General features: G+C 40.7%; 1 pseudogene; it reads right to left on the minus strand.

Moving 5' to 3' along the window:
- Window positions 1–20,228: 20,228 nt before the first annotated feature.
- LOC126064384 (60S ribosomal protein L32-like) lies at window positions 20,229–38,451 on the minus strand (annotated as a pseudogene).
- Between the last annotated feature and the right edge of the window lie 33,638 nt (window positions 38,452–72,089).

Genomic DNA, 72,089 nt, shown 5'->3' on the forward strand with positions numbered 1-72,089 from the left:
CCCAATGTCATCTCTGTCTGTCAAGTCCTCCAACCTCCTGCCAGTACCTTCCATTGGCTGAACACAACAGGAAGCTGGGGGACAGGGGATTGTGTCTATGTAGTCCATAAAGGTCAGACTTCCAGAGCAATATGATGCTGAACAAGCTTTAGCAGAGCCTCCAGACTAAGACACACTAGGAAGAAAGGCCTGGAGATCTACTCCTGAAAATCAGCCAATGAAAACCTTACGGATCACATGGTCTGATCCACAACTGATCCTGGGAATGGTACAGGACCGGGGAGTGTTTCATTCTGCTGTGCATGGGGTCACTGTGAGTCAGGGGCTGACTTGATGGTAGCTGACAATAACAGCAACCCAGAGCACAGAATGGAGTGGAGAAGGGTGGAGAGTAGATCTTGTAGGGCTAAGAGAGGGTTACAGCACATTCACCTCCCCACATCATTGCCTCCTCCTTCCAAGAGTACCCTGAAAGACCATCCTTTCAGGTAACCTATTTTCTCCACAAATACAGTATGTCGATATTTCTTCAGCAAATCTGTACATATCAATAGACTCATGTTTACCCTTTTCTGTATAAGTGTTGCCTAGTTTCTAGCATAGCTTTTCTTTCTCCCCAACCAGATTGTAAGGTCAGTCCTCCAGGGCAAGGATGAGGTCTTCCACTTCAAGAGCTGTCTCTAGCATTATCTTGCTATACATACAAAAGGCACTTAATATTTGCAATTTAAATGACAATTTCTAACCAAGATTCATATATCAAATTATATAATTATACCTAACATGTAAGCCTATTTCTGAATATCTAGAAAGAGCCAAATAAAATGAACAATGTGGCTGATTGCCTAGTAGAGTGTTTCTGTTGATTAGTGGTCTTGGTGATGAGGTATGTTGTCTTTCACCTTAGAAAGACTGACTTTGGATTTCACTCCATGGTAGTTTCTGGAGTCATTCATTCAATGGCTAAGTGCTTGGTTGCTAACCGATGGTTAGCAGTTCGAACCCACCAGTGGTTCCATGAGAGAAAAGACCTGGCAATCTGCTCCCATAAAGATTACAGCCTAGAAACCCTGTGAGGCAGTTCTACCCTATGCTGTAGGGTTGCTACGCATCAGGATTGACTTGACAGCATACAACAACAAGGTGTAAAGTAACAGAGATTTGGTGTGCAATGGTTAAGCTCTCAGCTGCCAACCAAAAGGTCAGTGGTTTGAACCCATCAGCCGCTGCACAGAAGAAAAGACCTGACAATTTTTTCCTGTAAAGATGACAGCCTAGGAAACCCTATGGGGTAGTTTTACTCTGTCCTATAGGGTCGCTATGAGTCAGAATCGACTCAATGGCACCTAACAACAACAACAACAGGGGCAAAGCACTAAACAAAGTGCTGCGAAGAAGTCAAAGATCAATCAGATTTCAATTCCGTCCCAAAGAACTTGGAGTGGAAGTGACAAAGTATTACATAACTAGGTAGACATAACTAGGTAGGAAAAACCAAAGAAGAGCACTTAGAGTACAAGGGACAAAATGCTAGGGAAATTCTAAGTGAGCACAATAATTTTGATGGAGGAAATCAAAATAGGTTTCATTTGGGTTAGGTCTTGAAGCACACATGTTCTTTGACCGTGGAGAGATAGGAGAAACAACCACTGTATCTGTGTGCCTAGAGGCTTTCAGGGAAGAGCAACTCTGTTGATTTCCCTATAAGTTAAAAGAAGGTTTTCAAGGGGTATACGATTGGGAAAAACCTCTGGAATCAGACATGGAGGGCCTTGAATGACAGGCAGAAGCAGCCCACTTGTATGAAGGCCATAGGAGCCACTGCTTTTGTGCCGGTAATAAGAGCTGGAACTTCAAGGAAAAATAATAGCAGATGACATTCATTGAAAGCTATCTGTGTCAAGGGCTGTTCTTCGTATTGTTCCCCAGTAAGGTCTTACAAGCTTAAAAACAGCCAAAACAACAATTGGTCTCTATTCACCCGGAGCAACGAGAAAGGCGAGTCAGGAATAGGAGGATGATATGCAATGCGTGGCTAATAGCCTCCAGGAACAACTGCCTCCTGTGCCATCAGACCAGAAGAACTGATTGTGCCAGCTTCCATTACCAAACATATTGATCAAAGATTCTACACAGGAATCCTGATCAAAAGGGGGAAAAAGCAGAACAGAATTTCAAATTCTCATGGACTCCAGACTTCCTGGAGCATGAAGGTTGGATAACCCCCTGAAACTGTTGGCCTGAGATAATCTTTAAACTTTAAACCAAAAACATCCACTGAAGTCTTCTTAAAACAAAACAATAAAGCCAAAAACAAAACAAAACTCAGTGCCGTCGAGTCGATTCCGACTCATCGCGACCCTATAGGACAGAGTAGAACTGTCCCATAGAGTTTCCAAGGGGTAGTGCCTGGTGGATTCGAACTGCCAAGCCTTTGGTTAGCAGCCATAGCACTTAACCACTATGCCACCAGGGTTTCCAAAACAAAACAATAATCTAGCTTAATTAGAAAAAAATGTCTGCCTTGAGTATTACACTCTTTTAAGAACTATCTATATGGAATCAAATTGACAACAGCAACTCAAAAGGTTAGGTAGGAAGCTTAGGGGACAGTGAGTTTCTGTTAATGGGGGAGGAACAACTCAGGAAAGGAGGGTAAGAATGGTTGCACAACTCAGACAATGTAATCAATGTCTCCAAATTATACATGTAGAAACGGTTGCATTGGTGTATGTCTTCCTGTGTATATTCTCAACAACAACAAAATAAATAAAATTTAAAAAAATGTTTAAATGCCCAGTAATTCTACTCTGGGGTAGGTATCATGTAGGTTTTCTTGCATAAGACTGAGAAAATATGGGCATAAGGACATTTATTTGTATTAATTAAAATATGCAGACAACATATTTGGGTATAGCTAAAAATAAAATTTTCACAATATTAAAGAAAAAAATAATATTGTCCTCCAGTGGTATTATCAAGGATAGGGCTGGAGGGAACAGTGCACCTCACTCGGATGAGCTCTTTATCACTGAAACTCTTTAGAATTGCAGAGATGTGATAATAAAAAGCATACAGCTTTTTAGCTGTCTTCATTATTCTTTCGAAACTGTCTATAGACAACGCATTCCCTTACTGCCTGCATCTAGGGCGAATTGCAATCCACGTATTAACTTATTTAATCCTCAAACTATCCCTGTGAGATAAAAGAAAAAGAAAGTGAGATAGATAATTTTAATTATTGACCGAAAGGCACAGAGAGGTAAACTGATTTTCTCAAGATAACAAAATTAACAAATGGCAGAGCCAGAAAAGCTGGAAATCTGGTTCCTAATAACTACTCCAAACTACCTGACAAAAGGATTATAACTACTCTGAAATCAGGGACTATGCCTATTAAACTTAACTCCATGTAAAACCAAACCCATTGCCATGGAGTCCATTCCTCAGAAGGACAGAGTAGGACTGCCCCATAGGGCTTCTATGGCTGTAAATCTTTAAGGGAACAGATTGTCAGATTTTCTCCCATGGTGCAGATGGTGGGTTCAAACTGCTGATCTTTCAATTAGCAGATGAGCACTTAACCACTGTGCCACCAGGTAAACAGAAACTTAAAATGGTTATTTTGTGATGATTCCAGACTGAAAATGATCCATTTTTCTATATACACACATGATCATATACAGCTATACTCTGATTTTATGTTTGTTCTATTTTGAGTCCCAAGAGATATAAATCAGTATGTTTACCAAGAATCCAGGTAGATTTGACAAAACCCAAATGACTACAATTGCCTTGTCAGGCATGTGGCAGTAAGTGCTATGGCAGCTAGTGCACGGGCATGTCAGGCAGATAACGTTCTTAGTGGTTAAGTGGAATCATTTCTTTCCTTCTGACTAGATGGGCTATTTGCGATGTTTCTGCAACTCTTTTCAAGTGGTCCACGCGCTATTGTTCAAAATGGTTGTCCTTATTATTAAACCCTTTTACTATTCTAAATGCCAAGGCCGAAAGCTCCTTGTCAGACCATACTTCAAGCATGATTAGGCATTTTAAGAGAATTCTACAATTAGCTATTATTCAGCCCTTACATTGCACTTTGGATAAGACACCCTTTTGATGCGTGGATTCAGTAATTATAGTTTCAAATATGTGATACTTCCCGATTCTAGGTTCTTTCCCAGCCCCATTCTTTGTACCATGTCTTCCTCGTGCCTCTGCCCACCCCTGAACCCCACTTCTCTTCCTCTCACCCACCATGTCCTCCTCCACTATCACCACCATAGTCCCTAGTGAAGATTATTGGCATATAGTAAGTCCCTGAGTGGTGCAAACGGCTAAGCACTAAATTACTAGCAAAAGTTCGGTGGTTGGAACTCACCCAAAGGTGCCTGGGAAGACAGGCCTGATGATCTACTTCTGAAAGGTCACAGTCTTGAAAGCCCTAAGGAGCGGTTCTACTCTGCGCATATGGGGTCTCCATGAGTCAGATCCATTCGAAGGCAACTAACAACAACAAGAAGCATTAAACAGGTATTAGCAGTTGTTGTTACTGTTGCTATTGTTATTACTTTAACCTGTAGGGTTGATCCAAACTCAGGGCCTCACGAACTTGCCAGCTTCAATAGCTGTATCAATAATCTTTACTCTGGACTGGATGCCGCAAACAGTTAAGCACTCAACTACTAACCAAAAAGTTGGCAATTCAAACCCACCCAGAGGTGCCCCAGAAGAAAGACCTGGTCATCTGCTTCCAAAAGCTCACAGCCATGAAAACGCAGTGGAGTACGGTTCTACTCCACGGAAGTCGCCATGAGTCGGAATCGACTGGTCAGATAACTGGTTACTGGTTATATGTACTGCTTTACTTACTTTACCTCCACGGTTTCATTTAATCCTGGAAACAGCCCTACACAGTAGGAACTATAACTATCCCTATTTCCTATATGAGGAAAATGAGACTTAGAGAGATTCAGTGAAATATTCAAGATCATACCTTCATAAACAGTGGTGTCTGGATTTTATAGGAGGCCCGTGTGACTTCAGAGTCCTTGCTCCTAGTGCCTCCACTCCACAGAAGTTTCTCCTTCCCTGGGTATAATCAGAGGAAATAAAATGGCAGGCGAAAATAAGGGAAGTCTGAGAAAGGGCAGCTGTCAGAGGAAAGTTTCTGTAAGAAGCAAAAGGCCTATGATAGTTGTCTCTTTGGGTAGATGGGTGGTTTGTTTTTCTCTTGGGATAGAATCAAACCTCCAAAAAAAGCTATGAATCCCTACTGGGTCGTCCCCAGACTGTGGCTGGCTAACACTGTTACCATTTTTCTCTGTAAAAAATGATACTAGGAAAATTAAATTATTTTCTTCAAAATATGAGAATCCCAGATCACTGATCCTCACTAAAGAGAATTTGGTGTATGTATTTAGTGCATAAAACTTGTCTGCCTTGAATTAGCAAAAAAAAAAAAAAGACAGAAAGTTTAAAAAAAAACAAAAGTAAATTTTACTCAAAATATGTTAAGTGAAACTCTCCAAATTAAACTCATTTTTTAAGGTAATTGAATGCTGGCTTCTTTACTTATTTAAAAGCAATTCCATTCCACCCACTTTTCCTATTAGCATATCAGACATTCACAGGCACACCATAAATGTAGGGGTGCTTCACCTACTCCATTCTTTTCCTAGTCAACATGTCTTTTTGAGCAGAGAGAAAGGCGAAGAGAACACAAAACTTCCCTGCATAGCAACCGAATCTGAAGGTGCACTGTAATGGCAAACATGCCCTCAATTCAAAACAAATGTGCTTCATTTCCCCTTTGGCTTAGATGTATCTGGATGTGAATAATGCAGAATATGTCCAGAGTGTCCATGGAGCTTTCTTTAACCTCTTCCAACTCTGCCATCCACGTACTTAGATCCCCTGGTACAGGGGAGAAAGATAAAGCGGTAGGGGGCTTGCTTAATCAGCAAGAGCATTCACTCAATAATTACTTTCCTAGATAACCAAGATGGCAAATAGGTATTTTTATGCATGGTGGTCCTAGGTAAGTTGCCCAGGATGCTTGGAATGTTGAATGATAATGAAGTAATCAACCTCAACCAACTTCTGTTGGTACTAAGATTGGGTTTTCCATTAGCCATTCTCATTATCTCCATCTCCCTTGGGTATACAGGCTCTCTTGTGTATACAGTTCCTCTCCAGGACTTGGAGTAATGGATGTAGTTTCTAATTTTTAAATATATATCTAAATATCTATGAAATAAGTCCCTTTATTGTTGTCACTACTGCCACCACTATAGTAGTGCAAGGTGCCATCACTTCTCACTTGGTCCACAGTAACAACCTCCTAACCAGCCCCATGAACCAACTCTTGACCCTATAATCCTTCTCTTCACTACTGAGAAAGAAACCTTTTCAATTTACAAGTCTGATCATGTTACAGCCTACTTAAAACAAGTCAATGGCTTTCCATGACTCTTAAGGTAATGTTCAGACTTTTAAAAAATATTTTGGTTTTGGTGGCAATATACACAACCAGACATACATCCATTCACAATTTCTACATGAGCAGTTCAATGACATTGGTTACATACTTTACATTGTGTCACCATTCTGATTATCTCCACCCATATTGTTTCATCACCTTTAATTTAGGCTCTCTACCCCTTAAAGTTCTTGTCTGTGCTTTAGATTAACTGCTGTCAGTTTAAATTCATATAGATAATTCTTTATGAGTGCTATAATAAAGGCAGACATTCTTTATGAATTTGGCTAAACTGTCATGGGATAGTTTCAGTTCAAGGTTTAAAGATTATTTCCAAGTCCAGATTTCTTAACAAGGTCTACCTCAAGCCCTGCAGAGTCTAAATCTCCTTTCCAGCTTTATCTTGTATCATGTTCTTCCTAACACCCCCTGAACTCCAGCCACATTGGTGTTCCAGTTCCTTAAATGTGCCCTGCTCCTTCCCATCACAAGCCTTTGCACATGTTGTTCCCTTTGCCTGGTCTTCCTTTCTATCCCCAGCCAACCACCTCTATGTTTGTCAAGATACTCAGCCCAATTATCTTTCATCTGGGAAACCTTTCCTAGGGTGTCCATGTAACTTGGCACTAAATTGGAATACTTTTGAGAGTTAGACACTGTCAAAAATTAAGTTGGGACCACTGGCTGTAACCCTTTCCTCCCCCCCCCCCCCCATTTTATATCTCATAGCAATCTGTATAGGTATATTGCTGTTAATCCTAAGGGATGAGAAGAAGGTTAGATGCTGCTTTGGATATTGAAAGTCAAATCACTTCCCCTATCTCAATTCCCTTAATGATAGATTGCAATTCAAATTGTGGCCACCACTAGTTTTCAAAAGGAAAGATGTGCCTTCATCTCCAAACTTTCCTATGGGACAGAGAGGCAGTGTTTTAGGCTGGGTTCTCTAGAGAAGCAAAACCAGCAAAGCATACAAATATATATACAGAGAGATTTATATCAAGGAAAAGGCTCACGCAATTGTAGAGGCTGGAACATCCCAAGTCCGTGGATCAGAATAGAGGCTTCTCCCGATTCACGTAACCACAGGGGCTGGCAAACCCAAGATCCGCAGGTTGGAGAGCAGGGCTCCCACTCTCAGGCTGTGAAGATTGATGAATCTCAAGGTCTGCAGATAAGCTGGTAGCTCAAGTCCCAAGAGCTGGAGGTCAGATGAACACGGGGCAGCTGCAGAATCCAGAGTGAGCAAAAAAAGCCAGAACATCTGCTTATATTTGGATGTAGGCCACAGCTCCAAGGAAACTCCCTTTCAACTCACTGGCTACTTACAGCAGACCAATCATGAAAGTGATCACATATAAACACTGAGAATCATGGCCTGGCCAATTTAACACATAATCTTAACCATCACAGGCAGCATGGAAAAGAGAATATGTTCACCATGTGGGCATGGGCACCTAGGAACAAAGACATGCTTACTTATACACCCTCTCCTCACTTGTTGACATGGTTAGTTTACAAAGATCAGGTCATTAATGTGAAATCGGCATTATGTGAAAATGGAGCATTTAATGGTTTGCACCATCCATCCTAATATGATGACTGCTGCTTCTTTGCCAATTATAGCTTTAGCATCTACCTAGTCTTACCTCCTAGATAAGATGTATCAAGATACTTATTCTTAGAATTGTCCCCACTTCTTGATAATATCCAATCCAAAGCAAAGCCCTGCTTTCCTAAACCCTCCCCAAAGCCCCTTGACACAGGCCAAATTCCACATACATCCTTTCTATCACCCTCTTACTGAGACACCGCACTGCATGTTAGGGTTTTCCCTTACCTCACCAAGCAATATACCCAATTTGTTCAACCACAGGAGTGTTCTTAGTGGTCTCGGACGAGGAGGCACCTTTGATGCCAATATGCATAGATCTAGTCATTTATTTTTTTTAAATCATTTTATGGCATTCTGTTGTATGAATGAACCAAATTTTATTTAAGTGAGCATCTGCTGATAAATATTTAGGTTGTTTCTAATGTTACTGTAATAAATAATAATAAATAAATGTTACTGTAATAAATAAATGGCCTAATTATTTTCTTGGATAAATTCCTAAAAATATATCTGCTGTGTCAAAGATTAAGGTCACCTTCATTTTATTTTAGTTTTTTATAATACATGATATTTGTTAAAATAATAAAAAGTATAGATGAGTGTAAAGTCATAAATAAAAGCCCTCTTCCTCTCCCCAATACCTCAGTATCATTCCTTAAAGGTAACCATATGTGCCCTTCCATAATTTTGCTCCCCCTCAAAAAACAGATGCAAATGTAATTGTGCGTGTATGTGTGTATAGACACATATTCTCTTTTTTGACAAGGGTTGTTGTGCTTGTACCCAGTCCTGACTCATGCTACAAAATTACCCACCACAACAACTTAACTCTCACCAACAGCATAGGACAACTAAATGCACAGGAACAAAGACATCCTTGCTGTTTTTATCTTTAAAACAGAAATATTTAATTGCTTTTTGATCATAAAAATAATAGATGTTCATTAGGGAAAAATATCAAACACAACAGAGAAGCAGTTCCTAAAAAGTAAAAATCGCCCATAATCTATTCCTCTTTAAACAGATGTATTGCTGCTACCAAACCAGAACAGTTGCCACTGAATCAATTCCAACTCATTCTAAAAAATGTTCCTTAAAACAAGGATGGCAAGACTTTTACTTACTTACTTTGGACACATCATCAGGAAAGACCAATTGTTGGAAAAGGACATCATGGTTGGTGAAGCAGAGGACCAATGGAAATGAGGGAACCCCTAAATGAGATGGACGGACACAATAGCTTCAACAATGAGCTCAAGCGTACTCACAGTTATGAAGGTGCACAGGACTGGCCCACGTTTCCTTCTGTTGGTTGTCAGGATCAGAGCCAACTCAACGTCAACTAACAACAACATCAACAACATTTTTCAGCACAGAAATCTAAGGTGTAGAGTATTAAGAAGAGCACTGAAAGGTCAAAGTCACTCAGTGTTGGTTTCTTCGTTTTTAAAAGTCAGCTAACAATGTCTATTTCTCAAGGATATTTTTGGACATTAAATGAGATAATATACAGAAAGAAGTTCCGTGCATTTATCCTGACCACAAAATATGTATGAATAAATGATAATAATTGATATTATTACACCAAAAAAAAAAACCAAAACAAGTCCGTTGCCATCAAGTCAATTCTGACTCATAGCTACCCTATAGCAACCCTATAGAACAGAGTAGAACTGCCCCATAGAGTTTCCGAAGAGCGCCTGGTGGATTCAAACTGCCGACCTTTTGGTTAGCAGCTGTACTCTTAACCACTATGCCACCAGCTTCTCCATTGTTATTATGAGTAGTAATATTTGACTTATCTGCCACATTAAGTTAATTCTGTGTATTGATCCTAATTCCATCCTTTCACATTAAGAATAAGCATTAAATCTATTTCCTTTAAGCTTAAGACCTTGAGTTGCAACCTTTATACTAAGTGGCTAGGAAATTTAAATAATATGAGTCCAATTGGCTAGTCCCTAAAAAAAAGGAAAGAAAAATATCGTCCATACTGTCCTCTGTCACATGGGGCCGCTGCAAGTCAAAATTCACTCGACAGCACTAGATAGCACCTAATAACATCTTGCTAATCATTTCTTTAGCTGCAGTCTTCTATTGATCTCTCCCTTGGAGAGTTTGAGAATATTCTAATACTGCAGAGAGCTTACCCAGAACTTTGGCACTTGATAAATGTCTCCAGATTCTATCATAAACAGCAATAATGTAGTTTGGGTGAAAATAAAGAGCCCGCCATGGGAGGCTCTGAAGGATGAGCCGACAGATTCCATGGACCCAATTCCCCACTACAAAAAGAGATATTTATTGCCTGCAGCACAGCTGAGGGACGGGATTTGGAAATGTCATAGAAAGTAGTCTGTGGCTGAGGTCCTGGGACTCAGCCCAGGATAAGGCATTTGGCAGGGTCAGCCCAAGAATGGCAAGAAGCCTGCTTTCCAAACAGCAGCTGCAAAAAGAGGCCGAGTTTGTTAAAACTTATTTGGCCTCGTTGTCATCTCCCACTGCACCCCTTCAGGCACTCTCCCAGGCACAGTGTGGTCTTTGTAATCCCAGACCGGGGAGCCAGGCAAAGAGTGAAAGGAGGGGTAAGGGAAGACAGGAGGGAGAGAGAAAACTGGGAGAAATGAGAAAGAAAAACAAATAGAAGAAACCTGGAGTGGAGACTAGAATTTACTTCTTGAATGAACAATAAGAGCAATGCTCAAGATAGCACTGACAAAGGAATCTTTTCCACAAAGGAAACCTGGGTCCTTTCTGAGTGGATATTGGTGTTTTACTTGAATCTATAGATGCATTATTATTATTATCAGTATTATTTCCTTTATCAAAGCTCTTAATATCTATTATTTTATTTTAACTTCAAATTTAAATAATTGAAAATTTAAAACAACGTTTTCTTTTCATTTTAAACAATCATTTTCCATTTTACTGAATATACAGCGCAGAAACATCAAATAATTGGCCTAAGATCACCCAAGAAGTTGATGACCAAGGGGATATTAGGAAGCTGACTCCCAGAATCTCAACCCAATGCTCTGTCTATAAGATGAGGCTACTGAATACTTACTTCTGCTTTTCTATTTGTTTGGTAGATTGAACACATGGTTATGTATAGCACTAATTGATAGGAACAGTTTGGTAACCTAGAACTCAGGTTCAGTAAACAGGTTGACTAGGTATGAATTTGAACTTCATCATGCATTAGCTGTGTGACTTTAAGAAAGGTCCTTAACCTCTCTGTGCCTTAGGTTTCTTATCCATAATGGCAATATCCAAAATGGGGATAATTATAAAAAATCCTCAATAGGGTTTTCGTGAAGATTAAACAAAATAATGGTCATGAAGGTTTATCATGGCGCCTGGCACACAGTAAAACCACCAGCTACCATCAAGTCAACCCTGACTTATGGCGACCCCAAACAGTCAGAGTAGAACTGTGCTCCATAGTGTTTTCGATGGCAAAATTTTTGGAAGTAGATTGACAAGCTTCCTTCCCAGACACCTCTGGGTGAACTCGAACCTCCTACCTTTCAGTTAACAGCTGAGCACTTAAATGTACCACCCAGGGACTCAAACACATAGCAAGAACTCAGTAAATGTTTGGAAGGTATGGCAAGAGCCTAGGTACTAGTCAATTACTATCAGATTATGTAGACAGGCTTTTCCAATCACAAAGTGGATTTTGAGAAAGTATTCTTATGATTTCCATTAAATTTTGATGAAAAAAGCAGTTGAGGTTGTTTGCAGCTAGGGAGAAGAGTTGTTCCAAGGGAACGCATACCAGGAGGCAAACTTTGGTGCTTATTTACCTGAAGTTACCAAGTCTCAACATATTGGGAGAAGAGGCATCCTGAATACTGCACTTCGCTAGGGCAACCTCTAGAGTCGCTAGATTCCATGGGGAAAAGCCACCCCACATATCAATGGTTCTTTACCTTTAGGGAGAAATTTAAGACTCCAGTGAAAGCTATGGGGAAAATGCACAAACATGCAAACTTTGGCATCCAGTTTTAAGGGTTAAGCCCCTACATAATGTCAAGCACACTTTGGAAGATGAAGAAAAGATAACTGACATGTTGGGCAAAAACGGCCTTGCCTTTCTGCATTTAAGATTTGCAGAGCAGTGGGGTTTTGATCTTAGATTACTCTCCCAGTTGACTTCTAAGTGTCAGCAGCTCCTGTAGCCTATTTAGCTGGTAAGGGTACAAATAAATATCAGGCCAGAAGTGGAGAAATAGGACAGAAGTTGGGGGAGGGCTGCAGCAAATGTGTAGGCGAGAACCTATAACTTTTCACTGTGCCCCCCTCAACTTTCTTGCATGATAAATGGCACAAAGAATCCGGATGGGTTTATAGGAGCAAAGGTCCGTCCCAGCTCTATGATTCTGTACTGAGAAAATGCAATCTCCTCCACTTTTTCCATGAGACATTAGCTGTTCTTTGTAGTTATGAAGGCAGCAGAATTATTATTAGTTCTATGGAAAATATTGAACCACAGTTGTTCTCAGGAGTATCTTGCTGCTTAAGCTTAAATGTCATAAGGTAGTTGATTATATATAGATACCAATAGGGCTGGCAAAAGCCTACAGCCCACAAAGGAAAAGGCACAAAGAAATGACAGAAGTGGGCACAAACTAGAGCTGGAGATATCAGGGGCAGATAAGACATTCCTTCTGAGAATGGTTATTTAGCTTTAGAATTAGCAATCCGCAAGTTTTCTTCCTTTTACCCGTTCAGCTAAAGCAGCCATTGCTCAGCCTTGGATGATAGTATTCTCTTAGTAAAATTGCAAGTAAGGAGCATTCTGGCCACGTCTTGGCAGATGTTCTGGCCCTCTTGCCCACGTGGCCTCCTTCTAAAAACCCATTAAACTGGTCTGACTGGGCCTTCCCAAGGATCTGTCCAAAATAAAAGTAAAAAAGGAAAGTGTGACTCAGTCTCTTGAATATCTTAAAAATCGGACTGATTCATAGAATCAAAACGCCTTGGAGTTGAAAGTACTATTCACCTACATTTATCCACTTCCGATTACAACAGAAGAGGGATAGGCAGGTTGAGTCAAAACCAAAAAACCAAACCCATTGCCGTTGAGTTGATTCCGACTCATAGTGACCTTATAGGACAGAGTAGAACTGCCCTATAGGGTTTCCAAGGAGTGCCTGGTAGATTCTAACTGCCGACCTTTGGTTTAGCAGCCTAGCTCTTAACACTGCGCCACCAGGGCTCGACAGGCATAGTGTGTAAAAGGGCCAAACTAGATTTTTTTTTCTTTTAAAGAAACGAGGCTTCATTAACTCAGGTACACAAAGTACATACAGTAACAAAAATTAATCTGACAAACTGTTGCCAAGCAGTGAGCCAACTTTAACGAATAGACAAGGGTGGTTTGTAATCCTATATCAATTACTTATGTACAAATGAATGTCCTAAAGGGTTTCAAGATACCTTGTGTTTTTCAGTATCCCTATAATTCCATTCTGTACTGTGGTTTGCTAATCACTTTTCTTCTTTCTACACATAGGACAACATCTTCAATCCAGACTTTATGCAAAAAATTCTGAATTATTTTTTTTTATCTGGAAATCCTGGCGGCGTAGTGATTAGGTGCTACGGCTGCTAACCAAAGCATCGGCAGTTCGAATCCACCAGGTATTCCTTGGAAACTCTGTGGGGCGAGTTCAGTATCCACTCAACGGCAGCATGTTTGGTTTGGTTTTGGTTATCTGATGCAAGAAGGAGCCCTGGCGGCACATTGGTTAAGCACTTGACTGGTAACTGAAAGGTCGGTGGTTCAAATCAACCAGCCGCTCCACAGGAGAAAGATGTGGCAGTCTGCTTCCGTAGGGATGACAGCCTTGCAAACTCTGTGGGGAAGTTCTACTGTGTTCTATAGGGTCACTATTAGTCAGAAACGACTTGACGTCAGAGTGTTTTTAACAGGTCCGATGCAGTTCTAAATATGCACGCATTTCTATCTATCCCCTAATTTTACCTTCAGCCCAGCCTCTCTCCTGAGCTCCACATCCATATTTCCATTTTTCCACGATTGTTAGCTGTATTAAGTTGGCCCCTGACTCATGGTGACCCCACGCACAACAGAACAAAACACTGCCTGGTCCCCACAATAGGTTGCAGATGATGTTGAACAGGTTTCAGCAGAGCTTCCAGAATGAGATGGACCAGGAAGAAAGGGCTGGCAATCTACTTCTGAAAATCAGACAATGAAAACTGTATGGATCACAATGGTCTGATCTCCACTGCAGCAGTCTTTGAATTGGGATATTTGTACCCTCCTATACAAAGGCTTTCTAAAGGGTCTGCAGACACTAAGAGTTTCAAGGGAATACATTCTCAGATCCTCAGTTTCCATGTGTGATTTATCCTAAATCTTATCTGCCTAAAAAATGCCTGTAGTCAGCATTATGCCAATTCTCTTCCCATCCCCATTCCCACTTTCTCCCTTTTTAACAAAAGAAAAGCATAGCTCTCACCCATCCAGAATTATATTATGGGGTCCAAACCTACGAAGCTCTAATGAAGAGTTCGAAATAATTGAGTAAGCTTAAGAAAATGAATGACACCAGCAAATGGGCAGCAAATCGTTTTGTAAACCAAGTGGTTTCCAATTCTTTGCTTTCAACAAATTTAAAGAATAATTTAATGAACATGTCATTGGACACATCATTAAAAATTAGTTCGATGATATGTTATTATGTGATTTTTTGGCATTTATCTTTAAAGGTTAGAATTAGAATACATTGTTATTATATAAAAAAAAACCTCCTTCTATTTCATCTACTTATATATGTGAACTCAGCACTTGTATCTATAAAACCAGAAAACTGATAGAGAATTGCTACTGCATCATATCTTATTCTAACAATAAGTAATTTTTGTCCTTGATACATTTGATACATGAGCTAATTAAAAAAGAAACCCAGCCCCAACCATCTCATTAAGGGATACATTTCCAATACAATTTTTCTTTTTATATTTAATAAATGTTTATTGAAATTTGTATTATGTGTTATTTTGACCATTTGTCTACTAATTATCACAAATAAATTGATCCAGAAGAAATTCTTAAATCTTACACCTTATAGACATATGAAATTTTTGATTTTTTAAAATCTCAATTTATATGGATGTTTTTGGGGCAACTAAATAGATAGAGCTGGTGGCACAGTGCTTAAGAGCTTGGCTTGTAACCAAAAGGTTAGCAGTTCAAATCTACCAGCCACTCCTTGGAAACCTATACGGCAGTTCTACTCTGTCCTACAGGTTCACTATGAGTTGGAATCAACTCATGGCAACAGGTTTAAGCAAACAGAATGATCGCTTTCAACCCCAAAAAACTGTATCACGTTAGGATAAAATTTAGTGGGAAAAGTGGCTGGAAATACAAGTTCAATGAAAAAAAGAGGAATAATGTAAAAATTTAGGCTGTTTAAGAAAAACTTAAGTATATTTTTAAATAGATGATGGATATCAAATCACTATGGTTTATAGGATCTTGGATACATTTAGAAGGGTTTTATTATAAAATGTAAATAGCTACAACACACAGGAGATTATACCCTTTGTAACTATTTAAACACAATGAAATATATTAGATGTCAAATTACAAATCTGCAAAAGGGTACTTTTTCAAAATTCTTTAATGGTTCTGGGAAAAAGAAAAGTTGGAAATCCATTGCTCTTGAGCCTTGAGTCTCAAAATGTGTTCCTTATACTATATCGGCATCACCTGTGGGCTTGTTAAAAAAAAACTCAAAGTCCCTGGCCCCTCACCACACCCATGATGATGAAGCAGAATAATTTTAATAAGATTCCTAGGTGATCCACACTCAGTTAAAGGTTAGGAACTGCTCTACAGTATTCCTTCACCTGGATAGTGTCCCAAAGTTAACCTATTACCCTGTTAACCATCAACATTTTTTCCATTTACTTTCCTGTCCTGTTTAATGGAATCAGCATTCAGTTAACCCTAGTTTTTTTTTAGAAACCCTAGAGTCATCCACAACCCCTCTCCACTTCCTTCCTCCTCACATCCAATCAGTCAAAGAAGCTCAATCAAGCTGATTTTCTTCATTAATCACTATTACCAGGTATTGTGGCATAGTGGTTAAGTGACACGGGTGCTAACCAAAAGGTCAGCAGTTCAACCCTATGGGGCAGTTCTATTCTGTCCACTAGGGTCGCTCGCTGAGTCAGAATTGACTCAAAGGCAAAGAGTTTTTTTGTTTTGTTTTGTACCAAGTATTGAGACTAGAAAGTTCAATAAAATAATGTTTGAGTTGGCCTTAAATATTTCTCTTCCAATGCCTTCTCTGGTGGACCTCTCTAAGGGACTTCCCCCCTCCCCCACCCCATGATTCCTGCCTTTTGGTGTTCACATCTTTGTGTAATCTCCTCTCTTTCAGTGTGTGTGTTGGGGGGAGAAGGGGAATCTGTAACTTTCTTCTAGCCAATAGAATAAAAGATGTCATTCCCATGATTACACTGCATAGAACTCCTAGTATACTTGCTCTAGAGTTTCCGTCTCCGCTGTTGGTCTTGAAAAAATGAGCTGCCATGTTATGTACTGTCTATGGAGGAGGCTATCTGGTAGGAACTCTAAGAGCTAAAGGCAGCCTTGAGTGATAGAGAGCAAAAAACCTGAAGTTTTTGGTACTACAGTCTCACACACACACACGCACACACATATACACATACACAAAACACACTAGTAACCTGAGTAAGCTTTGTTATTATTATGCGCTGTAGAGTAGATTTTCAACTCATAGTGACCCCATGTGACAGAGTAGAACTGCCCCATAGCATTTTCTAGGCATAATCTTGACAGGAGCAGATTGCCAGTTCTTTCTCTGCTGCTGAGTGGGTTCACAGTGCCAACATTTCAGTTAGCAGCCGAGCGCTTAGCCATTACACCACTTGGGCTCCTTCGAGTGAGCTTGGAAGCAGATTTTTCTCCAGTTGGGCTTCCAGATGACAACAGTCCAGGTTACAGCTTGATGGCAACCTTGTGAGAGATCCTGAACCCAACTAAGGGAGACCCCTGCTAAGCCATTCCTGGACTCCTGACTCAAAGACACTGTGAAACAAGTACTACAGCCTCTGCCAGACTGAGTCCAGCACAACTAGATGGTGCCTGGCTACCACCACCGACTGCTCTGACAGAGATCACAATAGAGCGTCCTGGACAGAGCTGGAGAAAAACATAGAGCAAAATTCTAACACACACACACACAAAAAGACTTACTGGTCTGATAGAGACTGGCGAAACCCCAAGAGCACGGCCCCCTGCACACCCTTTTAGCTCAGAAATGAAGTCGCTCCTGAGGTTCACCCTTCAGTAAAAGATTGGAGAGACCCACGAAATAAAATGGGACTAAATGGGCACACCAGCCCAGAGACAAGGAAGAGAAGGCAGGAAGTGACAGGAAAGCTGGTAATAGGGAACCCAAGGTTGAGAAGGAAGAGTGTTGACATGTCTTAGAGTTGGTAACCAATGTCACAAAACAATATGTGTACTAATTGTTAAATGAGAAGCTAGTTTGTTCTGCAAACCTTTATCTACAGGAACATTATTTAAAAAAAAGATACTGTGAAATACTGCATATGTTGTTTTAAGCTACTATGTTTGTGGTTATTTGTTACATAATGTAGAACACTATACACCCTCTGACAATGCTTTAGCTGGACAGATACAAGAAGAATCTCATCATTGTTGCTTTTCTACTCACAGTCTCTCTCCCCTTTTCATCAAGCTTCTAGGCTTGATGAAAAGCCAACAGAATAACTGGAAAACAAATCCCACCATGTTAAATCCACACTTAAAACACTTCATGGGTCTCCACATCCCCATGGGCCCCACCCCACTCCCAACCTCCTCTCGCCTTGCCCCACGCATTGTATATTCTGACTATGTGATTGTCATTGTTCTCCAAGTACCCCAGGCTCTTCTACATTTCTCATCTTCACACATGCTGTTCTCTTGAAGTGGCTTTCCTCTCTTCACCATCTGGTGAATTCTTACTCATCCTTTAGGGTCTGGCAGAACTTGACACATAGCATGTGCTCAACAAATATTTCTTGAGTACATTTGTGTCTTGAAATCTTCACCTATTTCTCAGGTAGAGCTATTGACTCCATTCTCTGAGCTCCTTTAACAAATAATCCACAGCTATTGGTGCTTTATGATTGTAACTTTCCCACCATCTTATCAGTACCTTGCCTAGAAAGAAAAGACAGAATCGTATTCTTCTTTGTATCCCAGGAGCCTAATAACATTGCCAAGCACACAGCAGACTGTCAGTAAACATGTGTTAAATGAAAAAAATATAAAAGCACAAGTTACTTGCATATAATACAATACTAAGTGATGGACCAATCAATTTAAAAGGCCCTCAAGAAGTATCACGTCTATACATCAAGAGAGACTATGAGGATGAGGTATTGGTTATTTTGCTTTAATATTAACTTTACTGCTATTGTTTACATCCTTTGCAAAATTATTTCTCATACTTGACTGTTCTTTTCCAGTTAAAAAAAAAAATCAGGTAATTCTTAGTGCCTAATTTATGTATTTTAAATCCATGTTCTATTTCCCTGTCCTCCTAATTGCAGGAAGAGGGGAACCCAGTTTACTAAACTTAGAGTCTTCTACGGTGCATTTCACTGGCTCCTCATGACTTGGAGGATCCGGCACATGCCCAGCAAACACACTTCCTCACATCAAAGTAACTTTCACATTTCCCTCCATTTTCTTCATTCATTCAGAGAGAGCTTTGAGTGCTGCCAAATTCAAAATGTGTTGCTAAGAGACAAACTTGCCCTGAGGATAAGGAGCAGGAATCAAAGGCAACTTGCTAACGGTTTTATTACTGACACATTTACAGACCTCAGAAGACATACGGTTGCTCTGCCTCTGTTTCCCCAAATGGTAATTATAACGATGAGTGCTCTGTGCAGTGATGCAATCCTATTCGTCCCCATTATGACAAGGCAACCACTCCCTACCTCCTGTCTTACCTCTGTCCAATCCATGCTGCATACCAATGGCAGATGAAATTCCATATAGCACACTGCCAATCATCCGTCTTCCATTGCTCACTCTAAAAGCCCACTAAGTTAAGGACCCACTCGAGCTATTTGTTGAGAGTCCTTTATGTTCTGGCTCTTTCTGCCTTATCTCTCTACACTTACAGAGCATATTCCTTGTACCTCAGCCACCTAGCTCACTAGCTAGCCCATGCCTTCCCATTCCAACATTTTGCTGCTCCCATTCTTGCTGGTTCAGAAAAAAGTCTTCTGATATGTCTTCCAGTTGGAATTTTCCCCATCATTAAAGCCTTCCTTGACACTTTGTCCCTAATCAGAACTAATCTCTCCCTCCCTTAATTCTGGTGAAGGTGTACTGTTTTCTAGGATTCCCACTTTCTTCACTGTGCTGGTTACAGTATTGGTGACCATGTCTTTATCCCCAGATAGTTTATTGAGCTACTTGATTATAGGCGTTGTGTCATTCCATACAATGGCTCACAAAAACAGATACCAAATTTTTTATTGAATAACAATGGTTAACATTTATTGTCTTATATCAGTTTCTGTGCTAAGTATATTATATGTGTTATCTTATTTATTCCTAATAACCCCCCAAAAATACTGTTATTAATCTCATTTTACAAATTAAGAAACTAGAGATCTAAAAGGTTATAATTAGCCCAGGGTCACAGTCACACAGCTGTTAAATTTATATGACTCTACTATTATCTAAAGGATGTTAAGGAGTCCATGTGGCTCAGTGGTTAAACACTCAGCTGCTAACCGATAGGTCAGAGGTTTGAACCCACCAGCCAGTCAGCTGGATAAAAGACCTGGCAATCTGCTCCTGTAAAGATTATAGCCTTCGAAACCCTATGAGGCACTTCTACTCTGTCCTATTGGGTTGCTATGAGTTGGAATTGACTCAGCAGCACACAACAACAAAGGATGTTTAGAGTTGTAAAACAGGATTTGAGAAAATCCTTAAAAATTCTCTTTTAAAAAATGATAAAAGTAACTTCAGCTTTTTTTTTTTTAAGTTTTTTTGGTTTTATTTAGCAAAAATAACACTTGCAAACAAACTGTCTATTCATTTTCTTTGCTGTGCAGCCTGGCATTGGGATTGGTGACTCTGATGGTCAGCTGGGCTGCTCTTTCCACAATGGCTTTGTGGTTCTTGGAAGAAATGCTGGAAGCAATCTCAGCACAGTAAGGTTTGTTGCAGACAGCAGCACTTTCAGTTCCTTGGCATTGTGGACTATGAACTTGTAGAAGCCACTGGGCAGCATGTGCTTTGTTTGGCATCAAGATCTGGCCCTTAACTCTTCTCCACACCTGTTGTCAGTGCCTCTGGGCCTTCACCAGTTATGCTTAACTTTGACATAACATTCTGATTGGTGACAATTGAACTTCTAGGTCCACTTTTTGATAATCTTGGGCTCCTCCAGGGGTCTGAAGGCAGACAGGCTACTAGCAGGAGGTGGCTGCTACTTCCAAAGGCAGCGCCAAGGAAGAGGAACCCCATTTCTAATTAATTTTCTTCTAGATAATCTCATTCACTTCTTCTGGGAGCGTATATGGTACACACTCTTCGGAGAATATTTAGATATTATTTTCAAAAATTTCAATGTGCATTCAATTTGAATCAGTTGGAATTTCTTTTAACAGTAAAAATTAGTCACTCAAACAAGATAGAAATTTAGCTTTCTCTTACGTAAAAGAAATCCAGAGGGATGCACTGGATGGTGGCTGTAAGTTGTCAGGAGACCAGGCCCTCAGTCTTGCTGCTCCCTTGCCCTTGACATGTCACTTCATGATCCAAGATGGCTGCTCAAGTCCTGCCAGCATGAAAGAGGAAGAGACAAAGAAAGGCATGCTCCTTCCTTAATAAGGGGATGTCTTAAAAGAATCAGGCAACACTTGAGCACATATCTCACTAGTTAAAACTAAGTCAAAATATTATACCTAGCTGCAAAGAGCCTGGGAAATGTACTCCTTTAACTAGCTCCACTGCTACCAAAAATAAATGTGAAATTATGTTATTAAAGAAGGAATAAACAGTGGATATTGAGAGTCAACTAGCAATCTCTTTCCAGAACTAACATAGAATTTCCACTTCTAGAAACTAGTTACACAGATATCAAAAATACACACATTAAATAAATTAAATTTTGTTCCTCCCAAATATGTGTTGGAATACAAACCTCTATACCTATAGGTGTAACCTAATCTAATGTAATGTAATCACTTTTTATAATGCAATCTAATGTAATGTAGCCAATCTATCAGTTGAAGTCATATGAGTGTAGAGTAGACCCTGAACTTAGTCACTTCTGAGTTATAAAAAGAGCAGATAAGACACGGGTGTGCACACCTGGGGGAAGATAAATGCCATATGAGGATCGGTAAGCAACCAAAGAACATTTAGGGTTTCTGACAAGGAACAGACATGGCTGAGACCCTGATTTGTACTTTTAGTGTTCAGAACTGTGAGAAAATAAATTCCAGTTCTTTAAAACCACCCCCTTGTGGTATTTGTGATAAAACAGCACTAATATAGGGTCGCTATGAGTCAGAATCAACTCGATGGTAACAAGTTTGGTTTTTTTTTCTTGAGGTAACTAAGAAAGATAGCTATTGCAAGGCTATTGAAAATAACCAAACATTAAAAATTCTCGAGGATTTGGATAAATTAATTATAGTAATCCTTTACAATGTGATAATGCTCTGTGTACAGACATGGCTCAAGTGTATAGTAAGTAAAAATGAAACTCATAAAACAGGGATCAGAAGATGACCTATTTTTATAATATAAAACCCAAAACCAAACCTGTTGCCGTTGAGTCAATTCCGAAAATACATATAATTTAAAATGTTCACATTTTACTTTATATACTTCTGTATTGTCTTTAATGTTTTCACCAATATGTATAACCTTTACAAGGATTCACTTTTAAGTTAAACTTTGATTTACCAAAAAGGCATCCTTAACCTTAGGGTCTTTTACAGCCCTCAGTACAATTTTCTTTGACATTCCTCCTGCTGCGGTCTCAGTTCTTAACTCAGAGCAGCAGCTTTGTAAGGCTTCCAACTTAAAACTGTTAGGGATTGTTTTTTATCTACTCTTTTTTTAGGGGAGTTACTCACAGGGTTGCTATGAGTCAGAATCAACTCAAAGGCAATGGGTTTGGTTTTCTGGTTAGGGGAGTTACTACTGAGGTTGACACTGACCCCTTATCCTGTAGGCTGCTCCAGACTGCTCCACACCTATCCTTTCAGACTTTTTCAAAGGAAACTCAAGAAAAGGTTCACAGTTTCATAATGGGCTTTCATTGTCAAAAATGTTTGGGAAATGCTAAGTTAAAAAGATATTTCTACAGGATATTTCAGTGCCTTTAACAGTGAAAGATTGCTGTGAATCTCCAAAAAAAAAAAAAAGAATATGTAAGAATACGCAGTGTTTAGAAAGCACATTACCAGAAAGAATGCTTCCTTATTTTTTTAAAAATAGACTTTCACATTGAATGGTGCTCAACCTTCACCAAACTGTTCCAGAGAAAAACTTGGGCAAATTACCCAACACACACAGGTCCTTCATGGTCCAACCGTTTCAATCATTCTTTTTTCTATCACCAGCTCACCACTCCTTTGCTCCACCTTAACAAATTTTTGGAGGTTTTCCAGACACACTAGTTAGCTCTTGTTCCTTCCTTCCCACCATTTTCACTTGGCCATTCCTACTTTTCCTTCAAACCTCTACTCAAAAGTTAGCCTCCCGTCCATCTTCTAATTCCCCACCTCCTCCTCTACACTCTTCCACAGTTTTGTTTACTTTGACCATAATACTTGCCAATCTCTATATAATATCAAATTAACTTATCAGCTTGCAACACTAGAATGCAAATCCCTTAAGGACAGAGGCTTGGTATTATTGGGTTTTGTACTTTCAGAGCCTAAAACAGTTCCTGAAATGTAGATGTCTCAAGACATACTTTCGAATGTATAAATAGATAAAATTGATAGTAAGACAATGTGCTTCTTTAGGATAAGGCATAAAGTACAGAAATTGATCAGTTAGTGAAAAATTATTTTTAGAAATAAGAAATTGAAGAGGTTTTTACATGACGTTTTCATGAGTGAAAGTACACTTTAAATGTTGTTTAAAATTTCAAATGGTTATCACGAAATAAAAAACATATCCTAGTTTGAGCTGAATCTTTATTTCTCATAAGTCTTGCTACATTTCCACATTAGGATGTTTTATTAGTCAAGGTTCTCTAGAGAAACAGAACGAGTAAGGTATGTGTGCGTGTGTGTGTGCATGTTTACATAGAGAGAGAGAGAGAATATTTTATGTTCATATAATATTAGCTAGAGAGAGGCTGATTTATTTTTAAGGAACTGGTTCTTGTGATTGAGGGGGCTGGCAAGTCCAAAATCCATAAACCCATAGGCCAGGTGACAGGTTGGTAACTCCAGCTGGATATCTATGCTACAGTCTTGAGGCAGAATCCTTCTCTCTCAGGAAACCTCAGTTTTTGCTCTTAAGGTCTTCAACTGATGGGATGAGGCCCACCCATATTGTAGAGGGTTATCTACCTTATTTAAACTCAGCTGATTTAAATGTTAATCGCATAGAAATATCTTCACAGCAACATCTAGACTAGAGGTCAGCCAATCAACTGGGCACCACAGGCTACCCAAGTTGACACATAAAATTAACCATCACAGATGTAAAACATTGACTTGTTACCATTGATGTAAATGTCCTGTCATCCAAAGTACAGGAATATTTATTGCTCCATGTAATTCATTTAAATCAGGGGTTCTCAGACTTCAGTATAATAATGATCGGGGACCCTTGTAATCTAGGTTCCAGCACTCCAGAATCTGATTATGTCAATCTCAGGCAAAATCCAGAAATGTGCATGGTTCATAAGCTGTGCCAGAAATTCTAACACTGGTGAATCACAGGACAGAATCTTACAAAACACTGATTTAAACTGTCAAGGTACTTTGCTTTTCCCTGACATTTATCAAACGTACCAAGAATCACGGGGATGACGCAGAGCAGGCAATATTTTGTTCTGTTATGCATAAGGCCACCATGAGTCGGAGCTGATTCGATAGCAACTAACAACAACAATAGCAGACTTGGGAACATAAAACAAGCCTGTGTATATGGTCCAAAACTAACTTGAAGTAGTCAACAATGATTCTAATGATAGAGAAATGCTAGCTGAGCTGACACACCATGTCCAAAATTGTAGACCCTAGGGACTACAATACTAGCCAAAAGATTATGTCCTTGAAAAGGGGGAATAATGGAAATTCTAACAGACCCTTATCTTACACCAAAATGAGCAGGTATTGCAACAATACAAATGACATGCTCTGCCAATAGCAGTCCCCTCCCATTCTAGGGCTCACTTTGAACATTTTGGTGTGTCCACTTGCTCACAAAACACCTGCGGCCCACTTCACAGGAGAGTGTTGGGAAACTGGGGGTCCATCGGGAGCTGTAGGGCTTTGAAAAGTCCCTCACCTGGAAGGTACAGCAGTCTGTACAAAGTTCCCCATCTGTAACTAAGCCAATTGATCAGAATCTTGCAAATGTTTAGGCGAAGTTGGTGAAAGCTCAGTACACTGGTATCTGGACCTGGATCTCAGTACTGAACAGATAAGTTAATGCTATCATTGAATCAACAGACAAGTCTGGGACTTATCTTAGCCATGTCTGTATTGGTGTGTGACCAAGTTATTTAACTTCTTGAAATCTCAGCAGCCTCATCTATAACACAGTGACAATAACTCCTATCTCACAGGGATTGTTGGTAGATGGAAAAATGCAGTGCACGAAAAACTGTTCATAAAATATTAGCTAATGCAATGGATAATGGTTGGACAATATGAGTAACGTAATTGAATTGCACGTGTAAAAGATGTTGAATTGACAAATGTTGTGTTATATATATATATAAAGCAATAAAAAATATATATATAAGCTAATGTAGATATACATTCACATGTATTTTCTTTGGCCATAGGTTGCACCCCTAGCCCTAAGCACCTGCTTCACAGTATGAGCTCTCAGGAGACCAGGTGACAGGCTGTGAATCTACCTGTATGACCCATCGCCATCATTGGCTGTTTCCTAAACAGCCTGTGCTGCTGATTGTGGGTGAATCAGGTTTCACAGCGGGCACTTTGAGCAACAGAAACCCTAGAGCTCATTCAGTGTGACCAGACATGGTCAGTTAATAAAAAATATTGGTCAAGTTGAGAAATCATTAAAAATGATGTACACATGCCTTAGATTTCTGTTGTAACTTATAATGCATAAATCACATCCATTCTCTAATCTTTGATGTAAGCTCAAGGTTTTGTTATTGTGGACTTTAAATGGGGCCACTTATGAGAGTTCATACTCTAATAATATACTCTTGCATGAACAACTCAATCCGCTAGGATTTCCAGTTTGGAATTCTTTAAAGCAGGGTAAGAATGTAAAGTCCCTTGTGAAACAATCTTCACCCCCAACCCTCTTAGAATTATCTTGCCCAAGTCCAACTCAACAGTATTTTTTTTTAGCAACTCAATCTTACTTTCCCAAACATTCAATTTGGGTTTCAAAGAATCAACAACTCTCGTTTTGCACTTAGGTTAAATCAGCTTATGAAACATTTAATTGAAGTATGTAATTACATAACAAATACAACTGGCATAAATACACAGGCAGCAACACATCTGACTCCTGGCAAGTATACAACTACACTGGTGGGAATGGAAGTACTGGATGAAATAGAGCAGTGTCTAGTTGGTATTCTTTGGGCTTCAGGCTTAGGGGCTGGAAAGCACTCGTTGATCTGCTGGTTAAAGGGAGATTAGTTAAGAGTTTATCATGCATCAACTTGTCTAATAAAGAAGCATAAAATACTAGCAAACAGAGACTTAGAATTGGTGTGGACCAAAAGGAGCCTTGTCCTGCCAGAGCCACTTTCAGGAATCGCTGTCACAGGGCATGCAGAGAGGAGAAAACAATGACAGGCCTCACGAAGAGAAAGGGCTATCGCAATCTCTGGGGCTCTCCCTTCCTCCCTCCCTCTCTTCCTTTCTTTTTACTATGATAAGTATATATATGGAGTCCCTGGGTGGTACAACCGGTTAACATGCTTGGCTACTAACCAAAAGGCTGGAGGTTGGAGTTCACTCAGAGGCATCTCAGAAGAAAGGCTTGGCAATCTACTTCTAAAAAATCAGCTGTTGACACACCTGGGGTCGATCTGAATCAGAATCAACTCAATGGCAACCGGGTACTGGTATCTGTACTGGTATAAGGACACCAGTCATTGAATTAGGGCCCACCCTAGTATGACCTCTTCTTAACTTGATTACACCTGCAAAGACCCAGTTTCCAAATAAGGTCACATTTACAGGTACTGGGCATTAAGACTTGAGCATATCTTTTGGGGGGACCCAATTCAACCCAGCAGATGCCTTATGACAACAGTAGCAGCAATTAATAGTTATAAAGTTTTTCTCATGGTCAGGCACTATTCTGAGTGCTCTATAGACATTATCTTATCTCTGGTTTACAATAACTATGAGGATATCTCCCCATTCCACAAATAAGCCCCATTAGCCCCGTTTCACAAAGAAACTGACTTTCAGGAGGTTAAAATTTTACTCACGAACACAGAGCTGGTAAATAGCAGAGCTTGAATTCAAACCCAGGTCTGTCTTACACCAAAGCGAATGTCTTTAGTCATATCACAGAAAAAGGAAGGGAGAAGGGGAATCTTCTTGGCTGTGGTGATTTAAAGGCGCATGTTGCGGTTTTAACAACGACAGTTGTAAATACATAAATGACATCCTGGAAGGCACACTTGGAAGCTTAAACTTCCAAATCAACAGTACAGATGATGCAAAAAAGCTTTACAGTGTCTTGGATATGACAACAGTCAGTAGCATTTTCCTGGTGAGGAAATCTGGAATAATCTGTTAGTGATGATGATGATGACTATGATGATGAGGGCTATGAAGATGTGAGAAGAGTAGGAAGAGGTGGGGCACTGCTTCAATATTAGGCAGACAGCCCTTCTAACTTACTATCATTTTTTTTTTAGTTCTGCCTGAGAAAATACCACTATAAAATACTGCCCTGAAGAATCACCTATGTGGCAGGCCAAACCTTGACCATTTAGTATTTAAAAATATACAGTATATCTCTCCCACTGTACTTAACAGAGTGAACTCTTACCCTGATGCCACACCAATGGCAGGCTAAAATGCTTTGGAAAATAGCCCTTTTTAAAGAAATTCACATACATATCATATACACCTTCTCCTCACTTATTATCTTGTTATCCAACATTTCACATTTATGACAATAGTAAAAAATCTACCATCCAACTATTTTGCACATTAACAACGTACATCTGGAGTAACAAACGCTGAGGTGTGAGGTGAGAGTAACACTAGCATGATTCTAAGTAGTTTGGCAGTTATGTAATGATGTAATTTGGCAGCTATGTAATGATGTAGCCATCCTTCATTTTGTGATCTGATGTGGTCATCCTCCATTTTCACATAAAGATCTGGTCTTTGGAACCTAACCACATCAGTAAATGAGGAGAGGATGTATTTGCTTTCTCCAACCATTCTGGTGGGATTGGGAGAGATGTTAACATTAGCATTCCTTCTTTAGCAATAAGACTTGCTCAAAGTCACAAAGCTCTCTATAGATATTAGAACCAATTTGTTTTCCATATGTACTTAGAAATAAGACAAGATGACACAGCAGGGAGAAAAATAGACACAAACTGAATATTGTCTGCCGATATTCCTCAAAACAAAAACCAGCCTTGAATAATCAAGAGATTATCATATTAATATTTCAAGATGCTTGGTTGAAAGGCATTTCATAGAAATTGAAAGTCTTTTCATCCATTCACCAAATACATATCTCCAGAACACCTACTAAGAGCCACCCAAAGTGGGAGGGCACCAGGCAGACCAAAAACCCATTCTAACCCATGGCAGCCTCATGTGGGTTCAAAGCATTTAACTTTTAGTTAGTAAGCCAAGCATAAACTATTTTCATCACCCAGGGACTTCACAGTGATAAACAGAAATATAAGATCCCTACCCATGATCTCTTAGCTGTCTGTTATGCACTTTCCAGCACTGAGTGGCCAAATTCTCTAAAGCAGGGTTTATTAAACCATTTCCATGACCCCTAGCCAGTCCATGGGTGGTGGCCTGCAACACATCCACAAACCTCCTGAAAGTACAGAAAGAGCTTTGGTTATTGTGTGCTTATTTTTCTAACAAATGAATTCATAGCTTCTATTTAGTTCTCAAAAGGGTTCATGACCCCAAAAAGTTAAGAACCAACTGGAAAAAATCATGATTGAAATCAAGGGATATACAAGGATCTAGAGCTTGGGTGGTGCAAGCAGTTTGAGATTGGTTGCTAACCAAAAGGAACCCACCCAGCAGCTCCACAGAAGAAAAGTCCTGGCGATCTGCTTCCGTAAAGATTACAGTCAAGAAAGCCCTGTGGAACAGTTCTACTCTGTCACACATGGGGTCACCCTGAGTCAGGGGCCAACTTGACAACCACCAGCAACAACATTCCCAGTGAAAGGCCAACTCTGCCCACTGCCACTCCATCTCCCCATCAAACTCTGGTCACATTTTGTCTGACAAATCTCCAATAGCCACTAAGGTATAATGGTGTAATATTTGCCTTGTAATCTCCGAAGTATATATAAATAAGAGTTAATGGTATGGTCATTATTACTCAATTTCTAGGTTGTCTTTTCCAACTGTTTCAGAGAAAGACAAATATTTAATGACCAGCCACTGTGTTCCAAGGACTTTAGTGTGCAATGCTGGTCATTTATGAAGTGAGGAAAAGAGGGACTCAGCACTCTAGCTACCGCGTTGTCCAATTAGTTTAATGTTTTCCATTTCTTTTTTTTTTTTTTTTTCCTTCTATCCTACCTCCCTGCATTTATTTTTTAAGGATTCACATACACTAGAAAATTTTAGGCCTCCGAGGGATTTTTAAGTGGTTATTAATTCTGTATATTTTAAAATGATATCAGTGCATCCTGGAGCTAAATGGGACCAAGTGGTTATTATGAAGATAATAAATAAATAAAGACATTCCCGCTGAGCTAAGAATAGACACGTAGGTCTATGAACGTAGGGACACGCAGGGAACGTAGACACGTAGGGAAATGAATGTTTTTCATCACCCTGGGTATAGTGTACAGGCTGCATCCTTAATTGTACAACAGTGACAAGATTTCATTCCCTTCTTTTATTTAATATATACCACAGTGAAAAATCTTCTTAAGAATTTAAGCAAGCACTGTCAGATAACAGCCATCTTTGAAGACTGACACTCAAATAAACACACATGCACATAGACAAATACGTTCTGCTTTCTCCAGCTTACATTTCAGGGCTGTTTCTCCTATAAATATGACTTATTTCTATAAATAATTGCACTTATTTTGACTAGTCTGGCTTTTAAAGACAGTTTAGTTATAGTCATTACAACAGCATTTGGAAATGGTCTATTTGTTCCCTTTATCCCAGCACACACACTATCAATTCATCTTGTGGTTTTGAAAGAAGCTCCACAGGAATCCTCTGTTTTCAAAGTCAGGCAAGCGTGTAATATCTCTAGGTTTTTCTAGATTTAAAGCAAAGTATATGGAGAGAAAGTGCTCCTGCCTTCCGTCGCTGTTAAATTCAAAGGAAACGCAGTTGTTTGGCTTTGCACAACGCGAACATCTTGCTGCTGACAGCTCTAGTAATAGTTGCTTGGCTAGCAGCAAGAGCCTCAGAATGTGTAAATCAAATTCTATTTGCTTACAGAGGAAGTAAATCAAAGGCTGTTTTTGTTGGTTTTTGAGCCCAGCACATGGTCCTGGCCACAAATGGAATTTGACACTCAATCCATCCCTACCACTTACTTGAGGGATATAAGTCTGTCGATAAGCTTAAAAGTAGCTAAGAAGTTCACTCAAGCAATGGTCTGCCCAGTCCAAACTTATGATACATTTGCTTAAGTTCTCTAAACAGACTCTCCTATTTTTTGTTTATAAGTAATTTCCCTTCACATCAGATTCCAATTCACTGCATTATCTCAAAAACAGCCTAAACTTCAGTTTCCCTCTTTGTGGGGTAAAGAATTTAGCTTCACCCAAAGTAAGGTGGCCTTTGTACTTGGGTCCTAAAAAATATCCCTTGGGATAATCAGGGTGCCTTGGTCTAGGACTTCCAGGCCACAACAGAGGATTTGTGCTAATGAATGAGGGCTGGCCATACCAGAAAAGACTGACCTAGGAGGCCAATATCAACTAGCCTCAGGAGGCATGATTTAGCCTATCTTGTAAGACTAGCTGGTTAATAAAATCTCACAATGCGAAGGCTCAGAGAGCTTCCTGGTTGGTGAAAGACATCCACACGTCTGAGAGGGTAGTGGATTCTTTGGGACATGGAAGTTTCGCGTTGGGAACCCTCCCAGACCTCATTCTTGCATCTCTTCGCTATAATAAATCTATAATCATAAGTATAGTACTTTCCATGAGCTCTGTGAGTAGTCCCAATGAATTCCCGAACCCAAAGGAGAGGGGGAGCCAACAAGTGAAAGCGAGGGCATCATGTGGACTCCCAAACTTGGGGCTGGCATCTGCCCATTTGGCAGTCTAAAGGACGATGTCTCCTCACCCTGTATGATCAGCCCTAGTTCCAGGTAGCTAGGGTCAGAAAGACAGTGTGTGGTGTAGTTGGCTGCTATCACAAATTACTGAGAAGTGTGAAAGTGGGGACCGGATCAATCTTCATATTTGGGGGATTGGCTTAATGCTGATTCTTATCCATGAAGTTATCCATAAACTTTCTCAATCATAAAACAGTTCCAATTCAAATCTAAGCTAAAAATATAAGGCTGTCTGGAAGAAGCTCAGCTGGGATGCCTCTTTTTTTTTTTTTTTTCCTGTTGCTGATACCCCGGCTCTTTGAGGAGGAAGCAGATGCTCTGTGTTCCTTCACGATGACTGACTGCAAGATTTCTGTGCAGATTGTATTTCTACGAACCAGGCTAGCCACTTACAAATACGAAAGGGGAATTGGATTCTTTAAGCCAGGTGGAAACTTACTTAGGGACAGTAAAGATTTTGTTTCTGTGATTGCATTAAATACACACAAACAGGGAAATGTTTCTAAGTAGTGCAGCCTAATGGTTAAGCGTGCAGGTTTTGCTGCCAAACAGGATGGGTTCAAATTTCATCTCTGTCACTAGCTGGCTGTGTGGCCTTGGGCAAGTTACTAAACCTTGGGATGCAACAGTTTTCTCTTTTGTAATGTGAAGCTAACGATGGTATCTCTCTCACAGGGAAGTGTGAGAATTAAATTACATGATCTATAACCTCACCCTTTGGAAATTCAAAATTCACTGGCTTCATTACACAGAGCTTCAGATCTTATCTGGCTTTGGCCCATTCAAAGTGGGGTGGGGAGGACTTCTTACACCCAGGGAAACCATCCATCCAGGCATTTCCCTAAACTGAAACAAGTCTCTCCTAAAAAGGAATTCTGCTTTTAGCTTTAAAATTAAACAAGCACAGGGCCTAGCCCCCACTCAGTTCTCAGCAACTGTGAACGGAGTCTGAATCTGTAGCTTGCCCATTTTCATTTCCTCAAATTCTTGGTCCAAAATCTTTCTTACTATTATTCAGAGAGTCAGTTGACTGGACACCTACCTGCCTGTACTTTTACCCCTTGGGGAGATGCTCTTTTTACTGTCCCAGAACTTTTACTAATCATGATATCTCTTTTTTATTTTGGTTTTTCTGTTTCCTGCAGTCTCTACTGTCAGGAATCATAGAAGCAGAGAGAAGGAAGAGAAGAGGATAGGAGTAGCAATCAGTTACTCGCACTGCTGATGAGCAGTGTGACACCCAGGTCATCAGGCAGCTACTCTATGGCTCTAATATCCAAACCATATGCAATCCTTCAAAAGGCCCAACTTTCATGGCCAATATTCTTGTCTACCTTATTCATATAAGAATTCATATGATAAACCTTTTGCTCCTTGAGATAGCATGATCGAGTCTCTTTTCCCCCAAAATAAAAGAACTTACTTCACATGCTTCCCATTGGATGGACATTTTGTCCTTCTCACATTCACAACTGAGTTTCACAGAGAAGCAGGCCACATCTGCCCTTCTGCATCCATCATATGTCTTCCTCACAATGTAGCAGGAGACCATGGAGTTGTCTTCAATTCTGAGCTCACATCTGGGCTTCTATTGTAGGACCAGCAGAGAATTCCATTGGTCTACATCCCTTCTTAGAACCCACTATTTCCCAATTATGTCTCCATGAGAAAACAAGCATCAAAATGGAAAGAGTCCTGAGCAAAGATAAGTATTATGGTCCCTGGGAGAATCCTCTGGTCCTGGGAATGTGGCCCTTCTAAGTCCCAAGGAACTGTCCCGAGGGAGAATCACCAGAAAATGTCCTGAGATGCCTCAGATCACAGAAGTCTCCAAACCTTGTGGACATGATCCTACCCTATTGTTGGGCTGCAAGAAGGAGTGGGCTTGACTTTAATTCATCGAACATTTGTCCTTTACAGCCATTAGCCACAGCTTTCTGAGCCTTAAACCAAATTCTCTGTGTTAGTCTTAGGACATGTCTCCGAGACCCCACAACCTACTAGCTTACTGTGATTCAGAGTCCATGGTTGTCTTTGTGTACCTGGGCTCCTCCACGTCTCTCATCTCAACTTTAGAAGGGGATGATATTCCACTTGCTTCACATTCTCAGTATCCATCAGCAGGCAATCCTTCAACTCCTCTAACCCAGTTTAGCACCTAGAACCATTAGAACCAAAACATTCACGTCATTGTACTAGGAACCAGAAGATCTGGGTTTTAGTCTTGAACCTATTCTTACGTGATCTTGGCAATAGACCTGATTTCACCTCCTAAACTCCACTGGTACTCCCTATTTTGTATACTCACCATTTTGATATGAGAGAGAATGGACACAAAAAGCATTTTGCAAACCATAAATTTCTACACAAATTCAAGAAATTATTAAAACTTAAGCATACCTGTTGGAGTTTCCTTTTTGAGACTGACAGCTCTTCCTATTGATTATTCTGTCCATAACAACAGACTGGAAGTGGCCTTACTGCTTCTATGAGAGTGAATCTATTTTTCTGCAAGTGCTGTTTCCTTCTCATTTATTGATTTGCATCAAATACCACTTAACGGCTTAAATGTTTATATTATGTGTACTTTTCTAATAGCTTAATTCCCACAAAATAAAAAGGTACATTATCTCTTACTGCAGAAAGAGTCCTCCTTTTCCAAGCCATTTGTGTTTCCATTTCCCCAAGACAGAATTTACATAAATGGATTAGTGGCACAGAAACAAAATACAGTCCTTGGAGCTGAAAATGTGACTGGAAAAGGAGCTTGTTTTCTGAAACTATCTGGATCTTTTCACTCACAATAGTTTTTCCAAAGTCTAAATTGATAGAGTAGTACTTGATAACCAAGGCAGCTGAAATGACAGAGAGTTATCATTTCCCCTAAGGGGAAAAGAAGGCAAGATTTCTGATTCCATTTGGATGATTGTCCAAAACTTTAAGTATTGGGCCCATTTTCTACCAGGGGAGGCCGATGACAATAATCAACAATTGTTTTCATAGAGAGGAGCTAAAGAAACTTTGTAAAATTTTTTTCAAAACTATTTTTTCGTAGTGTATTGGTTTCCTAGGACCTGCTGTAACAAATCACCACAGCTTGGTGGCTTAAGATTCTCCCACGTGTCTGTCAGTTTGTGGCTTAAGACAACAGAAATTTATTCTCTCCCACTTCTGGAGGCCAAAAGACCCAAATCTAGCAGAGCTATACTCTGAGGGCTCTTGGGGTGGCTCCGTTCCTCACCTCTTCTGATTCCTGGTGGCTACCCCAGAATTCCTGGGCTTTGCGGCTGCAAAATTCCGATCTCTGCCTTCATCTTCTCACCGCCTTCTCCACTGCGTGTCTGTGTGTTTTCCTCTCCCCTCTTGAATGTCCCTCTGCCTCTGTCTTATAAAGACATGTGTGATGGCCTTTCGGGCTGGTTGGGATACAAGGAGCCCTGGTAGTGCAGCGGTTAAGTGATCAACTGCTAACAGAAAGGTTGGCAGTTCCAAACCACCAGCGGCTCCTGGGGAGATAGATATGGCAGTCTGCTTCCATAGAGATTCACAGCCTTGGAATCCCCGTGGGGTCCCTATGAGTTGGAACCAACTCGACAGTAGTGGGTGGGATAATACGAGGTAATCTCCTCATCTCAAAAGCCTTAACTTAATCACATCTGCAAAAATCCTATTTTCAAATAAGGTCACATTCACCGGTTCCAGGGATTTGACATGGAAATATATTGGCTATTGTTCAGCCCTCCACACATGGGTAGAGAAAAGATACTTTCAATACCTTTTTTTCTAGATCATTAGTTTTCAAGATAATTTTTTAAAAGCCTTGGAGTATTGACATGACATAGCAGGAATTGCAGAGGAAAGTAAGATGTAGCTGAGTCTTGAGGCTCCTTTCTTCCCCATTATCATTACCAGTTGCCTTCAAGTCAATTCCAACTCACGGCAACCCCATGTGTATCAGAGTAGAACTGTGCTCCATAGGGTTTGCGATGGGTGATGTTTCCGAAGTAGATCGCCAAGCCTTTCTTCTGAGGTGCCTCTGGGTGGACTGAAACCTCCAACATTTTGGTTAGCAGCTAAGGGCGCTAACTCATGATCTAGAATAGCCCCACTTTTCTCTGTTTTAGAGAATAAGGTCCTGCTACAAATGTCATTGAAAAGAAAGATTCGGGGGGTCATGAACAAGGCTGAAAACTCCTGCTCAAGATCAGTGATTCTCAAAATGCTTTTCTGGCTCTAGACAATTCACCTGGGGACCTTTCTTAAAAGGACACACACTCCCAGCCTGGGAGATTCTGGGGTAGAGCCTTGAGATCTGCATTTTAAGAGGTACCGAGGTGATTTCATCTTGCTGCCAGGTTTAGATACCACATGTTGTTGTGTGCCATCAAGTTGATTCCGAATCATAGTGACCCCAGAAGATGAGTAGAACTGCCCCATAAGGTTTTCTAGGCTGTAATCTTTACAGGAGGAGTTCACCAGGTCTTTTCTCCCCAGGAGCTGCTAGTGGTTCCAACTGCTCTCTTCTTACCTGAAGAACAGCTCTCTTCTTACCTGAGGATCTTGGTGGCTTTCATGGTTCTCCCCTAGTCCTGCATGAGCAAAGAGCTCCTACAGAATTCCTCCATCTTGTCCTTATCTTTTCTCTCATTCCCACCCTCTTCTGCCCCCACTACTTTATACAGAAACATACTTCCAAAGTAGCACATGAAAGGTCTAAAGGACTAAATTAGGGATGCTGGGGAGAAACTATTCCTGTCCCTGCCGCCACCCCATCCCAACTTTTTATATCTTTGTCTGTTATTTCTGTCTACTATGCCCTGGGCTCCATTACAGAACATGACATTTTTCAGCAGAAAGAAATTGTGCCTAAGATACACCTGCCATGTTTATGTCTGTCAACTTAGCTTTCTATTTGGACCGTTAAGGAACATTCATTAAAGAATGAACAACTGTTCTAATTAGCAGTAAGCTGTTTGGAGACAGAGATGTCTTCTTCCTCCTTGGCTTTGACAATAAAGCAAAGGCACCAGGCCATTGGAAATGGCTCTTTTCTGGGGCAAATAGAACTTCTGGTCATTTTGTGGCACAGTGGACAAAGCTTGGCATTTGAAACACAAAGATATGATGAGTTCAGATCCTCACCTTTTCATTCACTAATTGTGTAACCTTAGGCAAGTGTTTTTCCTCTCTGAACTTCCACGTCATCTGTAACACGAGTATAAAAATAACACTGAGCTCAGAAGGATTATTGTGAGCATTAAACTATTCACTGAGACACAGAACTACCATGTATCTGGCACATAGTAGGGTAATGTTAATAAACATGAACGCTCTCCCCTCCCAATTTATTTCATTTCATTAAGTAGGATTAAAAAAACTCATTGCCGTCGAGTCAATTCGGGCTCATAGCGACCTTATAGGACAGAATAGAACTGCCCCATAGAGTTTCCAAGGAGCACCTGATGGATTCGAACTGCTGACCTGTTGGTTAGCAGCCATAGCACTTAACCACTACACCACCAGGGTTTCCTCAAATAGGACAAAACAAAAAACCAAGCCAGTTGCCATCAAGTTGATTCCAACTCAAATAGGAAAACGCAGTGTTAGAGTGTGTGGAAGTATGGTATGCTACACCTAATGATACAAGACATGATTTTACATGGTCGTTGGTGGTAGTGGTTGTTGCTGTTGAGTCAATTTCTACTCCTGGCAACCCCACCTATGCAGAATAGAACTGTTCCATAGGGCTTTCAAGGGTGTGACTTTTCAGAAGCAGATCGACAGGACTGTCTCCAGAGGAGCCTCTGGGTAGGTTCAAACCACCAGCCTTTTGGCCAGTAGTCGAACACACAACCATTTGCACCACCCAGGGACTCCTTTTTATGTAGTACATGTATTTATTTTTATATGCATTATTAAATAATACTAGCCCTTCAAACCCATAGTTTCACAGGAAACTTTGCTTAGGGCAAAACTAAATATGTAAGTTAAAAAACAAGTCAGTCAATTAAAGGGAAAATATTAAGTTGATAATATTACAGGCAGTGCACAGATATAAAACATTGTAAAGGTGGTACATGAATGATTGAATTTGGGGCAACATTGAGATATATATACAAGTGTCTGCTCTCAATGTTTACTGAATATAAATATTTTTCTGAATGGTCCAAAAGGGGCTGCAGAAGCAAAAGGTGGAAGCTACAGAAATAACGATTTCCTATTTTTATGGAAGAACTTTCCAAGAGAGCTGAACAAAGATGGAATAGACCAAGTAAGTACTCTGCTACTGGAGACATTCAAGCAGACGTTGTTGTTATTGTTAGCTGCTGTTGAGTCAGCCCCGACTCATGGTGACCCCATGTACAATGGAAGGAAATGCTGCCTGGTCCTATACCATTCCTGTGATAGGTTGTGGATCAGACCATTGTGATCCATAGGATTTTCATTGGGTAAGTTTTGGAAGTAGATTACCAGGTCTTTCTTCCTAGTCCTTCTTAGTCTGAAAGCTCTGCCGAAACCTGTTCAGCATTATAACAACCCGCAAACTTTCACTGAGGGATAGGCAGTGGCTGTGCATGCCAGGAATCGAACCTGGGTCTCTTGCATGGAAGGCAAGAATTCTACTGCTAAACCGTCATTGTCCCCCAAACAGACATTAGCAGACGTGGTTGCAGAAATGACACGGTGGGGATTCAGGCTTCAGATGGATGATAAGACTGTGTGCCAGTTAAAGTCCATTTGGACCACATGAGGCTATGTGCCTATGATTAGAAGGGCTTCTGTTGGTGAAGCTTACCCATCATAGCAAACCCATTTAATAACATTCCTGGGAAAAGGTAGTATTCTTCAGTAGTTGAGAGCTTGGAAGTTCTCTGCTGGGCCCCAGAGTCACCTGACTAAGTTTACACGACCTGCCTTGGTCTCTGTGAATGGAGATTTCCATCGCATTTCACAGGGTTTGCACTTTCTACTCACTGAGTGCTTTCTTTGGGCATATAGTCCGGATCCTCCACTGCCGTGATTTCCTTTGGGTATGAACGAAAGGCACAGAGTAATTAAAGCCCACACGCGCCAGCTCATCTGACTGACTGATGTGCTCTCCCCTCTGATTGGGGCTGATTTGAATAAGAATGCCAAGCAGGCAGAGCCAAGAGAAAGCCAAGTCATAAATTCACAAAAGAAAATGTCAGACCAGGGCTGTGTTGACACCCCCAGCCCAGCTCCTCCACCCCTCCCCCCAGTGAGTACGCATCCTCAAATGGAAGACTTGTGTGTGCAGTGCCTGGGATTCCACAGTGAGCCTCTTCGGAAAAAGATCCAACCTTCTGGCCTGACTACCTGGTTGCCTCTACTCTTGACTAAAATCCCTTTAATACATAATATAGTCCTTATAAAGCAAGCGTCCCCGGGAAAGGAAGCACCACGTCTGAAATTCAGGCTGACATGAAGTGACCCATCTGACCACAGAGATAGACAGCTGCCTTCCAGTCAACTCTGACTCATGTCCACCTTATGTACAACAGAAAGAAATGTTGCCTGGTCCAGTGTCATCTTTACGATCACCGGCATGTTCGAGTCCATCATTACATCTATTGTGCCCTCGTCCTCGCCCTCACTGGCCCTTAACTTTGCCAAACATGAGGTCCTCCTGCTGCGATTGATGCCTCCTGATGATGTGTCCAAAGCAAGCAAGGCAGACAATATTCTGTTGTGATCCACAGGGTTTTCACTGGCTGATTTTCAGAAGTAGATCACTAAGCCTTTCTTCCTAGTCTATCTCACTCTGGAAGCTCTGTTGAAACCTGTCCACCATGGGTGACCCTGCTGGTATTTGAAATACCGGCTATATAGCTTCCAGCATCATAGCAATACGCAAGCCGACACAGTACAAAAACTGACGCATGGGTGGTGGATGACCGCAGGTTATAGAATCACAGATTTAGGAACATTACTGCTACTGCTGATACTAATAATAGCACATATCAGGCCCTGTCCTAAGGGATGCTTCATAGGCAATGGCCTCTTCTCACAGCAACACAGGGATGTCATTATTCCCATTTTACAAGCGGGGAAAGTCAGACTTAGGGAAGACAAGGGGCTTGTCCAAGGTCACATACCTGAAGATTCTAAATCTGACCGTCTGGCTCCAAAACCATATTTTAAACTAGGAAAGAAACTTAATGATAATCTAGACCAGCCCTTTTTTTAAAAAAAGAAGGAGAAATTGAGAAAAAGAAAGTAGAAGTGAACTTATCCATAGTTATTTAGCCAGTAAGTGGGTTTGTTGAGCCCAAATTCCAGGCTCCTTTTAAGGAACAAACTGCACTGGGGTGAAGGGAAAGGAGTGAAGGGTTCTGGGTGCCTGAAGTTTTGGAGGACAAAAAAAGTGAAGCTGAAAGCAATGAACACATATTTATCTCCTTGGCAGGTTTTCCAGGTGCCGCTGCAGTGTCCTAGAGCTAGACTTAGCCAGTAAGCCAATTGCTGGTAAGTAAGTGCATCTCATGGCCACCCCACGCATGTCAGAGTAGAACTCTGCTCCACAGGGTTTTCAATGGCTGATTTTCCAAAAGCAGATCACCAGGCCTTTCTTCTGAGGTGTCTCTGGTGGACTTGAACCTCCAGCCTTTACCATTTGCACTACCTAGAGACTCCTAGAGCTAGACTTATTGAGCACTTACTATGTGCCAGGTACTTTTCTAAGGGGAACCAACATAGGTTTTGATACCGAAAAGGGAAGGAATAAAATCCCAGCTGTGCCACATTAGCAGCAAGGTGGTAGTTGTTTTGGCTTTTCTGTTGCTCTTGCTTGTTTTCAATCCAAGGAGAGGAGAGGAAAAGTAAAACAGACTGTTGGACTTCTAAGTGTGAATCCTACTGTGATACCTGCTAAACCCCAGCCCAACAGCATATTAACACAAAGACCACATCCCAGCTCTCCCCAGGCCGTGCTGCTGTTCTCCCCCATGAGGCGGTCCTCAGTAACGATCAGCCTTTCTGGCTTCCCATGGGAAAGGCAGCTCCTGTGACCTGGAACGGGCAAAAGGGTCACTTGGAGAATAGAGCAATTAGCTGCCCCTGATGGGCTGCTGTCATCAGTGACCTGGTAAGTGAAGGAGAAACAGCCCCCCACCCCAGTCCTATAGGGTTAGGAGGGGGAGTCTACTGGGGCAGGGCAGAGAAGGCAGGGACTTTTACCACTTGGAAGTTGGCAGTTGTAGCAGCTGCTGTTACCAGGATGCCACAGTCCACCTGCAAACTGCGAGAAACTGCGAGAATCAGAGGGCTCTGCTACAAGAAGTAACCCACGCGTTCCTGGATCCTGGCTGGCACTTGGAGAAGGGGATTTGGTATAAGTAGCCAGCTGACTTGGAGTACCTGGATGGTGCAGTTAATATACTCAGCTTCTAACCGGAAGGTTAGAGGTTCAAGTCTACCCAGAGGCACCTTCGAAGAAAAGACCTAGTGATCTACTTTTGAAAAACTACCCATTGAAAATGCTGTGGAATATACCACTACTCTGACCCACATGGGGTCACCGTAAGTCAGAGTCAACTGGATGAAAACTGATAATCAGCTGGCTTAGAGGGATAAGGTACCAAAGAACTCATATCAGGGCCTAGGGCAGCCCTCGGGCAAGGGCCACCGGCCTCACTGCTCCATGCCAGTGTTCCACGTGACAGGCTGGAGTTATTAACTAGACACCCAGGCAATGTTTATGGCCCATGTTTTCAATTCCTGTTTTTGTGTAATAAATCAAACCCTTCTGAAAGCATTTGTCAATGGAGGAGGAAGAACTAAATGAGGGTTAGGTAGCTAAATGTCAGAGTTCTGGCTCTGAAGTTTTCCAGAGTTGGGATTAAATCCCAAAAAGCTACAGCATCACTCATAATAGACAAAAGGTGGAAACAACCCAAACATCCATCAACAGATGGATGGCTAAACAAAATGTGGTACATACATACAATAGAATATTGCTGTTAGGTGCCATCGAGTAGGTTCCGACTCACAGCAACCCCATGTGTAAGAGAACAAAACACTGGCCACCTCTGCATCATCTTCTCGATCCTTGCTATGTTTGAGCTCATTGTTACAGCCACTCTGTCAATCCATCAGATTGAAAGCCTTCTTTTTGCTGACCCTCTACTTTACCAGATATAATACCCTTCTCCAGGGACTGGTCCCTCCTGATAACATGTCCAAAGTACGTGAGACAAGTCTCACCATCCTCGATTCTAAGGAGCATTCTGGCTGTACTTCTTCCAAGACAGATTTGTTCATTCTTCTGGCAGTCCATGGTATAGACAGTATTCTTCTCCAACACCATAATTCAAAGGCATCAGTTCTTCCTCAGTCTTCCTTATTCATTGTCCAGCTTTCACATGCATATGAGGCGACTGAAAACACCATGGCTTGGGTCAGGAACACCTTAGTCCTCAAAGTGACATCTTGCTTTTAAACACTTTAAGGAGGTCTTTTGCACCAGATCTGCTCAATGCAACACGTCATTTGATTTCTTGACTGCTACTTCCATGGGTATTGATTGTGGATCCAAGTAAAATGAAATCCTTGACGACTTCAATCTTTTCTCCATTTATCATGATATTGCTTATTAGTCCAGTTGTGAGTATTTCTGTTTTCTTTTTGTTGAGGTGTAATTCATACTGAAGGCTGTAGTTTTTGGTCTTCATCAGTAAGTGCTTCAAGTCCTCTTCACTTTCAGCAAGGAAGGTTGTGTCATCTGCATAACACGGTTATTAATGAGTCTTCCTCCAACCCTGATGCTATGTTCTTTCTCATAAAGCCAAGCTTCTCAGATTAATTGCTCAGCATACAGATTGGATAAGTATGGTGAAAGGATAAATCCTGACATACAGCTTTCCTGGTTTTAAACCACACAGTATCTCCTTGTTCTGTTCGAACAACTGCCTCTTGGTCTATGTACATACAGTTTCCTCGTGAGTACAATTAAGTGTTCTGGAATTCCCATTCTTTGCAATGTTATCCATAATTTGTTATGATCCACACAGTTAAATTCCTTTGTGTAGTCAATAAAACACTGGTAAATATCTTTCTGGTATTCTCTACTTTTAGCCAAGATCTATCTGACAACAGCAATGATATCCCTGGCTCCACATCCTCTTCTGACTCTGGCTTGAATTTCTGGCAATTTGCTGTTGATATATTGCTGCAGCCTCTTTTGAATGATATTCAGCAAAATTTTACTTGTGTGTGATATTAATGATATTGTTCAATAATTTCCCCATTTGGCTGCATCACCATTCTTTGGAATAGGCATGTACATGGATCTCTTCCAGTGGGTTGGCCAGGTACTATATTTCAAATTTCTTGGCATAGACAAGTAAGGACTTCCAGCATCCATTTGTTGGAACATCTCAGTTGGTATCTGTCAATTCCTGGAGCCTTGTGTTTTGCCAATGCTTTCAATGCAGCTTGGACTTGTTCCTTCAATACCATCGGTTCTTGATCATATGCTACCTCCCGAAATGGTTGAATGTTGACCAATTCTTTTTGGTACAGTGAATCTGTGTATTCCTTCCATCTTCTTTTGATGCTTCCTGCATCGTTCGATATTTTCCCCATAGAATCCTTCATTATTGCAAATTGAGGCTTGAATTTGTCTTCTGTTCTTTCAGCTTGAGTAACGCCGAGCATGTTCTTTCCTTTTGGTCTTCTAACTCTAGGCAGGCCTTTGCACATTTCTTTATAATACTTTACACTGTCTTCTCAAGCTACCCTTTGAAATCTTCTGTTCAGGTCTTTTACTTCATCATTTCTTCCATTTGCTTTAGCTACTCTACATTCAAGAGAATGTTTCAGAGTCTCTTCTGACATCCATTTTGGTCTTTTCTTTCTTTCCTGTCTTTTATGATGTCCTTAATGTCATCCCGCAACTCATCTGGCCCTTGGTCATTAGTGTTCAATGCATCAAGCCTATTCTTAAGACGGTCTCTAAATTTAGGTGGGATATACTCAAGGCTGTACTTTGGCTCTCATGGACTTGTTTTAATTATCTTCAGCTTCAGCTTGTTCTGAATGATAATATTGAGGTTCTCCATTGTCTCTTTCCACAGATGTAGCTGGTTTGATTCCTGTGTATTCCATCCAGCAAGGTCCACATGTATAGCTGATGTTTACATTGTTGAAAAAGGGTATTTGCAATGAAGAAGTCATTGGTCTTGGAAAATTCGATCATGCAATCTCCTGTGTCGTTTCCATCACCAAGGACATATTTTCCAACTACAGATCCTTCTTTATTTCCAACTTTTGTATTCCAATCACCAGTAATTATCAATTCATTTTGACTGCATGTTTGATTAATTTCAGACTGCAGAAGTTGGTAAAAATCTTCAATTTCTTCATCTTTGGCTTTAGTAGTTGATGTGTAAATTTGAATAAGAGTTGTAGTAACTGGTCCTCCTTGTAGGCATATGGGTATTATCATATCACTCACAGTGTTGTATTTTAGGATAGATCTTGATATGTTCTTTTTGATGATGAATACAATGAATGGATAAACAAAATGGGGTACATAGGTACAATAGGATATTACTCTGCCACAAAGAGAAATGATATCCTGACAACAGACTATAACAAGGATGAACCTTGAAATTATAAGGTAAGTGAAATAAGTCAAACACAAAAGGGAAAATGTTAATGATTCCACTTGCATAAAATATCTAAAATAGGCAAATGCATAGAGAGAAAAGTGTATTAGTGGTTACCAGAGGCTGGGGGCAGGGAAATGGGAGTTATAGCTGAAGGGGTGATAAATTTTTTTAGGATGATGAAAAACTTTTATAAAGGGGTAGGGGTGATGGTAGTAAACCATGGTGAATGTAACTAATGTCACTCAATTGTGCACTTAAAATAGTTAAAATGACAAAATTTTTGTTATATACATTTCGTCCAAATAATTTAAAAAATAAAAAGAGGAGGGGGGAATCCTATAAATAGGCTTTATAACTTGAGAGAAAAAAAAAAAAAAACCCAAATTGCTGTCAGTTTGTGTTGCCCCTGTGTCATTTCTTTACCACTCTTAGCCTTTCTTTCATGTAAAATAGGATTAATGCTCTTTTTTATTTTATTTTTCCTATTCTTATCAGAATTGCTTTGAGTTTATGCAAGAACTATTAGCTATTATCATACTGTGCTGTAATTACTCATTCTCTTGTCTGTATTCCCCTCAAAAGAATAAGTTATAGAAGAATAGAAACCAAAACTTTCATGCTCACGTCTTGACTTAGGCTGCGTTGTTCCAGAAGTAGTCCCCTAGACGAGAATTTGAGAACAATAGTTTATGTGAAGGTGATCCCAGAAAGCACCGGTACAGGAGTAGAGAAATAGACAGGAAAGGAGCAGAGAGCCAATAAAGTGAGTTATATACCTGGTTCTGGGGCTCAGTCACATTAGGGGCCTCTGGTAGGTCATGCCTCAGAATTGTCTCAACAAACAGGTTGGGAAGCTGGGGTATTTATCCAGTACCTGCCATCTGCCAATTGGTAAGGGTTGTTCCCAGGGACACTACCTCCCTAGCACTTCTACCTTCCCTGGGTGCCTAGGAGAAAGTCCTCAGGCAGAGCCTTGCAGGGGCTTGATAGGACACCATCAGCATGTGCCATACCAGTGAATACCCGCAGAAAATGGGCGGGGCCCCACAGTGTTCTGCTACATCTCTATATTCCTGTCCTTAGCACAATGCCTGACACATGGTTAATCCCCAATAAACACTGAATGAATAAATGAATGAATGAATGAGAGAAACACACACAGATAATAACTATGATGTAAGATAGTAACTAATCATAATCATATAAAAAAAATCATAAAGAGGCAATAAAATTATCAGTGGAGGTTAAAAGTAGATAAAGGTTACTTTTATCTGGAAGATATCATGTTTAAAGAAGAGATAGCACTTGAACAGGTCTTTAAGGATAAAAAAAAGCTATGTTGCTGTCCAGTTGATGGAATTGCCCCATAGGGTTTCTAAGGCTGTAATCTTTACCAAAGCATACAGTCACATATTTCTCCCGTGGAGCAACTGGTGGATTCGAACTGCTGACCTTTTGGTTAACAGCCAAAAGCTTAACCACTATACCACCAGGGCTTCTCTTTAAGGACAGGTAGCCTCTAAGCTTCTGGGAGGCATTGACGGTATATATTCCTTTTATCTCCAGCACTGCTTAGCACATGGTAGTGGCTTAATAAATTTTTGTTTTGTGATGAATTTGGCAAAGTGGCAAGTGGAGGAAAGGCATTTAAGCAGAGTGAGGTACATGAATAATAGCATGGAGACCAGAAAATTTGGCACCTACTAGAAAGCAACAAGTTCAGCTTGACTGAAGCTTTGGTGCTAATGGTCTATAGTATGGCATAATGTTGGGATGGTGGATTGCAACAGGAGTGAAGCAGTACTGTGTTAAAGAATCTAGATCTTATTCAGTGGTGTGGTAGATTATTGTGTTGATGTCCCCTTTTAACAATCACACACCCTGTATCTCTGTTTTGATTCTGGGCATGGCCAATGAATGGCACATTAGCAAATATGAGGCAAGCAAAGGCTTAAGAAGCACTCGTGTATTGGGGTTTCCCTTCTCATAATTAAATGCTTTTAGGAACCCTGACGTCACGTGGTGTTGTTGAATTGTGTCCCCAAAATATGTATTGAAATCCAGGCCCTTATAACTGGAAATATGCTCTTGTTTAGAAATAGGGTTTTCTTTGATAAGTTAATTAGGTCATGCCCTAGTAGATCAGGTTCTAAATTGAATCACTTCTGAGGTAGAATAGACAAAGCGATACACATGGGGGGAGAAAAACTCTACGTGAGAATTGTCTGCAAGCCAAAGAATGCTAAGGAACCAAGGAACACCCAGGGCTACCAACAAGAAGGGTATCAACACAGCCAAGACCCTAATTGGACTTTTAGTCTCCAGAACTGTAAGAAAATAAATTTCTGTTCTTTAAAGCCACCCACTTGTGGTATTTGTATTACAGCAGCACCAGGTAACTAAGACATATGTGAAGAAGCCAAGACTAGCCTACTAGAGCATGAGAGACCAGCCTAACAGAGCATGAAAGACAAGCCCGGATAAGACTCCTAGAGCAACCAGCCAACCCACCACCAGACATCTGAACCAGGCCATCCCAGACCATCCAGACCCAGCTGAGCCAACCCAACCCAGACCAGAAGTACTATCCAGCCAACCCACAGAACTGCGAGAAATAATAAATGTTTATTGTTTTAGTCCACTAGGTTTGGGGTGGCTCGGTATGCAGTAAAAGCTAACTGATATAATTGAGAAGTCACTGAAGATTTTTGGAAGAGGGAAGAGTAAAAAATGAGGTTTTCAGATTAATCTGGAAGTAGTGCTCAGGATTTGGGAAGCAATTACTCTAACTGTTCCCTAATTGCAATGTGTAAACCAACCCCATGCTCTCCCCTTCTCTGAATTTCTCTAGCACAGAGACTGAGATAAACCACACACTGGACCTCTTTTTTTTTTTTTTTTTTTTAATAATTTTTAGTGTGCTTTTTTTAAGTGAAAGTTTACAAATCAAGTCAGGCTCTCACACAAAAACCCATATACACCTTGCTACGCACTCCCAATTACTCTCCCCCTGATGAGACAGTCTGCTCTCTCCCTCCACTCTCTCTTTTCGTTTCCTTTTCGCCAGCTTCTAAACTCCTCCACCCCCTCATCTCCCCTCCAGGCAGGAGATGCCAACACAGTCTCAAGTGCCCACCTGATCCAAGAAGCTCATTCCTCACCAGCATCCCTCTCCAACCCATTGTCCAGTCCAATCCATGTATGAAGAGTTGGCTTTGGGAATGGTTCCTGTCCTGGGCCAACAGAAGGTCTGGGAGCCATGACCACCAGGGTCCTTCCAGTCTCAGTCAGACCATTAAGTCTGGTTCTGGTCTTATGAGAATTTGGGGTCTGCATCCCACTGCTCTCCTGCTCCCTCAGGGGTTCTCTGTTGTGTTCCCTGTCAGGGCAGTCATCGGTTGTAGCCAGGCACCATCTAGTTCTTCTGGTCTCAGGATGATGTAGTCACTGGTTCATGTGGCCCTTTCTGTCTCTTGGGCTCGTAATCGCCTTGTGTCCTTGGTGTTCTTCATTCTCCTTTGATCCAGGTAGGTTGAGACCAATTGATGCATCTTAGATGGCTGCTTGCTAGTGTTTAAGACCCCAGATACCACTCTTCAAAGTGGTATGCAGAATGTTTTGTTAATAGATTTTATTATGCCAATTGACTTAGATGTCCCCTGAAACCATGGTCCCCAGACCCCTGCCCCTGCTACACTGGCCTTCGAAGCATTCAGTTTACTCAGGAAACTTCTTTGCTTTTGGTTTAGTCCAACTGTGCTGACCTCCCCTGTATTGTATGCTGTCTTTCCCTTCACCTAAAGTAGTTCTATCTACTATCTAATTAGTGAATGTCCCTCTCCCACACTCCCTCCCTCCCCCTTCTCGTAACCACAAAAGAATGTTTTCTTCTCAGTTTAAACTATTCCTCAAGTTCTTATAATAGCGGTCTTATATATAATATTTGTCCTTTTGCAACTGACTGATTTCACTCAGCATAATGCCTTCCAGGTTCCTCCATGTTATGAAATGTTTCACAGATTCCTCACTGTTCTTTATCAATGCATAATATTCCATTGCGTGAATATACCATAATTTATTTATCCATTCATCCATTGATGGGCACCTTGGTTGCTTCCATGTTTTTGCTATTGTAAACAGTGCTGCAATAAACATGGGTGTGCATGTATCTGTTCGTGTAAAGACTCTTATTTCTCTAGGATGTATTCCTAGGAGTAGGATTGCTGGATCACATGGTACTTCTATTTCTAGCTTTTTAAGGAAGCGCCAAATCGATTTCCAAAGTGTTTGTACCATTTGACATTCCCACCAGCACTGTAGAAGTGTTCCAATCTCTCCACAGCCTCTCCAACATTTATTCTTTTGTGTTTTTTGGATTAATGCCAGCCTTTTTTTGTTGTTGTTGGAGTGAGATGAAATCTCATTGTAGTTTTGATCTGCATTTCTCTAATGGCTAATGATCATGAACATTTCCTCATATATCTGTTAGCTACCTGAATGTCTTCTTTAGGGAAGTGTCTATTCATATCTTTTGCCCATTTTTTAATTGGGTTATTTGTCTTTTTGCAGTTGAGTTTTTGTAGTATCATGTAGATTTTAGAGATCGGGCGCTGATCAGACATGTCATAGCTAAAAGCTTTTTCCCAGTCTGTAGGTAGTCTTTTTACTCTTTTGGTGAAGTCTTTGGATGAGCATAAGAGTTTGATTTTTAGGAGCTCCCAGTTATCTAGTTTTTCTTCTATGTTCTTTATAATGTTTTGTATACTGTTTATGCCATGTTAGGGCTCCTAACAAGTCCCTATTTTTTGTTCCATGATCTTTATCGTTTTAGATTTTATATTTAGGTCTTTGATCCATTTTGAGTTCGTTTTTGTGCATGGAGTGAGGTATGGGTCTTGTTTCATTTTTTTGCAGATGGATATCCAGTTATGCCAGCACCATGTTAAAAAGACTGTCTTTTCCCCGTTTAACCGTTTTGGGCCCTTTGTCAAATATCAATTGCTCGTATGTGGATGGATTTATGTCTGGATTCTCAATTCTGTTCCATTGGTCCATGTATCTGTTGTTGTACCAGTACCAGGCTGTTTTGACTACTGTGGCAGTATAATAGCTTCTAAAATCCGGTAAAGTAAGGCCTCCCACTTTGTTCTTCTTTTTCAGTAATGCCTTATGTATCCGGGGCCTCTTTCCCTTCCGTATGAAGTTGGTGATTTGTTTCTCCATCTCATTAAAGAATGTCATTGGGATTTGGATTGGATTTGCATTAAACGTATAGATCGCTTTTGGTAGAATAGACTTTTTTATAATGTTAAGTCTTCCTATCCACGAGCAAGGTGTGTTCTTCCACTTATGCAAGTCTCTTTTGGTTTCCTGCAGAAGTGTACTGTAGTTTTCTTTGTATAAATCTCTTACATCTCTGGTAAGATTTATTCCTAAGTATTTTATCTTCTTGGGGGCTACTGTAAATGGCATTGATTTGGTGATTTCCTCTTTGATGTTCTTTTTGTTGGTGTAGAGGAATCCAACTGATTTTTGTATGTTTCTCTTGTATCCCAATACTCTGCTGAACTCTTCTATTAGTTTCAGTAGTTTTCTGGAGGATTACTTAGGGTTTTCTGTGTATAAGATCATGTCATCTTCAAATAGAGATACTTTGACTTCTTCCTTGCCAATCTGGATGCTCTTTATTTCTTTATCTAGCCTAATTGCTCTGGCTAGGACTTCCAGCTCAATGTTGAATAAGAGTGGTGATAAAGGGCATCCTTGTCTGGTTCCCGATCTCAGTGGGAATGTTTTCAGGCTCTCTCCATTTAGGGTGATGTTGGCTGTTGGCTTTGTATAAATGCCCTTCATTATGTTGAGAAATTTTCCTTCTATTCCTATTTTGCTGAGAGTTTTTATCATGAATGAGTGTTGAACTTTGTCAGATGCTTTTTCTGCATCAATTGATAAAATCATGTGATTCTTGTCTTTTGTTTTATTTATGTGGTGGATTACATTAATTGTTTTTCTAATGTTGAGCCATCCCTGCATACCTGGTATGAATCCCACTTGGTCATGGTGAATTATTTTTTTGATATGTTGTTGAATTCTATTGGCTAGAATTTTGTTGAGGATTTTTGCATCTACATTCATGAGGGATATAGGTCTATAATTTTCTTCTCTTGTGGTGTCTTTACCTGGTTTTTGGAAGTCTTGATTATATTACAGATTTGTCATCTACAACTACTTGTTTCAGAGAAGACATGAGACCTGCTCTTTTGGATCTAAATTTCTCAAGCAAAGGGCAAATGCCAGAGGTGGGATTCTAAGTTAATCGGGCAATCAGTTTATCAAATGCCAAGCAAGAGGGATTGGGACAATTTAATCTTATGTTCATGACATTATAGGGGAAATAGCTGCATTATAGGGGAAAATAATTCAGAGATGGAGTTTAGGTCAGGATGAAGGAATGGCTCTCATAACGGGGCCTGTGTTTGAGTTGGTTGTAGCCGGTTGTTTATAACTCATGCTTTGATTCTTTCACCCTTCCATACAGCCTGACCCACTTACATAACTGGAATGTAATGAAGATTTGTGGGATTATTTTCACTCCAAAACTATGATAAAAGTTTGGTGAGAAAGGAGGTATACATCGCCTAACATTAGCCATGATACCCTTCTGTTCTAAGAACTGGGTGAATTGTGCCACACAAGCAAATTCGAAGTAGAGACACTGTCCCATAACAGTGGCCTTTGCTTTTGAAGACCAATATATTTACAAAAGGTGGCCTTGAGTGGTGCAAATGGAGAGGCACTACTACCAGCTGAAATGTTGGTAGTTCAAACTCACCCAGAGGCACCTGCTTCTGAAGACAGCCCTGGCAATCTGCTTCCGAAAGGTCACAGCCTTGAAAACGCTGTGGAGCATTTCTTCTTTGCACATGTGGTGTCACCATTAGTCAGAATCGACTTTACAGCAACTAACAACAACATGTTAGGTAACAACCCAGGAGCACCTGAACCCAAGGTCAGCCACATCTCCAAGAGACCAAAGAAAGACTCGGAACCAGCGATGATAACATATGTATAGTTTATTCGGGAAGCTTACTTACAGGACTGTGGCCCAGGGTGGCGGCTGGACCAGTTTAGTGCTGCACAATCACCTAGCAAGGGATACAAGCTTATATACCATTCTAGCTGGGACCAAGGCTCACTGTTTTTCTCCCACGTCCTTGGTCAGTCAGTGTTCCCAGGGACTTCACGTCTAGGCCCAGACAATTTCCTTCTTGTTGCTAAGGCATTTCTCGGCCTTGGCCACTAGCCTAATCATGCCACTCCCAGTGTTGTATCTTAGCCTGAGTCCATCCCGAATTCATCCCCAGCATGCTTCGGGGAAGAGCAAAGCTGATTCCATTAGGAGGGGATGTGTATAGCTGAATAGCATTACCCTACAAACAACCATGTTTACAAACTCCTTCACAGTTATGCTTCCAGCAACTTCTTGTTGCTGCTCTGATCTGTGTGCGTCAAGGTCATAGCAGTCATGCAACTTACTAGAGGGCGAAAGCAAGCCTGCAAGAGAACCCAAATTAGAAACCACACCTCCCAATTTCCTGCCTGTGGCTTTGCCCACAAGGCCAGCTACACCCTTACTCAGCAGTTCATAATTCCTCCAAAGACAATGAGGATGGGGATAACGTGAAGCCTGAGAAATTCCTCACTTTATTTTCCAGTAAATTCCAGTGTACTCTTCAGCCTGGCAAACCACATGAGACTTCAGCTGAGGTACAGAGCAGGGAGGGGCTGAAGGATTTGGGTCTGGTTCTGCTAAATTTGCTGTACCTTAAAAAATCATTCTCTACTGTAATTATGACAAAGCACCCAGCAACGATCCTCTGCCCACCTCCACCCCTTACCCCACACACATATTTTTCTAACTTCAAAGAGAACTGATCCTCTGATTACTGGTAAGCAGCATCTCTGATGTATGTGTGAGAACTGAGGCTTTGTGTCTCTACGGAACCAATTATCTGCAGGTCTGGAAAATTAAGAAGTTGAATTATGTTACCGTGGATGCAGGCAAAGATGCTAGTGCCAGAGGCGTAACTAAGGTATGGTAGGTAGGTTGTGTGCCCTGGGCACCACTTGAGGAGGGCGTTAATGAACGGTTTCTATTGGCCATTGTGGTTTCCATGGCCAGCTGTGAGAAGTCATTCAGCAATTTAAAACTAATTGCCATAGGTGCTATCTTCTGTAGATAGGCCCCTAACTAGTGCAGAGTGAGAGTTATAATAATCCTTTCTAGACAAATCCTCTCAAAACACAGGACTTCAACAATCTGCTCCCTTCACTTGCTCAGGAATTAGGGCTTCAGGTTTGGTGGGTATTGTGGACAGGGCTTATATTTAGTCTTCATTTCCCTATTGCTCACAAAGTTTTATAAATGTCTCATGCAGGCTGTTAAGCGTACATTTCCATTAAGTAGGGACTATCTGGTATTATTATGGCTAATAATGTCATGAATAATAATAGCAGATAACATTTATTGAACTTTTTATAGGTTGTTGTTGTTACCTGCTGTTGAGTCAGCCCTGATTCATGGCAGCCTCATGCAAAAGGAAGCAAAACACTGCCCTGTCCTGCACCATCCCCATGATGAGCTGCAGATTGGACAATATTCCATTGTGATTCATAGGGTCTTCATTGGCTGATTTTCAGAATTAGATCATCAGCTTTGTTCCTAGTCCATCTTAGTCTAGAAGTTCTGCTGATGCCTCTTCAGGAACATAGCAACACACAAGCCTCTACTGACAACTGGAGGTACATTGGTGGGGAATTGAACCTGGGTCTCCTGCATAGAAGGTGAGATTTCTACCGTTGAACCACCAATGCCTGTCTTACTAGGTAAAAACAAATCAAACCCCTTGCTGTCAAGTCTATTCCAACTCATAGCAACCCTATAGGACAGAGTAGAACTGCCCCATAGAATTTTAACAAACAGTTTCTTTTATAAGGATCAGCACAAAGCTGGTTCCTATAAGACAGAGGTTAAAAATATCCCAAATGTCCAACTTTTTCAAACTGCTGTACCACTCCATCATCTGTAACATAAACTATACTCTCTCCCCTCAGTACTTTCCCTCCCATCTTCGGGTTCCCTAATTTGCTGCAACATCTCACAGAACTCACGAACCATACAAAGGAAATGGCTACTGTGGTTGTGGAAGCTGGCAAGTACCAAATCTGTGGGTCAGGCATAGGCTTCTACTGACCCATGTGACTGCAGGGGCCAATGAACCCAAACTGGCAGTTCAGACCACAGGCTGCTGGTTCACAAGGCTGCAGAAGCTGGAGAATCAGGTCAGACAATAGGCCGCCAGCCCACGGGGCTGCGGAGGCTGGCGAATCTCAGAGGTGGAAGGTTAGACAGCAGGCCCAAAGAACCAGAGGTCAACTGATCACAAACCAGATGCAGAATCCAGAGGCAGAAAGAGCCCCGTCAGTTCATCCACACATATACCTTAGACGCAGGCCATACCCCAGGGAAGGGCATAACTTGAGTAAGGGTGGGACTTGAGCTATGCCCTCCTGCAAGGTTTCGACCCAAGACATACCCTATACTAATTCTGCCTCATCAACAGGTAGAGGTCAGGATCCACAACATATAAAATGGAGGACATCCATACAACATTGGGAATCATGGCCTAGCCAAGCCGACACATAACCCCAACAATCACAGGTTCCATATAACTTATTTGCATAGCCCTACTCAGTCATTGTGTATGAGTCACAAAGACCATGGCTAGAAGGGCCATATTGAGTAATTCATTACACTGTAGGTCTCCAAGGCTATAATCTTTAAGGGAGCAGAAGGTCACATCTTTCTCCCACAGAGCTCCTGGTGGGTTCGAACCACTGATCTTTTGATTAGCAGCCGAGCACTTTAACCAGTGTGCCACCAGGCCTCCTTCTTTTAATAGGTACCTGGGTCTAGATATCAGCTTTATCAGTGGCTATGGGTTTGGCCCGAGAAAGTTACCTAACCTTTCTTAACCTCGCTTCCCCTTTGCAGAAGGAGAATAAAATGAGTGCTGACCTCATAGGGTTGCTGAGAAGATTAAATGAGATAATGTATGTAAAGTTCTTAGCATAGTACCTGGCACCAAGTCAGCAGATAGTGAATGTTAGCTATTATTATTATGAAAATAGGAATATAGATCCGTAAGTTATATTTGTTTTATGTTGCTTCATAAGGAGAAGACCATGCAGATAATATTTTCCTCTTAACTTTAAAGTACATAATGATTTTTCTTAATGGCGTAAGTTGGTGTTTACATATTGTACTTTACCAAGAACTATGTGTTTGAAGAAAGCTTACTTTTTATTTCAATATTACCACCTATTCACACTATGATGAAATTACTTTGAATAAATACCTTACTTCCAGCAAGTAAATAAACCTTAAAGGTTAAAAACCGGATCAATTTAAACAAGGTTAGGAACTACTCCTTCTAGGTCATCTCTAAAATAAGAGAAATAAAGGCTCTGCTAAGAACTTTCATCCCCCCACCCATGCTGATGTAGGTAAAATATATCACAGATATTGAGAGGCCGCCTCATAGACTGGGAAAAGCATAATTTTTAGATACATGTGCTGTTGTTATTAGTTGCCATCAACTCGATTCCAGCTCATAGCAACCCCATGTATTACAGAGTAGAACTGCTCCATTGGATTTTCTTGGCTGTAATCTTTACAGAATCAGATCACCGGGCCTTTTCTTCTATAGTACCGTTGAGTGGGTTCAAACCACCAATCTTTAGCTTAGTAATTGAGCACAAATCATTTCCACCACCAGGGTTCAACTCCTAATTCTACCGGTTATTGGCTCTGTGACCAGCAGGAAGTTTTTGCTTTTCGTTCAATCTCGGTTTCCTTATCTGTGCAGTGAGGATAGTAACACTCTGTCAAAAGTGAGACAATGTAAGGATACCACCACATGTAATGCTTGGCATATAGCAGGCAAAAAGAACGGTTGTGGTCTAGTTGATTCTGACTCATGACAACTCCATGAGTGTCAGAGTAGAGCTACTTCATAGAGTTTTCAAAGCTGTGACCTTTTGGAAGCAGACTGCGGCCTTTCTTATGAGGTGCCTCTAGGTGAACTCAAACCTCCAACCTTTTTGTTAGTAGCCAAGTGCTTTCCTTCCCACCACCAATACTCACCGAAAGAATTAGAGTATGCATATAGCAAAGGACTCATTCGAAAAGACTGCAGATAAACCACTAACCCTTGATTCTGAAGTGAAACTAATTAACTAAGTGAACAATACTGGCCCAGGAGACAAGATAACAAATCCATATCTGCCACTAACTAGTTGTGTGAATGTGAGCAAGTCAGTTAGCTTCTTTGGATCTGTTTTCTCATTTGTCAAATGAGGAGCAGAGCTAAATAATCTACATTAAATTCCAGTCTTTAGAGTTTTCATTACATAAAATCAGAATATGGTATTTAAGAACTAAACAGTCATATCTTAGTTTGCCAATATTTCTTCTTTATGTAAAAAATAGCAGCAAGAAATAAATATCTTGTGTCATGTTAGCATTTTTCCTAGGGAGGGGAAACAGATTAAAAGACAGGCTGGAATGGGTAATTAATAGCAAAAATGTCATTATTCTGTATCAAATGTTACCATATTTAAAAGAACACGGGTGCGGTGTGATGGAATGCTTTTGTGTGGCATTTCTCACAATGGTCATCTGACTCCTACCCAAATGATTGTGCAGGACTGTGTAGATGGGGTAACTGCGGCCCACCAAAGGGATTGGTCAGTTTGCCATCCTGCTGGGCTTGAGGTGAGCCATCCTAAAAGCAAGAGAGAGAGGATCCTATCACCATCAAGGAAGAATAGCCAGGAGCAGAGAGCGTATCCTTTGGACCCGGGATCCCTGTGCTAAGAAGCTCCTGGAACCAGGAGACCAAGAGAGAGAGAAAGAGATGTAATTCTGAAGATGTCATAGAGTGGTGGCAGGGGAGACCAGCAGGAGACTCCACAGTGGGCTTCCCAGCCCACAGAGCAAGAAAGCTGAGTGCCTGTGGTGTCTCTGGGGACTTACCGACAGGGGTTTAAAGAGCTTTGTAACACTTGCCTAAGCAGGGCAGAGGCAGGGCAGAAGCCTAGAGCCAGAGAGAGGTATGTCTGTGGGCATAGCTGAAAAGCGGCTGTCCTGATAGAAGAAATGTATCCTGAGTGTTCCTGAGCCTGAATTTTAACCTATTACTTCCGTAATAAATCCCATAATCACGAGTATTGTCTGTGAGTTCTGCGTGGCCATTGCAATGAATTACTGAACCCAGCAGAGAAGTAGAGTGCAGAGGGAGGGATGGCTGGTGTCAGAATTGGTAAAGGTGTGGAGAGAGGGGGCATGTCTGACCACCACCTCATAGGAATCAGCCTTGGGCTCTTGATCTTGATTCTCCTTCCCCTTTACGAAGTTAGAGGAGGTCAGATGCTGCCCCCGTGCCATTTTTTACAATGGGCACGCTATTTCCTTTCTTTAACCTCCTCATTCTTAAAAACAGTACCAGTCATTTTCCAGCTTTTTTTTAGAACAGCAAATCCATGCATCAAAGGAAGTTTCATGGGAAAATAACTGTTTAAAAAATGGAGTTGAAGATGGGGTCCTAAGCCTCCTCATTTAACCCCTCCTCCTTGCCTCTAGGCCTGCCCCTGAGCCCTCCAAATACATCCTACTGCTCCAGTAGGTCAATTTGATGACCATTCCTATGTCTCTATACCCAAAACCCCAGTGCCCTCGAGTCGATTATGACTCATAAGCGAAAGAATTGTAAATGCCCCCCAACAATGCATTCAGTCAGGAATCAAGAATGGAAGGGCTTTACTAGTCTAAGCCCTACAATTCATCTAACTACGTATTGTAAGTTCAGGCAGTCCCTGGATTATGAACGCATTCCGTTCATAAGTCTCTCTTTAAGTCGAATTTATATGTAAGTCAGAACAATTAGGTATAGTTCATATCTAATGTCAGCTGGTCAAATGTTTATCTTAGTATACGGTACATAGTCTACTTTCCTATGCAGAAAAAACACTATAGAAACACTTCCAGATACACTGAAACATCTCTAACATAATAATACAGGAATAACAATAACAACGTTTTGATGTGTGTCCCAAAGTGGTGCCAGTTTGTTATTAGAAACTATTGTATGTAACTCAAATTTTTAAATAATAGGCTTTATGAGGGTTGGTTCATAACCACGGGTTGTAGGTAAGTTAGACGTTCATAACCCAGGGACTGCCTGTAATGTATAAGTGGGCCCTAGAGGAGGTATTGCTATTTGTTTTCATGAAGGGACTTTATGAATGCATATAAGTGAAAAGGGAACATATGTGCCTGAGCTTAGCACATGCTCAATAAAGGTGTGTGTAAATTAATTCATGAAGGGACCTGTATTAGTTTCCTAGGACTGCCATAACAAAGTACCACAAAGTGGATGGCTTAAAAGAACAGAAATTTATTGTCTCAGTTCTGGAAGGTAGGAATCTGAATTTAGGGTATCAGAAGGGCCATGCTCTCTCTGAAGGCTCTAAGGGAAGCAGGGGCATCACTAGAGTTGGTGTCACCCTCCCACCCCGTGGACCTCCTCCTGTACCAGGCCATATAGAATCCCTAGTAATGTTTTTTGTACCAATGTTACTCATAAATGGCAATTCCCATTTATCACTCTTTCTTTTCCTTTAATTACTACTTCATTCTCAAAAAACTTATTAATTTAGGTTCATAAATACTTATTACCACAATATTGTAGCTAAAACACCAGAAATTTTGACCAAATCAGTGACTATAAAAACACCAGCAGCAACGAAAACAACAGCACAAGCTCGTAGCACACACACAAAAAACGTGTGATTTGAAGTGTCATTGTAATTTGGTAATAGTGACAGCTCTGACCAGAGCACATTAGAAAGTTTAAAACGTAAATGAGCATAGAGTTTCAGCCTTGTAGGTATATTGATACATGTAAGCTGGGCTTATGAAAAAATATTTTTGTTGTTGTAATTAACTACAAGGATATTTTTATAAAAAATGATAAATATCTGCTGAAACACTGCACAAAAAATTTTATAGACAGTCATTTTGGTGTCACTCCCTCTGACAGTGTCACCTGGTGTGTTCCACACCCCCCATGTCCCCCTAGTGACACCACTAAGGGAAGATCCTTTCTTGTCTCTCCCAGTTTCTGGTAGCCCCAGGCATCCCTTGGCTTACTGCATAACCTATCTCTGATTCTGTCTTCACATGGCTGTCTTCCCTCTGTGTCTCTTCTCTTCCTTTATAAGGCTACCACTCAGAGTGAATTAGAACAGGATCCACCCTACTCTGGTATGATCTTATGTTGACTTAACTGATAACATCTTCAAAGGCTTTATTTCCAAAGGTCACGTTCACAGGTATGGGGTTAGGACTTCAGCATGTCTTGTTGGAGGATACAATTCAATCCACAACCCAAGCTCAAGGAAAGGCATAGCAGGAGAAGTATTTCACTCATTCATTTATTGAGAAACATTTTATCATCAACTTATATGCCAGAACAACTGTTAATCAATGGGGATAAAAAGATGAATCAGGCATAATCTCTTCACTCATAGAGCTCACATTTGGTGGCAGAGACAGATATTTCAACAGATTATTGTAACAAAATGTCAGAAATGTAAGGAGAATTACATGCACAATGCTATAGGAGCACCAATCCAGTTTAGGCGAAGCCAGGAAAGGCTTCTGGAAGAAGGGAATAAGAGCTAGCAAGCTAATAATGGATGAAGGTCATTACCAGGCATATCCCAAAGCATGAGCCTGTGTGAGAAAGAGCTTGGCGTGTTGGGGAGCACAGAGCAAAGACAAGAAGGGAGTGGGAGAAATGAGGTTGAGGAGTAGGGGTCGGGAGAGTTTGGTGTGCCAGTAGGGACTTCCTGCATTTTCCTTCCCTGGCTTTGCCTGTCCCCTTTCATACCATCCTAGCAGAGCCTCTACCTGACACTTTCATGAAGCCTTAGTATTTTATAATGAGTAGTTTACTCCCACTGCATGGACTGTGCATGAAGAAAGAGGAAAGAAGAGGACTGAGAGGAAGAAGTAAGGAGCATTTCACTTCCTCAGTGGAAGCCACCATAAAAAATTTGAGCACAGTCTTCACCAGTGGAAAGAACAACAATGTTGCTTGATGAGAAAGTATGTGAGTCCCCAATGGACCTCTGAGAGCCAGAAATGTTTGACTGACCAGAAGGCGTGGTGCTGACAGGGTTTGGTGGGCACACACACTCCACCAACTCCCAAGGACCAAGCTGCACGTGGATTCTGAGTATTTAGGGTTGATTTACCTGGCATTAGGCAGGTGTGGTCCCCAAGCCTCAGTTCACGGCTGTCAGGTGCTTTGAGCTCAAGAGTTTTTCTTCTTAGGATACTCTACTGCCCAGCCCTATGTATTGAAAATGTTCACTTTTGATTCCATTTTCTTACCAAAACTTAGAAAACTCAGTCTTCATTTCTCTTTAGGCCATCATGGGTACCTAAGTAATTTTCCTATCATGAGCTCTTTAAAATTTGACTCAAACGTGCTGACCGTAAGAGAGGGACTTAATATCACCTTCTCTTTTCTATCTGAGCAGCCACTAGATGAACATCAAACAAGCACAGATAATGAAAATGCTGTCCTGGGGCATCTGAATTGAAATGTGATAGTATAGGTCTCAGCATTCCCACTACTCTGTGTGTGTGTGTGTGTGTATGAGCATGCATATCTATTTATATATGTCTATATTTCTTTTTTTTTAATATATATATACACACACACACAGTTTTGAAATCTTTTAGTTAATAAAAATCAAAGCAGTGACTAGGCCCGTGTGGTCCAGACTACATGTGTTGGTCTCAGGTAAAGCCACATCTCAGGAATCCAACAATCTCACCTGGTAGAGTCAGGCCACAGGTTCCTGGGAGAAGATGGATTTCAGAAACAATGAAAATCAAAAGCAAAGGCTTTTTTGAAGTTTGCAAATCAGTGCTCTGGAATCTGAATTACGTTGGCAACGCGAGAGAAGCGAGCGTCCTCCTCCACGGCCCAAAGTGCTAACCCTTTCCTTGCGGTGTTGCTGGGATCTAATTCTCCATTTGCATTTATCAAAGAAGGAAGAAAAGGAGGTTGAAGTCTTACATTCTTCTGTTTTTCCCTTTTGCACTGTCCTGAATAGCAAAGCACTGTGTTACCCTGAATGAGCTAATACATAACCTATCAGAAAAACCTAAAACATATTTTTATTAGTTTACATTTTTATTTAACTGATGTTTGAGGAAGAGGCTTTAAGTAATTTTGATACCCATATTCAGTGAAAGTAGCTCCACGGTTTCAGTGAATCCACAACAAGCTCTTATTTAATATTTGGAAAAAATGGGGCAACACGGTCAAAGTTTGAAGGTATAAGTTTTAAGTTTTAATATAAAAAAAAAAGATCACAGATTCACACTCCCATGAATTGGTGCAACAGTTCAGTTTTAAATTCCATTTTTAAAGAGTGGCCATCAGAGATCTATTGCTGTCTTTATTGTATCATTCAATTTCAGAGGTGACCCAGGCAGACTGTCTATTGACACATGATTCCCCCCCACCAACAACCCCAACAGGTTGTTAGACTGCCTTTCCTTGATCCTCCCCTATGTAACTCACTATGCCCATAAGTCACCCTATTTCATAACAGAACATCTCTAATTATTAAACAGCTCTAAATACGGTCAGGAGGCAGTGATGGCTCAATGGTAGAATTCTCACCTTTCATGGGAGAGGCCCGAGTTTGATTCCCAGTCAGTACACCTCATGCACAGCCAACCATCTGCCTGTCAGTAGAGGCTTGTGAGTTGCTATAATGCTGAACAGGTTTCAGGGGAGCTTCCATACTAAGACAGACTAGGAAGAAAGGGCTGGAGATCTGCTTCTGAAAATCAGCTGATGAAAGCCCTACGGATCACAATAGTCCAATCCATGACCAATCACGGGAATAATGCAAGACTGGGCAATGTTTTCTTCCATTGTGCATGGGGTTGCCATGAGTCTACAGCAGCTAAGGACAACAGCAACAATAATACTTTCCAAAATGAGCCTAATTCTTCCACGTGCATTTCTAAGGTATGTTTAAAATAGGAATCTTAATGTGTCTCCTGTTGTTTAAAAATAATAATAAAACTGTACTGACTTCTACTAGTTTTTTAATTTTTTCTCTGAAAATATTTACAATAGACAGAAACCTTCAGATAACCCCCTCCTAAACCTCCATCCCACCTAGCCAGGCCTTTTTCTCCAGGACAAAAATCGATGATTCCTTGAGGTTTGCCCTCATAACATAATCTCCCACATCATTCTGGCCAGCCTCCTTTGGAGATTTTTTTTTAATCTATATTCTTCCTCTAGAATTGAGCACAATCCTCTATGAGTAATTGGGTGGATGCAGAGAAAAACAATGATTTCTCATGTTGAGGGTCCTACATTCCAACCACTGCAGTCAGAAGTTGCATCTGCTTTTCTGCCACACTACCCTGAGGAGTCTTAGTGGTGCAGCGGTTAAGCCCTCAGCTGCTAACCAATAGGTTGGCACCAGCCGCACCGTGAAAGAAAGATGTAACTGTCGGCTTCCATAAAGATTACAGCCTTGGAAACCCTATGGGGCAGTTCTACTCAGTCCTATAGGGTAGGTATGAGTTAGCATCGACTCGGACGGCAACAGGTTTGGGTTTTTCACTCCGAGACCACTTGAAACCTATGGTTAATTAAAGCTCGTCCCTTCCCCATCTACTCTACTCTGCTTCCATACTGCGTCTTCAGATTTCCCCTCTTCAATCTCACCCTGTTACATGTGGCCCATAGTATTACTCTGTCAAGATAAGTCTGAAAACTGTATGTGCTATCCAAAATGTTAGCTCTCTCACCATGTCTTATGATATTTGTGATTTTGATCAATTCCATTTAATTCATTCATTCACTCATTCATTCATTAAGCAAATATTTATCGAGCGTCAATTATAGTGTTAGGGTCTGGGTTAGGCTCTGGGGCTTTATAGCAACACTGACCCCTGTTCTCAGGAAATATGGGTCTGGTAGGAATGACAAAGTCTTATCAATCAAACTAATGAACCTGCAATTACAAGCTCATATAACCGTTCTGAAATAAGTACAATTTTACTAGTGATTATAACCAAGTAATCTAAGGTGGAGTAGGGGGGAGTAGTAGTGGTTCAGTGGTAGATTCTCACCTTCCATGCAGGAGACCTGGGTTCGATTCCTGGTCAATGTACCTCATGTACAGCAACCACCCATATGTCAGTGAAAACCTGTGTGCTGCTATGATGCTGAACAGGCTTCAGCAGAGCTTCCAGACTAAGACAGACTAGGAAGAAAGCCCTGGCAATCTATTTCCAAAATATCTGCCATTGAACGCCCCCTGGATCACAACAGTCTGATACAATTGTGCACGGGGTCACCGTGAGTCAGAGGCTGACCCCACGACAACTAACAACAACCATCTAATGTGGAGATGGGCAGAGGAGTGATAAGGAAAGGGTTCCCTAGAGAAGTAATGGTTGAGCTGGAACCTAAAAGACAAGTCGGAATTAACTAGATAATGGTACAGGGGTGGGGGAGAGTGTTCTAGCCAGAGGATGAGCCTGTGAAAGGGCCCTAGAGTAGAAGGAAGGCCAGGGTGTCAGGACTGCACAGTGGTGGCCCTGGGAGAATGATGTAAGGTGATACACAGACGTGGGCAGGGCCAGGCCATGCAAGGCCTGTAGGCAGGCTAACGATTCGATCATATTCAAATGGCCCAGGAACAACTCCTCTGAAGCAGCACCCTCTATCATGAATTCCATCTTCATTTGTCCAGATTTTCCGAGGCTCGCTGTCTTAGTTTCCTCAGGCCGCCATAACAAATACCAGCGGGTGGCTTTCAAGAACAGAAATTTATTTTCTCACAGTTCTGGAAGCCAAATCAGGGTCTGGGCTGTGTGGATCCCTTCTGAGTGCTCTGAGACAGGAACTGTCTGTGCCTCTCTCCCAGTTTCTGGTGGCTGCTTGCAATCCTTGGCCTTCCTTTCCTGCTTATAGAGGCATCTGCCTCTGTCGTCACTTGGCATCTGTCTCCCCCCTCATATGTGCCTGTTTCTATGTCCTTTTATGAGACACCACTCAGAAGGGATTAGGGTAAGGACCTACTTACTAGCTGATAATATCTTCAAAGAAAGGCCTTATTTCCCCAAACAAGGTCACATTCAAACAGGTATAGGGGTTAGGACTTCAACGTTATCTTTTGGGGGGATACAATTTAATCCATAACACAGAAGTCCAAAATCCTAGCTTGCCATACAAGGCCATCAAAATATGATTTTCCTTTTCAAGGGTGTTTCCATGCCTTCCTGATGTGAACTCTGTGCTCCTGCAGAAGGGACTGACCAGGTTGTATGTTTTCTCACTCCTCTGCCTTCCCCTAGGATTTGCTGCCCTCCCCTCCAGCCTCTATTATGGTCCATACATTGTATACAAGGTCAAATGATTGGCCGCTCAGCATCTCCTCAGACAACAGTTCTGTTTTCTCAGTGAGACTATAACTTCCCAGGGGGTAGAAAACAGTGTGTTACTTTTTTGGATGTTGCGTAGCTTCTATACGACTTCTCCACACCCAATAAGTAGCCAGTGCATGTGTACAGATTGTATAAGTAAGCCGCCCCCAGGAGGCCCTTACTGAACAAGATGATTGTTCCTCTTTTTTTAGCAGCGTGTTCTATGTAGTAGGCACTATGGTAAAGACTGGCGATTATGAAACTCAGTTTTTTCAGAAGATAGGCTGTGGAACCTTTTGTGTTAGTAGTCTATACAATGGAGAAACCAAATTAGGTTGGTTACTTCCTCTACCTTAGCGCTTTAGGGCAGCATTTTCTAAAATGTGCTCCACACTAGTTCTGAGAGATATCAACAGAAGGTACTTGAAAAGCAGATCCTTGGTCATAAATGTTTGAGGACCAGGTTATGTATGAATTTCATTTGCAGAACATCTCAGAGCCTTAACGTATTAATGGGCATGTTGATTGTCCAAAAGAGCAACATTATATTTATTCACCCATTCATTCATTCAACAAATATTAAGAATCTACCATATGCCGATATGCGAGATTCTAATAGGAATGTGGAGTGGGTGGCTCACCTGGGTGGTGCAAATGATTAAGCACTTGACTACTAGCCGAAAGGTCGGAGGTTCGAACCCACCCAGAGGCACCTTGGAAGACAGGCCTGGTGACCTGCTTCTGAAAGGTCACAGCCTTGAAAACTATGGAGCAGTTCTATTCTGCACACATAGGGTTGCCATGAGTTGGAATCCACTGGATGGCAACTAGTAAACAATAGGGGTGTGCTGGTAAATGTTTTAAAATCAGTTGTCTAAGAAAACAAACAAACCTGATTTGTAGTGTTTGCCAATTTCTGTGGTGTAAATATTCTTACTGAGGCTGATTCAGAAGGGAAAATATGTACACAATTGGCACTTACCAGCCAGTTCAAGCTGGTTCTGGCACAATGGTGTTAACCATTGAAGAACAAAGCATCCATTGTCTCTACCCTTCTAAAACATTCAGTCTAGTGGAGGTCACAGATGATAAATTATTAAACCAATATATAAGAATGAATTTGAAGGGAAGGGTCAAAGCCCTGTGAGAGAGAAAAACATGGAGAACTGAGGAAGTGGTATATGAGACCTCTGCAAGTTATTAGAGGAGTCTGTCAGTGGGAAAGAGAGGGGAAGAGCACTCCAAGTGGAAGGAATACCATCTGGAAACTTTGAGCCTGGAAAGAATATGGCTGTTTTCAAAGACTACAAAGTCCCCTGTGGCTGGACTGGAATGAGTAGGGGGAAAATGGCAAGAGATGAGGTTGGAAAGGTCAGTGGGGATTTAGAGGCAGGGCCTTGGGCCCCCACCTCCCAGTAGGGAAGTTGGATTTTAAAATGCAAGAGAAGCATTTGAAGGTTTCCTGGTTTTGTTTTGTTTTTTAAGCAGAAAGTAAAATATCATTAGCCATTTTACAAAATCGCTCTGGCTGCAGTGTGGAGAAGGGGCTGATGCACTTCCTACTCTTATTTGACCATGGATCTCTGTTTCCTGAGGATCTTTCTCCTAAGAGCCCCTCACAATGCTTTTTGGAAAATGTTACATTAGGAGATTTAAAGAAGCCTTATTATTTCTCAAGCAGCAAGAAAAAAATATTTAAGTATGGTTAACAGAAGCTCCTCCTTCAGGGTTTTTCACAAACCATCCTAGCATTTCCCAATATGCTTGGTAAAATCTCCACTGTTTATACCAGTAACAAAATGAGAAAGCTTAAAAAAAAAAAGATCTGAAGCAAAAGACCTAGAGATCCAGGCCAGACAACACTGACTGCAGATGGTTATGACAAAGCCTGGCTGTTTTCAGGAAATGAGGAAACTGGCTCTAGACCATCACTGTCCAGTAGAACTTTCTGCAATGATGGAAATGCTTTCTATTATTTGTGTCTTCCAAGACAGTGGTCACTAGCCACATGTGCCTACTGAGCACCTGAAATGTGGCTAGTGTGACTGAGGAACTGTATATTAAATTTTATGTAATTTTAATTCATTTACATTTAAATAGCTTCATATGGCTTTGGCTACCATAATGGATGGCACAGTTCTAGATGATATTAATGGCAACACCAGAAGTGGCGACTTCTTCCTTTATATAACCAAATGAAACCCCTGCTCCCAAATAAGCTTATTCCCATAGGAGAGAGGTAATACATTGAAGGCATTGCAAAGGTCACTCTGCAATTTAGTCTTCTGATATTATTTTCTGGCTCTCCCCTCACCCTTTTTTTTTTTTTTTTCTGTTGAAAGCCATAGATATACTGGAGAGCTTGGTAATGTCTCTAAATAATAGATTAGCATTATTTATTACTTGTGCTTGTGTATTCATTTTCTCCTAAAACATCATCACATTGTGGACATAAAGGCTTCCTCTTGGATGAAAGGAAAAAGTTTAGAAGACCAAAGGGAACAAAAGAGTCTTATGACTTTGTACACATGCTTGTTTTGTCAATACGGAGCTGCAACCAACTGACAGAGCAACTATTACCCAACACTGCTATTTGTCATGTCACCACTCAGGGTTCCTTTAAGTCTGCTTTAAGCTCCCCAAGCCCTTTTAAATTACATCATACCAAGTCGATGGATGGGAAAAATGGCCAGGAATATATGGTCCATTAGAAATTCCCTACTGGCCTTCTATTGCAAGGCGTTTTTCAAAACATTCTGTTATTTTGCAAGATAAATCTTTCTTATTGATTTTACTCTCTAACAACCCAATCATGAAGAACTAAGCTTGTAAATGGTCCAAGACCTGGCGTTGCAATTTGCTGGGTTCAAATGATGCTGCCTTATCATTTTCCAAGTAGGCTTTCCTTCCTTCCTTCCTTCCTTCCTTCCTTCCTTCCTTCCTTCCTTCCTTCCTTCCTTCCTTCCTTCCTTCCTTCCTTCCTTCCTTCCTTCCTTCCTTCCTTCCTTCCTTCCTTCCTTCCTTCCTTCCTTCCTCCCTCCCTCCCTTCCTTCCTCCCTCCCTCCCTCCCTCCCTCCCTCCCTCCCTCCCTCCCTCCCTCCTCTGTTTGCCAAATTTTTCCTGAGAGTTTACTATATTTCTGGTATCATGATGCTCTACTTTCGAAAAACCAGCCAGTGAAAACCCTATGGATCACAACAGTCTGATCCACAACCTCTTTGGGGTATGGCACAGGACTGGGCAGAATTTCATTCCATTGTGCATGGGGTTGCCATGAGTTGGGGTCCCACTTGATGGCAGCTAACATATGGCAGGTACTGCAGATAAAGCAGTAAAGACAGACAGGGTCCTGATGCTCACCATGCAATGGAAGGCTACCAGACACCGGACAGCAAGCTGGGCATCATGGAGAGGCCTACCAACAGGTTTGGGAAAGACATCAAAATATTTGTCTGCAAGAGTAGAGAAATAAAGAGAAAGGCTTAAAGAACCAAAAAATTGGATGCAAATGTCATCTAGAAATTTTGCCTTTGAATAGGAAAAGGAAAACTATTTCCCAGAATCGTCTTCAAGGGCCACAGAAAGATATGAAAATAGCATCAAGGCAAATCTCCCTCTGTCACTGAACAAAGCAGTTTCCCATCTGTGAATGGAAGAACAAACAAAACCTCTGTTTTCAGGAGGCTTATAGTTTAAAATCTATTCATGGCTCATTAAAGTTTCTCTGTTGCTGATCAGACAGTCTGAAATCCCTAGCCAGGCATTTAAGACTTTTTTTTTTTTTTTTTTTTTTTTAACATTTAGCTAACATTCTCCATTTTAACATCTTTCTGTCTCTCTTAGGATCCCTCAGCTCCAACCAGATGGATCTATTTACTATGTCCTGGAATGTTTTGGACACCTTTGTCTCTGTACCTTTGTTTTTTTTTTCAAATTCTTAGCAATTCCTCAAATCCGAATTTCAGTCTAATTGCCCACAGGAAGCCTTTCCTGACCACCCCAACTTCTAAAGCATGTTCTCTTTCTCCCCTGGATCCTAAGCCATCTTAATAAATATGATACTTTTTTTGCAATGACAATTTATTCCCTTGTAGTTAGAAATATTAGGGATGTCTCTCTAAGCATGCGTGCAATGTGCCTTGTATGTTTCTTTTCACTAGTAAGACATTTGGCACTTTATAAAGCATTTTGACAAACCTTATCTGATTATATTTAATTCTCATTACAATCCAGCTAGGTAGGTATTCTCTTTACCTGGGTACAGAAGAGAAAACAGAGGCCCAGAAGGGGGAAATGATTTATCTGAGGTTGTGCAGCTAGTGAGACACAGCTGAGCTTAAACTTAGGACTTTTGACTCTAAGACTAGTGTTCTTTCTCCATAACAGTGAAAAGCTTTTAAGTACAGGACCCTTGGTTACAAGCCTTTATGGATACAAGATAGTATTAACCACATAAAAAAAAAAAAATGTGTGTAATATAGTAGGTAGTTATTACTCTTGTTGTCAGTTTTGTCAAGTCCTTTCTGACTCAGGGTGACCCAAGTGCAACAGGACAAAACATTGTCCAGACCTGCACCATCTTCTCATTTCTTGGTATGCTTGGGTCTACTGTAGCATCCACTGTGTATTTTGAGTGCCTTCTAATCTTCTAATCTAGGGGGCTCATCCTCCAGCACTATTCCGGACAACTTCCATACAGTTTCCGTCGGTTAATTTTCAGAACTATATCACCAGGCCATTCTTCCTAGTCTGGAAAAAATCTGTCCACCATGAGGAACTGTACTGGTATTTGAAATACTGATGGCATAGCTTCTAGCATCATAGTAATACACAAGCCACCACAGTATGACAAACTGACAGACGGACGGTGAGTAGGTATTTAGCGCGTATGTACTGAAAGACTGATCAATTGCTATTAACCAATAAAATGAGGCCTCTTTCAAAATCAGCATCATCAGTGATGCAACAGAAGTGGATGCGGGGATTCATCCTTTGTAGTGCCATCCGTGGTGACTTTTCGATTTAAAAAGCAGCTACAAAAAGAATTGCACCTGATTATGGCTGTCAGTGCTCCAAATACTCCTGAGTCATCTAACCTTTGATTCTGCTTTTTCCGAATGGTTTCAAGCCAAAGCATCCACTCTTTTATGATATAACATCTTCTCCATTAGTGGAGATAGCTCACAGCCGACTATTAATACCCAAGCAGATGCAGAAACCACCCGGATGGATAATTTCAATGTTAATACAAAAAATGTAAAAGAGCTATAGATTGTCACATAGAGGATTAGGCAATACAAAAGAGAAGGCATTTATTTTTGGAAAAGTAATTTTTTTTTTCCTGTATATCACTTGTACATTTTAAATAGGTAAGTGTGCGTCTGTGGGAAGGATGCTTAATTATATTAGCTTCCATTTGCCAAATGTGTCCTCTGTGCTATGCACTGTGCTGGGTCTCCCTCACTCCTCAAGGCATCCTCTTTGAGTGTTATTGAATGGAGGAAGAAGAACCCCCAAACAAACACAGTTTGGTGGAAGTTGAGAGTATGTAAGGATTATAACAAGAAGAGATACAATTTCAATTTAGTTGAGATCACATTTTTAAATATGAAAAAAATTAATTAGAAAATCACATTTGAACAGAATTTAAAGGCAGATTAGGTAATATAGCAACTAAATTGGAAAAATAAATATGAATCCATGTTCCTCAAAGGAAATGTAATTTTTTTTTTTTTTCTCTAAGCCTGAGCCAACAGTATCAGCAGCACTTTGACTCCATCAGGTCTTTATGTGACTCTCTAGGGCCCAGGGAGACCCTGGGTGGTGCCAACAGTTAATGCACTCAGCTCTATCCACAAGGTTGGAGGTTCCAGTGTACCTAGAGCCACCTTGTAAGAAAGGCCTGTTGATCTACTTCTAGAAAATCAACATCTGAAAACCCTAGGGAGCACAGTTCTACTCTGACACATACGGGGTGGCCAACTGGTTTTTAATTTTTTCCTAGTGCCCAGATGTAAGTTTCCAATGTTTCTCCTAAGAAGAAATGGTTTTCTCAGGGCTGATCCCCTGTCTTGGAACTGGGAAACATCAGGAGAGCCTGGATGATCTGGGTTTTGCTAAAGAACAATCATGCTCTTTAGGACATCATGACAAATAGCCAGCTTAAAGGGACTCATACTGACCAAGTGAAGGCAATTTGAGAATTAAAAAGAGAAAAATAATCATGGCTGAACGGAACAAGTTTAGTCTGGGAAAAGACATCACTCCATCATGATAGCAAATGGAGAAAGTTAACATAGTGTGAATTAAAGGTAGTTTTAATATGAAAAGGAGGGTGACTATAAATATTCTTACTTTTTAATTGGTTATAAATGAGAGATTATATGTAGGTATGTTGATTCTTGTATTTATTCTTCTGTACATCTGTTCATAAAGTACAGATATGTATTTTCTGACTAAATAGAGAGGGTAGATACAGGAATTATGAGTCAGGCAAGTAGTTGCAAGGAACTTTGGAACTTAACCCCGAAAGATTAATTATGGTCATTAGTAATAACCAGGTAGCATGAGGTTCGATCAGTGGTCACACTCCATGACCAAGTAGAAAAGGGGTCTAAAAAGTGTATTTTGAAATGATTGGTTAGCCAGATGTCCTAAAAGAGGGGGATAGCCCTGCTGATAATAATAAAATATTAATAAGGCATGCTGTTTTTGTTTTTAGGTGTCAACTCATAGCGACCCTATGTACAACAGAACAAAACACTGCCCAGTCCTCATAATCTTTGTCATGTTTGAGCTCATTGTTGCAGCCACTGTGTCAACCATCTCCTTGAGGGTCTTCTTTTTCACCTGCCCTCTACTTTTACCAAGCATCATGTCTTTCTCCAGGACTGATCCCTCCTGATAACATGTCCAAAGTACATGAAACAAAGTCTCACCATCCTTGTGTCTAAGGAGCATTCTGGCTGTACTTCTCCCAAGATGGATTTGTTCATTCTTCTGGCAATCTGTGGTATATTCAATATTCTCCACCAATATCATAATTCAAAGGCATCATTTCTTCTTTGGTCTTCCTTACTCATTCTCCATCTTTTGCATGCATATAAGGCAATTGAAAATACCATGGCTTGGGTCAGGCCTACTTTAGTCCTCAAAGTGACATCTTTGCTTTTTAACACTTTAAGAGGTCTTTTGCAGCAGATTTGCTCAATGATTTCCTTTACTTTCATGGGCATTGATTGTGAATCCAAGTAAAATGAAATCCTTGACAACTTCTATATTTTCTCTCTTTATCATGATGTTGCTTATTGGTCCAGTTGTAAGGATTTTTGTTTTCTTTACGTTGAGGTGCAGTCCATACTGAACGTTGTAATATTTGATCTTCATCAGTAAGTTCTTCAAGTTCTCTTCACTTTCAGCAAGCAAGGTTGTGTCATCTGCATATGGCAGGTTTTTAATGAGTCTTCCTCCAATCCTGATATTGTGTTCTTCTTCATATATTCCAGCTTCTTGGATTACTTGTTCAGCATACAGATCGAATAAGTATGGTGAAAGGATACAACTCTGATGCACACCTTACCTGATTTTAAACCACAAAGTGTCCCTTTGTTCTTTTCAAATGACTGCCTCTTTGTCTATGTACAGGTTCCACATGAGCCCAATTAAGTGTTCTGGAATTCTCATTCTTTGCAAAGTTATCCATAATCTGTTATGATCCACACAGTCAAATGCCATATGTACATGTTGTCAACAGTGCTAATGGGACAGATCAATGTACAATAATTGATAGGATAATTGATGATGTAGTGCTGGCACTGTAAAACTTCATTCTGGAAAAAAAACACAAACTGGTAGTATCTAAACCTGTGGGGAAGACATAGGATTAAACCATCTCACCTATATAACAAATAAAGTATAGTTTTACAAGGGACCTAGCCAAAAGGCCAATGGCTCAGGCTTGAGTCAATTTAGGATAAGGAACCAGTCCCATACACAGACCAGCAATCAGGTGGTTGATAATCTAGATCCCATAACCTAGGTTGGCTTGAGAAAATATTGCTTTCTTTTGAATCAATAAAGAACTCTGTAATCCTGGGAAGGCAGCAATATTAATTCTACTATAATGTTCAAATTAAATTAAAACAAGTTTTATTGTAAGCCTATGATGGTATTAAGAATACATATAGAAATAATGAAAAGATAAATTCAATTACAGCATGGATAATTTTTAAGTGGAATTACAGTAATAAGTTCAGTAAACATTGTATTTATAGCTGTCTACACTTTAAAGTGGAAAGCCTGGTGGTGTAGTGGTTAAGTGCTGTGGCTGCTAACCAAAGGGTCAGCAGTTCAAATCCGCCAGGCACTCCTTGGAAACTCTATGGGACAGTTCTACTCTGTCCTCTAGGGTCACTATGAGTCGGAATCGACTCGATGGCACTGGCTTTGGTTTTTTGTTGTTTTTTTTGACTATGTTCAAAAGTTTCAGTCACATTAAAATTTTAATTTTAGTTTGAACAGTCTCTGAGAGTTTAATTAATTACATTTGTAATAAATTTTAAATGTTCGATTTAGCATTTAAATTTTGTTTATTAGGTACATATGTTTAACAAATTGAGCATTTTATGTAGATAGAAATTTATGTTCCTCTCTGTTAAATAAACCTCCAGTAATCAAAGAATCTTAGCAGAAACAATCTCAGAGAGGTTAAGTAATTTGTCCAAGGTTACAATGCTAATGACCGACAAAGCTAAGATTCAAATCCACATTTGTTTATAGCTAATGTACCCCAACTTTTTGCATACATTCTTTGAAGTAGCCATTTCACATTATTTAGGGCACTAATTTTTTTTTTTTTTTTCATAGTAAATGCTTTGGGCCTTTGCATACATGATTCTAGAAACAGGTTCCCTGTGGGCTGAATTCAGTCATTTGAATTGTTGGTTTAGACCACATAATCTTTTTATTAAAAGAAC

Source organism: Elephas maximus, chromosome 20 (genome assembly GCF_024166365.1).
Source record: "Elephas maximus indicus isolate mEleMax1 chromosome 20, mEleMax1 primary haplotype, whole genome shotgun sequence".
Lineage (NCBI taxonomy): Eukaryota > Metazoa > Chordata > Mammalia > Proboscidea > Elephantidae > Elephas > Elephas maximus.